At 42.2% G+C, this 71,850-nt stretch overlaps 3 protein-coding genes across 5 annotated transcripts; all 3 read right to left on the minus strand.

The window, feature by feature from the left end:
- Positions 1-4,299: 4,299 nt before the first annotated feature.
- On the minus strand, positions 4,300-33,650 carry pnpla6 (patatin-like phospholipase domain containing 6). 3 transcript variants are annotated; one of them, XM_080463309.1, is made up of 38 exons: positions 33,630-33,650; positions 28,062-28,228; positions 26,939-27,027; positions 24,933-24,986; positions 24,628-24,715; positions 24,462-24,544; positions 24,253-24,344; positions 23,983-24,123; positions 23,689-23,848; positions 23,429-23,509; positions 22,831-22,959; positions 22,650-22,730; positions 22,157-22,292; positions 21,923-21,994; positions 21,054-21,154; positions 20,408-20,587; positions 19,957-20,034; positions 19,590-19,795; positions 19,268-19,399; positions 19,007-19,130; positions 18,643-18,756; positions 18,489-18,564; positions 18,217-18,366; positions 18,008-18,071; positions 17,633-17,801; positions 17,044-17,226; positions 16,842-16,960; positions 16,543-16,699; positions 16,211-16,327; positions 15,990-16,059; positions 11,620-11,736; positions 9,374-9,522; positions 8,692-8,844; positions 7,754-7,870; positions 7,590-7,677; positions 7,171-7,316; positions 6,166-6,275; positions 4,300-6,076 (listed from the first exon to the last, which is right to left on the minus strand). In XM_080463309.1, the coding sequence occupies exons 3-37, from the start codon at positions 26,984-26,986 to the stop codon at positions 6,201-6,203; spliced, it is 4,050 nt and encodes a 1,349-aa protein (XP_080319435.1). In that variant the 5' UTR covers positions 26,987-27,027; positions 28,062-28,228; positions 33,630-33,650; the 3' UTR covers positions 4,300-6,076; positions 6,166-6,200. The 3 variants fall into 3 exon arrangements, with proteins under 3 accessions (XP_080319435.1, XP_080319434.1, XP_080319436.1); XM_080463308.1 differs by having other exon boundaries at positions 4,300-6,275; XM_080463310.1 differs by lacking the exon at positions 11,620-11,736 and adding an exon at positions 13,472-13,588 and having other exon boundaries at positions 4,300-6,275.
- Positions 33,651-34,813: 1,163 nt separating this feature from the next.
- On the minus strand, positions 34,814-38,440 carry atp5pd (ATP synthase peripheral stalk subunit d). Its single transcript, XM_080462953.1, has 6 exons — positions 38,400-38,440; positions 36,857-36,987; positions 35,800-35,896; positions 35,384-35,455; positions 35,093-35,155; positions 34,814-34,995 (listed from the first exon to the last, which is right to left on the minus strand). The coding sequence occupies exons 2-6, from the start codon at positions 36,976-36,978 to the stop codon at positions 34,864-34,866; spliced, it is 486 nt and encodes a 161-aa protein (XP_080319079.1). The 5' UTR covers positions 36,979-36,987; positions 38,400-38,440; the 3' UTR covers positions 34,814-34,863.
- Positions 38,441-39,726: 1,286 nt separating this feature from the next.
- Positions 39,727-42,036, minus strand: LOC308110356 (homeobox protein MSH-C-like). The gene is made up of 2 exons (XM_080464603.1): positions 41,543-42,036; positions 39,727-41,024 (listed from the first exon to the last, which is right to left on the minus strand). The coding sequence occupies exons 1-2, from the start codon at positions 41,961-41,963 to the stop codon at positions 40,612-40,614; spliced, it is 834 nt and encodes a 277-aa protein (XP_080320729.1). The 5' UTR covers positions 41,964-42,036; the 3' UTR covers positions 39,727-40,611.
- Between the last annotated feature and the right edge of the window lie 29,814 nt (positions 42,037-71,850).

The following is a 71,850-nucleotide window of genomic DNA, read 5'->3' on the forward strand; positions in this document are numbered from 1 at the left end:
AATCCTTAAAGCAAATTGGTTAACAAAGCAACTTTTAACACAGTCAATGTTAGGAAACTTAAAGAAACTGAGTTGGTAAGAATAGTAAAACAATAATCGGAGTGCGGTTTCACTTCATTTTTATTATTCTCACACAGAAACGATCCAGTTGTCTTTATGCTTGCTGTCATTCACATGTAGTAAAATTTAGTTCACCTGTACGCCAAGGAGATTTAAACCCTTTAAACCCGGCGTCTTTACTGCAGGTGGAAAAAGTCCCGCGCTCCACCAGCCAGCTGCTTATTTCTCAGGATAACTGCGCTTTTCTGAAACCAAACACTCCACGCTGACGCTTCTGGTGCTGCTTATGCAGTTTATCACTACCGGATGCTAGAGCATGTGTTTTAACTCCAGATCATTCAAAAAGAGATATTTTAAAACACAGATGTATTAGAAGTGAAGCAATGAAAAGCTGTATAGAGCTGAAATGGGATGATGAGTGAATGGAAGTAATAAAACAATGATGATCATCGATAACATTATTTAATTCCACTAATTCCCCTCAGTGTGTTCGCAGATTCAAATCTACATGGTATCATAAATGCAGTAAAATAAAATGAGTCAGGGTCGGGCGTACCACTCTATATCTGCAGCGTCGGAAATTCACGATCAAACGAAGGGTTCAACATTCAGGAAATTATTACGACACAATGACTCTCAGGTTACCTCATCCACCATTGCCCCTTTACAGTAATCATATAACAATCTAATACAAATACTGCATTTGATCTCATTTACTCATGAGTTCTCATTGTGGCGCCGCGGCGTCTCCATCCTCAACATCCAGCTGCCTCCTCTCCTCCGCACACGACCGAGCCGATCCTCGTTTCTCCCACTTTATCAATAAACTGTCGGACACGATTTTATGAGGTTCTCATTCTCACTCCTGTCCGTTGTGCTAAAAGTCTCCTGAGCCGCTGTTCTTCTCATCTGGTCTCGCTCCACAATTCAGATTTTTTAATTCTGGTTTTCACAGTGGATCGCCAACTGACACGGTCTGAGGACGCTGTTTCCAGGTCCACTGGCTCGATGCCGCCTGCCCTCAGGTCGTGCTTACAGACATCTTAGTAGTGCAGTGCAGGCCGCCCTGTAGGTCTGGAGCCAGTGGAATATCTTCTGGAATGCGTCCATCATCCATGCGGCAGTTATCTCTGCGTTATCATGGCAGACATGCTGGGTATCCCCGCCTGGGCCAAGACGTCGTTGGTGACGCGATCTTGCAAGGTGATGTCCAGGGGTTGTCTGAGGCGATGCAGGTGAAAGGCGTTGAACCTGCGTTCCTGGTAGGAGTAAAGGGTCCATGCTTGACTTCCATGGAGAAGAATACTCAGCACACATGCTTGGTACACCTTCACCTTTGTGTTGGTCGTCAGCATGGCGTTACCACAAACTCTCTTTGCGAGACAAGCCATAGCTGTTGTTGCCTTGCCAATGTGCACGTTCAGCTCAGCGTCCAGAGAGAGGGTGCTGGAGATGTTGGAGCCCAAGTATGTGAAATTGTCGACGACCTCCAGGGTGTGGTCACCGATGGCAGTTTGAGGAGGCCTGCTGATGTCTTGACCCATGATGTTGGTCTTCTTCAGGCTGATGGTGACACTGAACTCAGTGCAGGCATCAGCGAAGCAGGTGATAATCTGCTGTAGTGACTCCTCAATGTGGGCAGTCAGGGCGGCGGCGTATGCAAAGAAGAGAATCCCTGATGAGGACTTTGCGTACTTTTGTCTTTGCTCGGAGGAGTGCCAGGTTGAAGAGGCTTCTGTCGCTCCTGGTGTGGAGGAAAGGCCATCCTCGGACTGTCAGAAGGCGTAGCGAAACAGCAGGGAGAAGATGTAAACGGGTGTTGGAGTGAGGACCCCCCCCTTGTCTAACACTGCTTTTAATTGGGAAGGGGTCCGAACAAGATCCGTCGTGCTGAACAGTACTGTTCATGTCGTCATGGAAGGACATGATCAGCTTCAGGAGCTTGGGGGGACACCCAATTCTGTGTAGAAGACTGAAGAGGCGTGTTGGACCGACCAGGTCGAATGCTTTGGTCAGGTCGATGAAGGCGATGAACGGGGGACTTCTCTGCTCACGGCACTTCCCCTCGATCTTGTGGCTCTGACGCTGCACTGAGCCTCTGGATAGTATCTGTAGCCTGTTGAGGACAACTCAGATGAAGGCTTTTCCCACAACACTGAGGACGGATATTCCACGATAATTGTTACAATCGCTACGGTCCCCTGTGTTTTTGTACAGTGTGATGATCTTGGCATCACGCATGTCCTGGGGCACTGCCCCTTCTTCCAGCACTGCAGCTGGAGCTCATGGAGATGGTAGAGGAGAGACTCCTTTTTCCCGCTTCGACGACTTCCGGCGGGATTCCGTCATTACCTGGTGCTTTTCTGCTGGCTAGTGAGTCGATGGCCTTGCAGAGTTCCTCGATGGTGGGTGGGGCATCAACCTCCTCCATGGTAGGCAGTGGAGTGGTGTTATCGATGGCTGTGGGTTACACTAGGTTTTCCCTGGCGTACAGTTCCTGGTAGTGCTCTGCCCAGCTCTCCTCTTGCTGCAGTCTGGGATCACTCTTCCCGAGGTAGATTTCAGAGGAGCGATCTTGATGATGCTTGGGCAAAATGCCTTCTTCGTGCCCTCGTACATGGCGCGGATGTTCCCACAGTCAGAAGAGGTCTCAATATCCTGACACAGTTTCAGCCAGTAGTCATAGGCACACCTGCGGGCGATTTGTTGCGGGACTGGCGGAGTATGGTCGGCGTCTTCTCCATGGGCTGTCTCTTGTGTTCAAGGACCACAGCTCGCTCCGGTCCTCATTTTTCCTCTCTCTTCCCGAACGTGTTCAAGGCAGACCGGTACACAGCTTCACGGATATGGTTCCACCATACCGTGGCATGCAAGACATGTTGCCATACCACCTTCAAACATGGATTCCATCAAGGGCTTGGCAGTGAATCTAAAAGGAAAAAAAGAGTACGTATTAAAAGAAGCAAAAAGAACACCTCAACTTTCCAGTAGGATTGTGCAACATTTCAGAAATTCATCAACATGTGCAACGTGCATGTTTCAAAAGGCTCACGCAACTGTGATAATTTGTTACTATGCAATAACCGTCTTTGGAAATTCAAAATAAGTTTTGAAAATGAAAAGAAAGCGTTTCACATTACTTGGGAGGAAAATATTCCCTCCAACAACCGACAGAGGAGTGTGAGGAGCAAAAACACAATCTGAGTAAAAATCAACTAGTTGCTTGAAGATGTTATATTATTTAAGGAAAACTTCAATCGTAAAACTTTGTGAAAGAGTAAAAGGTGTAATTACTTGTAGACAAGGTCGTTGGTGGAGGTTCTAAAGGAAGAAAACAAGAGAACCCGACATCCGTATGGACGGAGGAGGAATCGGACGCTATCAGTGGTCTCAACTATTAAACTACTGATCTGGACGATAAAACTAGAATACGACCGCCTCTGCTGGACGGAATCACGACTGTGAAAGAATCTTTCCACCTTGGGAAACAAGAAGATGTTGTGCATGTCTTAAAAATGTTTGACTTTTGTTTTGACAAGGGTTTCATGCAAATAATTCTCAGAATCAGCATTCGCACAATCAAATGTCAATAATGTCCTTTGGTCCAAATCATCCAACGTCCGTGTTCTGGGGTGAAAAAAATACTAACCTTGTCGCCTCTGTGTCAGCGGGTACTTCGTCCTTGTAGTTGTCACAATATCTTCACAGTTATTTGTATAAATGCAGAAAGAAAGGGACCTACCATGCAGACCTTACATTTACCATACAGAAATGTATTTACAGTTTGTTCATCATTTGTTTAAGCAGAATTGGAAATAAACACTTTTGAGAAAGACATCGATCAATGAATCCATCTTCTAAATCAATTCCTCCTACAGGCAATTTAAAGTCAACAATTAACCTCCAGTGCGCGTTGTTGGATGTAGGAAGAGAACCTCACATGCAGAGAGAACACGCAAACTGTGTACAGACTGAGCCGGCGTTCATTTAAAGTTTCTGCCAGTTCAAAATTTAATTTGGTGACAAAACCAGGAGTGTATCTCTGCAGTTTAATGAGCTCCAGAAAGTAAAAGTTCACTTATCTCTGCTAACGACCGTAATAATGTTGGTCTGAAGTAAACAAACAAATAAATATCATCTCAGTCCATCTCTATCCAGTGGTACTTCCTGTAGTCTGAGAACAGACGGTTTTCAAAGTGAAATAAAAAGATGTAAGACGAGATGAAACACAGTACAGAGTGCATATCATTTTTATTTTTTAAATATGCATATTCAATTCTAACCTCTTAACTCCTTTGACATTTCAAGGTGGATGGTAATGTTGAACCAAACATCTTCAGAGTCAGGAATACTTCAAATATCTCAGTGCAAAACAGCTAAAGTCAAGTTAATTCAAATAAGATCTCCCACACCCGATTTAAAAAGCCAATAGTTAACACATGTAAATTAATTAAAATAAACAAAAACAAAAAGCAAGTCTGGCAACTGTTCATCATAACTGAAGTCGTGTTAAAGGAACAAACTACTGTTTCATCATTTTATTTCGGTTCCCTTATTTTGCAGCAAAGCGTCCGCTCACAAATGTCCACCTCATACACATATATGAGTATTAACATAGTTTATAATATAATCCCATTACAAGAGGTCCATATGAATTCAGTGTTACACAAAGTGAGGCTCCGACCATGAAAAGTTTAGGAATACTCAAGATTTCTGCGTATTTTCAAAATCTAAAAGACTTCTCTCGAGATTTCTTTTTTCTAAATGTGTTGGTAGAGGACCTTATTTCTTTTTTAAAATGTTTAAGTTATACGCAGGAACCCTGAGTACACTGTGTGTGTGTGTGTGTGTGTGTGTGTGTGTGTGTGTGTGTGTGTGTGTGTGTGTGTGTGTGTGTGTGTGTGTGTGTGTGTGTGTGTGTGTGTGTGTGTGTGTGTGTGTGTGTGTGTGTGTGTGTGTGTGTGTGTGTGTGTGTCAAGCAGAAGCAGGCACACGTTAGTTGGTCGCGTAGTGTCGGTCAAAATATTCACGCTGGGTCGAACACTGGTTAACAAGGCATCGTCTTTATCTGGCATCATCTCAGAAATTAACAGTTGAAGCGCACGCACGCACGCACGCACGCACGCACGCACACACACCAGACTGATCCTCTGTCCAGTTCTACTGACAGTGCAAAAAAACAAAAAACAAATCACTTCTATTGCGCGTGACTCAGACATAAGAGAGAATAAATTAAATGAACACTGCGCCGCCTTCTTCACTTGTCTTCACTTAGAGTTTACTTCTACAGTCTCAATTTAGACCAAGGGCCACAGAGACGCCCCATCATTTGGATCCCAACTGGGCCAAACCATTAAAACTGAAAGAAAACAAAAATAAAAGATTTTAAAATGTTCACATTTAATGCACTTTTTTTTTTTTTTTTAAATAAAACCTATAGTGAACAACCTGAAATACAGTGTGGACAAGTTCAGAAGAATCTTGTAATCTTTAAATTAAAATGAATATTTGAGACCCTGGTCCACATCTTTCTCTCTAAATATATTATGATTTAATGTTCTTGTCCATTTCCTACATGTGATATCAACCTTAACCGTCTCCTCTGTCTCGGTTCTCTTCGTCTTTTTCAGTAAATCACAGCTTTGCACTTCCAAACCAAACACTCGTCCTTACACACACACACACACACACACACACACACACACACACACACACACACACACACACACACACACACACACACACACACACACACACACACACACACACACACACACACACACACACACACACACACACACACACACACACACACACACACGAGAAATGAAGTGAGGACTGCAGCGACACGGAGACGCCGAGGAGACATGCAGACGTTCTGATTCGCTGAAGTTGGGAGTGTCTGAGAAAAACAGCGGGCAGCGTAAACCTTCAGATCCTGATCGCAGGTTTCAGGAAGCCGAAAAAAGGTGCAAAAAACAATCCAGTAGCTGAGAGGATGAAGAGCAGATTCCCCCTTCCAGATGGGAAAACAAAAAAAGCTCTGAGTTTGGGAGTTTGCAGAGACTGAGCGTGACCTCCGCGGCTCCAGCCTGGACAAATCACCTGTTGTGGTCCTGCGACGCCTGGGCGGCCCTCTGTCAGCAGTCGGACACCTCGGAGGTGTTGGAGTCACTGGCCAGTTTCCTGCGCCGCCGAACAGATTTCTCCTCATCCTGCAGGGCAGAAGAGAAGCAGGAGGTTGGGTGTGGGAGTGGACGGAGAGCAGCAGGGTGGTCAGGCTGTCTCTGGGTGAATCCCTAACGCTGCACGTACATTAAGACCATGAGCACAAATCAAACTCGTTCATCTGGTTCCGTTCTGCACGTCACAACTCTCACACACACATTCCACTAACCGAGCCCAGAAACTGCTGACTGCACTGATCTCCACATCTCATCTCTCTATATATTTACTTTTCTACTTTGATTTATTTGAGCCGGCAGCGTGGTCTCCCTCTTTTTGTCACAAGTTGATCAAGTGAAGATAATTCAAAGAGTTTGACTGGATGTATCTTGTGAGCACATTGTAATGAAGGAATCAGGCTTAATCTGAAAGAAAAGTGTTTTAATACAGTCAGTAATGGTTTGGTCTCTTATTTTGACACAAACTTATGTGGACCAAATTTTAAAAAACTATTGAAAAAACATCTGATCTCATAAAATATTCTCATCTTATGAGACCTTATTTTGGATGACCATGACGTTTAACTAGATTTATTGTTGAGAATGAAACATGTTGACAAATTGTGTGATTGTCAACATTTGAATTGAATCATATGGAAACGTAAACTTTTGATTATCTTGGAATTTGTTTGTTTTTTCAGAAGTTCTTTTATGTGAGTAATCACACCTGTGAGACTTGATTATGAATGAATTTATGAGTTTTGGAACAAAACAACAAGATACTGAAATAATTCTTGGTTATGGTCTATTATTAAAGACATGTAGAATATTACTCTTCTGCCGTCAGCATTTATCAAAAATGCAAAGTAACTTCCTCAAGCAATGGGATCTTTTGGAACAAGTACTCGTCAGTGTTTATTTATCTTTGTTTTCAAGAGTTGCTTACAGTCTGGAATACTCCGTTCTGTCCCCACTCTCCAGGGGAGTGGTCCTCAGGGTCCTCTGCCTCGTCCTCCTCCTCCTCGCCTTCCTCCTCTCTCACCGTGTCCATCCCGTCCTCCTCGTACTCCGTCAGACAGTCCGACTCCTCGGCTGAAGGCAGAGATTTACGGGAGACATTACGGAGAGGATTTATGGTGTGACTGCACCCATAAAGCTTCAGGGACAGTTTCCACTGTATTTCAATAAAAGAGAGCAGGTGCAGGATGCCGCCTCTTTATTTATGACGCTGATTAAATCTGTCATGATCTGAGAGGAACCTCGAGTGGATGTGCCTCAAATGAACCTAAAAAAAACCAAACTTCCAGCACTGCCTTAAAGGAGAATATTACCGAGGATTACTTCCTGGGTAGTAATGCGCCATACCTTCTGGGGCTACGTAGCTTTGGACCGGCTCGATTCTGGATACGATCTCTGCGAGGTCGGTGAAGTCGGCTCCCGGACACGTGCAGGACTGACACACAAAGACGGAATGTCAATTTATTCTGAATGACTTCACCTGAGATTTGAAAGTATTGGGGGCGTCTCACGTCGGTTCTTTTGCTGTCGTTGTAATCGGCTGAACGGTGGTCTTTCAGCATGTTCTCGATGATGTCCCCCCGGGCCCAGCCGGTGAATAAGAGCTTGCCGTGCTGGAATCCCACGTCCTGAAATGCAAAGTCATTTTAGTAACATACGCAAAATACAGATTGCACAAGCCTGGGTTGACTGGAAGTAAATTAAAATAATGTTTTTATATGACCTTACTAGGTGGTGGCATTTTAACTTTTACACAGCTCATCAATCAAACATCAGCAGTCGAGACTGGATTCTATAAATAATCAAGTGCAACAATACTAAAGTTTGTTGCTACCGCAGAAAAGAACAAACAAAAAACAGAATCACAGGTTGCAGCTGTCGTTGTTCTTTTTACTAAAGTGACCCAATTAGTAATGCAATCCTAAATAAGCATGAATATGTAATTTTGCAATGTACTATATTTCATACTGGGGACAAACAAGCAACTCAGAATAATGATTAATGATTGTCCTGAATGGAAATGACCATTTAACACAGTGAAAACTCAGAACTGTTGTTGCATGGACCACACACAATCTGACTTAAAAGTTGATCAGACTAAAATCACAGCATGTGAACCGAGTCGACTGGCCTGTGGAAATCATGATCAAGCTGGAGTCGCCCTGTTTTTATGATCTGATCAAAGTACACATAAAAGGCACATTGGCTAGATTCCCACTGTCAGAGCTTTACACATGTTCATTACCCAACCTGAGGCTTCACACGCAGTATTTTAAAAAACAACAAAATGGTAATGGGAAACCAGACCGTGGCAATGCTGCTGAATCCTTTCCTAATTCTTATATTAACACAAAACACCATGCACTTCTTTTCGGACTCGTCCTGCACAGGCTGTCGGGTGAGTTCAGAGCTGAACTATTAAAAACGCCACGGCGTGGCGGTAACTCACATAGATCTCGTCAAACTTGCCGAAGTCCATGGTCTTGAAGCGGTCGATGGGGGGTCTGATGTACTCGCAGTAGGCGCTCTTCTTCACCAATTCCAACTGCCGGACACACGAGACGTAGGCCAACCGTGACTGGATCTCTGCCATGTCGGGCACCTGTGGTTGTGGGAAGATTGAGGATTTAATTTCGGCTAAAATCTACCACCAATTATATGAGAAATACTTTCTAATTATTTCTTTCTGCAGCACAGTGGGCAATGCTCTCTATCAATGAGAAGCATTAGAAACCTCGATGTGGTGTTTGAGCTGAGCTGACAAACTTGTTTTAAATAGAAAAGTGACACCAATACTTAAGTAAGATGCAGTGAACATGAAAAGTATTTTTCTTTATTGGCTGGAATGGTACAAAACTTGCTTTGGGAGCTCGTCTGACAGACCTGAGCACCTGGAAAAACGACGGCCAATCCGGAGCACCTTGTTATTCAGGAAGAAGTTTGCAGCTTCAGGAAGGCAATATTTTGTTTTAAAGCCACCATCGTGACACAATATGAGCCCTGTGCTGTCCAAAGTCAATACTAAAGCTCCTTCACCCAAATGCTGTATGTTCTCCTGAATGCCACAGTTTCCCTAATAAGTGTCATTCTGGAAAGCTTCCAGCGCGTCGTGCTGCGAAGCCGTACTCTACCTTTACTTTCTCTGCCCAGGGATTGATCCTCTTCCACAGCAACCACCAGCCAGACAGGCAGTCGCCATAGTTACAGAGGTCGGTCTCGTCTTGGCTCCCCACGTCGATGGCTATGACCGTTCTGGCACCCATGTTCCTCGCAATGTCCGCTGTTGGACGTGTAACGTTGGTATTCGCACAGGCGCAAGCAATCACACAAGACGTACGAACACAGCGGGACAAGATCCAGCAGGGATGATAAAACAACAAATCCTGTTATTCAGAAATGGTTTGAGGATCAACACAGTTTCTCTGCACTAGAGGAGGCTCAATGTTCCAACAGGCTTACACCACAAAAACACCGTTCTTAAAGTGGAGGGACACACTCCAACGGATTTAAATGCCAATTAAAGACACATAAGTGCAATTTAAGAAAAAGAAAACAGTACTTTCTTTACAACAGGCACGGGGCCTGATGTCATGACCTTTTCTCATCGACTTGTTGGTGTCAAGCACAGCCTGACGGCTGTGGGTATTTTTGTGGTGATCAGTCTATTCGAAAACTGAAACAGAACAACATCCCACAAGCCCGAAGCTCTAATCCAGTCTACGAGAGGCAACCATGAAATCAGAGTCTTCAGGGAGAACTGGGAACAAAAGAGTTCTGCAAAGAGGGATGTTGGTTTTAGGAGGCCTCCTCTAGTTGGATCAATCTTTGAGCTCAGAAAAAAAATAAAAAATAAACATATTTCACAAACCTCAGAGAAGATCGCCTGGGACAAAACAGGAGGGGACATGATTCCCAGACCGAATGAAGTATTGTGAGACGCAGTCTGGAGCTTTGTGAAATATGTCTGTTTTCTCAGTACAGAGTATATATTATTTATCCTTATTTTACACACTGAGACTCAGGGGAGTTTTCATCTGCACACCATATTCAAAGCTAAAAGCAGCTTGTCTTGCTTTACTGTGCGTAAACACTGCAGCAATATGTGCTATGGGCCTGGCACATAGTCAAACGCTTGCAGGTAACACAGATTTGTATTTAGGTGGTGTGCAGACAGAAAAAAACAAAAAACAAACTGGCTTGTTCCCACACTTTAAACATGAACCATACATTCCCCCCCGAGTAGAAACCAAATTTAAATTCCGGTTTTAAGATTAAAGACTACAAAATATGATTGTGGGGCTGAGTGATACAGTTAAAATTGCTCCCTGGACAAGAACTAAGGGGAGCAGGATAGTGCTTTAAATACACTCAAAAAAGGACATTTAGTTTTGTATTGAAGGGGATCTACTCTGCTCATTTCTGTTTTTACTCCACATAAACCGGAGCTTTACAGGATGTAAAGATCAGGGAACTGCTCATTTACCTACAAGCTTGTAATTTCAGAAGGCTTTCGCCTGCAGCTGCTCAGCATATAAAGAAACAAGTAACACGCTGACATTGCTTGCACCAAAATCTACTAATTACTCTTTTTTTTTTTCATAATTTCAATACTAACCCACTCACAGGAAATGAAAGCATAGAAGGTCCCCTTCATAGATCAATTTGCCTAGACAAGTTATTAAAAAAAAAAAAAAACTTAATATGATTGATATTACCAAAGCGTTTGCTGGAAACTCATGAATAGGACTATCACCCAGCCCCTTTAATGGAAAATATTGAGCAGAAAAGAAATGTTTAATCATCAAACAGACCAGTGTGTGTAGCTCTAAACTGTTCCTCAAATGTAAAGTAATCCTGCTTTTTCTCCCCCAAACACCGGCTGGTTTCTTCTATCACGTGACACTGGGCTGTTTGATGAATAAATACTTTTCTCCTGTATGATGTAGAATTTCTTAAGAGTGAGAAATCCCCTCAATCAACATGTACACATAAACACAGTCTCGATATATTCTAAATACTGACTTTTCCCCATCAAATGAACCACAAACATTTACTTTTATTCAACAAATTCACTGTTTTTTATGACAATGACGGTAAGCCTGGATGGTAAGAATCTGGATAATTCAATTCAATCTGGTTCATTGTTCAAATGGGGAAAACTCAATGCTCCCACACAATTTCTCTTTATTTGCATTAAGCCGGCATTTACTTACCGACATTCTAAAGATTACAACCTGGATTAAATCCCCTAAACAGAGCACCCCCATCCATCACTCCACCTTCCCCCTCCTCTGGGAGGCAGGAGATGGCTAGAACTCGAGGGCACTGTCAGGTGGTGGGGTGGGATGCGGTGGGGGGAGTTACCACCGGTACTTGCCTGGCAGGTTGTTGATGTAGCCACCATCCATTAGCAAGTTGCCATCTTTGGGGTCGCAGAGAGGCGGCAGGTACCCCGAAAGGGTCATGCTTGCCCGTACATAACGCCACAGAGAGCCTGGCACACCATGGAGGGAGGGAGGGAGGAGGAAGGAGGGAGGGGGGGAGGGGGATAACAGCTCAATAACGTTGGCTATATGTTTCAGGTTAGTGTCGACACAGACCGCAATCCGAACACCAGAGGGAGGTCGGACAAGAGAAGAAAGCCGATCCCTGCAAAGGCTAGGACTGGAGTTCTGCTCACCTTAAGACTCTGCTGTACACCACTGCAAACCTCATTACCTTGTACAGAGACCCTGTGTGACTTGTGCACAAGGTAAAAAAGTAAAAATGGCAACCACCACAGAGACCCAAGGTTTTAATCTCCACACGATGTCCCACCAGTTCTCTTTCATGCCGCTTTGCTTCTCTTTCTGACAAAATTCTGATGACAAGTAGTTATCATTAACTGAGTTGATTCAGGAGTGCAAATCTTTCTTTTATTGCTCTGGTGTTTTGAAAAAACAAGCAGCTGCAGATGCTGATGTGACATTGTTTGGAGATATTTAGACAGTGAACATGGCAGGAAAGCAGCCAGCCTGCCCCGTCCTGCAGCACAGCTCAGTGCCAGCAGGGGGCAGGAGCAGGCTGGGTGCTGCATGGTTTGGAAGGATAAGGAGCACCACAGAGCAAAGCGAGGGGTGCGACTGAGCATGGAAATATGTGTGAATGCTGAGGAGGCAGAAATGCCTCACTGAAACATGATTTCAGAGGAACTAACACCGACAGCTTTTCATTCCTGCTCTCGAATTTCATCGCAACTTTTAAGAGATTGATCAAGTTTGAACAAGGGGGGAGGGGGGCTACAAAGATCAACAGCAGGATCCAGAACACATACTCTGACATGGTTCAAAATAAAGAGTAACACATGCCTTCAATATATATTCATGAAAATATATACAGATAAGGCTTACCAAAACTTGCATGCACGTAAAAGCAAGCAAAGCCAGGGGAGAGGACAGGGGCTGGGTAGGAGAGACTAGGACATGGTCCTGTGGGTAAAGATGACTGAAATGAAACAAAAGCAGGACACCTTCACGCACGGAACAAGTTGCACAGAACAGCGGCATTTAAGCCCACCGAAAACATAGACTGAAGCACAACAGAGACTGATGTTGCAGCCCTTCATTCTGTCCATTCAAGCACAAATGTTTCTTTCAACACTGTCAGCCTTGCGTCCGCTTAACTATTCAGTAATCGATGCCTTCCAAATCAATCAAGTCTCATTTATATCAACTAAACTTAGCTGACTACAAGTAAGTGATTTTGTCTTTTGGAAAAATAAAAATATAGAAGATGATGGAGGTACGGAGCAACATCCAGAACTTTATAGAGGGGATTTTCCTTTTTGCAAATACAGGAGACCAGAAGAAGCTTGATGATCATGCAACTCTCCGTGACCCATGGATGCTCCAACATGCATGGAGAAAAACCAAGAAGGTGACGTCAACGGGTTACGTATGGCACTGGGTGTCTGCGAGAATAACAAAGCCAGTGGGAGGAAGAATCTGATTTATCTGCCGTCACAATTTAGTAAAATATGTGACTGTGGCTGCTTCAATCTGGAGGTACGTGTTGGGTTTAGTCTTTCCTTCCAATCCATGGGCTCCCAATGTCCACCCGGTTGAGGTGGGGTTAGTTATAAGTGAGTACTTGGGAGGGAGACGGAAGAAGAGGAGGGTAGCCAAGTGGCTGAGTGCCAACTTGGGGATGGGGGGAGGAGGTTTTTGGTGAGCGGGTATTTAAAGTCTGACCTGGGACATTGTTAACATAGCAACCATCCACAAGCAAGTGGCCATCCTTGGGGTCGCACAGGGGAGGTAAATAGGGGGTGTAGGAGGCGCTGGCTCTAACATAGCGCCAGACGCAACCTGTCAGGAAATGGAGATGGAGAAGGAGGAATACATCAAATATGAGCCGGACTCCATGTCACAGATGGAAAGTTCATGAGAGGAACAGTAGAAGAATGCAGAATAAGAAAGGAAGAAAGAGGGAGAGTAAAAGCAACCAAGAGGAAGAAATGCCTGCAACACAATGAGGAGGACTCGACAAAGTAAAACGGAGAATACGGAAGTTACAATCTTATCAAGAATTATGTACAACTGCAGTATTTAACCAAATGTAAAGTCTAATCAGGTAAAAACATTATCGATTCCAAAGTTTCCAAAATTTCAAATTTAGAAACAATAACATCAATACTTTTATAATTTTTTTACTTTCATCATCAGGCATCATTGAATCTTGTCGATGTTGTAATGGACGACCAATACAAGAGCGTGAATGTGAACATGTGTGTAAGTTTACATTGAAACAATAGAAAATGCTCTTTGTTTGGCATGTCGGTAAAGCACGTTAACAAATAGTATTAGAGTTGTTAGATGACTAGTTTAAGAAATGAGGGAGGAAATAAAATTGAGAGAGAGAGAGAGAGAGAGAGAGAGAGAGAGAGAGAGAGAGAGAGAGAGAGAGAGAGAGAGAGAGAGAGAGAGAGAGAGCATCACTTCAGACTGTTGTCCCTTCAACTGAACTGTCGACACTGTAGACTGACAACAAAGCTGCAGGGTGAACCCTAAATAAATTAAATGCACCATGAATACACAGGTTGTAAGATGAATTGTTGAATCTTTCTCACTGGATAAAGACGACAGAAGCACACGCTGCACTGTACATCCATGAATTAAATAATTGGGATTTCCTTTCCAACTCTGAGTTCAAAATTACATTTTCAATAAAGCACCAAGCTAGAAATCAGAAAACTACAGAAAGCAAAGAATAGAAGTGATAGAATGAAGGAAGCAACATATGAAGTCATTAAAAAGGGCAGGAGGGGAAAGACAAAGTGAAGTGTTCTGGATCCTACATGTTGACATGGACAAGGGAGAAGCTTCAGCGTTTTAGAGTCAGAGACGCAGTTAGTTACTCCAAGGAAATGATGTCCTTATATCTGGAAGGGCTTGGTTAACTGGTACAACTAAAGCTTCTTCTGGGAGTTTCAGATGTAAGTGATGGACAAAAGAACAATGAGAAGATGGCAGTTTTAGCGATATTACATGTGAAGCACAACGTTAAGAAAGAAAGAAAGAAAGAAAGAAAGAAAGAAAGAAAGAAAGAAAGAAAGAAAGAAAGAAAGAAAGACAGAACAGGCTTTGCTCCAGCTGTTAGTGCATTCATCCACATGCCAAGACGCGCACATGAGCGTTCAGTGCTTCTCTGCAAAAAGCCAAAAACTTCTCAAAACCTCCTCAAATCCAGCAATCCACTGCAATGGAACATTTCTGATACTCTTCCGTAACCAATTAGCTGGCTTTGTAAAAAAAAAAAAAAAAAAAAGTATGATAAAAGTGGTGCATAACGCTGTCATTCACTGGTTAGCACGTCCCTAATTAGAGAAAGCGAGAGAAAACTGGCCGCTGGATTTGTAGAGTTTCTTGACATGAGAACATTTCACATCACAGAAATCCACCTGAGCACAAGTTAGTGATGGTGCATTTTTTTGTGCAAGTGAAACAGAACACATCTTTAGTTAACATACCCATGCATAGAACTCAAAGTGTTTTTCCTTTGTATAGGTTCTGATGTGATAATGAACAAGCTGTGGCTTCGTCCATTCAAGGTTAAAACTAACATGCCTATGCAGAGGAAATAGGAGTGGATGAAATAGTTACTTTCCCCACAGAAGACCACAGAGTGAAGACAAGTCAGCTTCCCGTATGGTTTGACACATCATTCAGATGACATGGAAACTAAATGCACCTTAAGTGATTGTACTAGAAACTACCATTGGCTTAGTTTGAGAATACGGATTGAATCCGTCTTAACCAGACGAGAACATGCAGTGCAGTCACTTGAAGAACAATGCATTCATCTGTCATGTTTTGGGTACTCCACTTGTTTCTGATGCCCCCGTGCTGCCTTATATATGGACCAATGCAGTATTTGCCGTGCCATTTCACTTCTTGCAACCGCTACTTTAATCAAATTTGAATCATATCAAAAGCAGAGCCAAGTTCACACGTTAGTTCAAATAATTAATTGGATTAAGTCGAGTTAAGTGCTCAGAAACACTGAAGTAACTGCTCAATCCCTTTACTTTCCATGTCTTGTGCACCACTATGGGCTAAAAGGAATGTAGTAAATGTGCAATATATCAAAGTACAAAAGTAACCAAGCTTCCTTGAACTTGTCTAAATCTAAAAAGAAATAATAGCCTGTCAATGTAGTAATATAGTATGGAGGGCTGTTGGCCCAGCAGGCAGCTCAGCAGTCACTCACCATCCTGATGAACACGCATGGCTGAGGCTGTGATGTCAGTGGTGACATTGAAATATGGCAGCCACAGGTCCTGGGGACACAAAGTTTTCATTCTCATAAACTGAGGAGCTGTACAAAGAACTTTCTAATCATTTCTGTTGCCTGATTGGAAACAGTGGCCCTCACGACTTCTGACTGCAGAAATCCACTGTGACGGTTTGTTTCTTCCTCACTGGCCTCACCTCAGCTTGCTTGTCCTGGAACACTTTGTAGATGCTGGTGTTGAAGGCAGAGCCAGAGAACATGGAGGTGATGGGATAGGTAAGATCCAGCACGGTTTTAAAGACTGAATTCATGGCCTGTTTCACAACAAAGGCAGAGAAAAGAGTCGACTATGTCATGCTGGTTGCCTGTTCTCATTTGAAATGGAAAGGTGAGCAGAAATTTACATTTTAAAGGATGTAAGATGATTTAGAAATAATTTGTTTATAGGAGCAAATCATCAATGAAAAACAAAAACAATATGTCCTATAAAAGACAAGAGTTGGAATCACAATTGAACTGTGTATTGTACCTTGGACCACTCTCTGGCTCTCTGTTTGGTTCGAACGGCACTCCTCTCCTCAGCATATAAAGCACCAATGAATGAACCAATCGATGTCCCGCCCACTATGTCAATAGGAATCCCTGCTTCCTCCATAGCCTTTATCACACCCACATGAGAGCAGCCTCTGCACAACGAAACATAAATGATTAACAACAGGCAGGTAACCAAAACACAAATTGTGGTTTTCTGATTACATATCTGTCCTGGAGATATGTAATCGCGAACTATGGTAAACTGAAGGGGTAGTGTACGTTGTGTCTGCTCACCTGGCTCCGCCTCCTCCCAGCACCAGGGCGATGCTATTTCCAGTAAGCACTCGAGCCAGCCGAGAGAAGTCACTGTGTCTGTCTGCTGTTTTCTCAAACACCTTCTCATAAACGTCCCTCTGCAGAGTTATACAGCACAAATGATGGTATTCCACACAATCAAGAAAAAACAAACAAACAAACTGAACAGAAGATTTCCCACCAGTTTGCTGGGACTTCGCCTGGAAAACACCCTGCGGGGACATTTGAGGTGAAGATGTCCTGAGCACCAGCTGCGCATGTTGAGCCATTCCACTGTCCTGGAAGGTCCAGGACCGTCCTCTTTGTGCAGAAGGACCAGCTGCTTCAGAGCCCGGACCGCCGTGTTCTCCAGCATCTGCTCCAACTGCAGGCCAAACCAGAAATTAGTTTAAATGTTACCTGTGACATTATCTCCATTCTTATGTTTTTCTCCAAATTAAACACGTGTAAGGCTGATTGAATGTTATGCAGCCGCCTGCTGCTAGTTGGAGAGTATTCCCCCCCCTCACAGCAGCTTTATAGTAGACATCAGTTTTAAAACAAGAAAAAGACTTCAGGAAATTAATGCCGATGTTGACTATGGAGCTTATTTCGGCTGTTTGCTGAGTATTTTCTATTTCTTTTAGACGATACAATTAGTCCTAATTCAAATCTTTGTTTGTCGACAAGATATTAGTTGTCAGGGACATCCTCATGCTGCATGCGCGCGCATGCGCGCGCACGCACACACGCACCCGCACCCCCACACCCACACACCCACACACACACACCTCTCCCAGGGCAGGTTCCTGGTCCCCAAGGCCCACGATAAGGATGCAGTCAGCCTGGCGGATGCAGCGCTGAGTCCACGGAGTCATGCTGTTGTCAGTCTGGTATAGGACAATCCGATTAATGTCCTCCTGCTGGGCCAGCCAGCCGGAGAGACGATACTCATGAATGCTAGCGGACAGAGAAGTGAAGCACGGAGGAGGATGAGTTGGAAAAAAAACAAAGAAACAAAACAGTATTCAAGAGAAAAGAACAGCGAGAAGGAAATGCAACAACACCAACTTCATGCAGCAGATTGGTCAGAATTACAGTGACCAACAGAGGTTAGGTTGAACACGGGAATAACATGCTCAGATGAACCTAACTATCAGACTGACCTGTCCAAAGCTGAAGCACCCAGACGCTCCCTTATTATGTCACTGGTCAATAACAGGGTGGGCCCTGCAGGGGTCAGACAGAAGAAGCACCAGATGTAAGAATCCAGGAAACTGTCTGCTTCTCTTCAACATACTAAATTAGTTTAGAACGAGAGAAGAATCCATTAATCACAAGGGACATTGACCAAAGAGAAAATCAGTGAGGTTACCAATGGCACTGAGGGCATGGCTGAGCTCCAGGTTGAACGCATTGATTGGCACGTCATCGCACACTGGCAGCACAGCCACAGTGGAGAGGTTGCTGGCAGGGTTGGTGACATCGGCACTTGTTGCCATACTGGGCAGACTGAGGGCTGAGCCTTGAAAAGACAAAATAATAATAATAATAACAATAATAATGTGTAAACAGAGAGAGAAGCTGGACTCGCAAAGGAGGAGGGGAAAAGTATGTATATCAACACCATCATAAACTCTGTCTTACCTGAGAATGGCCCACGACCCTGCTGCAGGTTCCCCAGAATCTTCTGACCCAACAAGTGGATCAACCTTGTCACCACCTGAACACAAAGAAATAAACCTTGGTGCCACACAGCATGCAGAATTCCTGCCAAACGTCCCTTGATAAAGCCTCAAACCTGTGGATATCGTCTTTTGATGTTGTTGAGTGTTCCCTCGGGCAGTTTAACCAGCTCTGTGTCTCTCACAGCGTGGACTGTGGTGGCCCTCGGCTGCCTGGTCAAGGCCTCCACCTAACGAATGAAGAAAACAAGCTATTGTGTTGACAGCTATTTGCTATTTTCATAAATGATTCTTTATGAAAGATGTCTAAATCAAACTAACTTCATATCTTGGTAAAAGGCACTCAAAGTTCATTACAAATAATATTATGCAAAGACACTTCACCACTCCCACTAATAAAGTTCTCTTAACCTCTCAATAATTTTCAACTTAACTGAGCTGAGGTTTATTCCACTCAGGAAAAAAAAGCCTTTTTCTCACCACACCGATGAGGTCTCCTCGTCCATACTCCCCAACCAGCTCCTTCTTGCCGTTTGCCTTGCGGATGACTGAACGCAAACGTCCATTCAGAACAATGTAAGTGCAGTCTGACTTGTCATCCTGTCTGTACATGTGAAAGAAAAAAAAATGCATTTCATGCATAAACTATTGCAAATTAACAAAATGAAAAAGATGGTGATATTCAAACATGTCGGGCAAACAAGACAATTCTGTACATGAATGAGAATGGGCTGAAAGTACCTGTAGAGGGCTCTACCAGCTTCGACAGCCATCCAGTCAATAGCAAAGTCCATCTGTCTGACAAAAGCAGACATTCGGATGGCGACTGTGTGGGCCACACTCAGTACCACACTGGGCTGCTCCCTCATGATCCTGCAGGGGGCAGCAAACGACATGACAATCACATGAATTAAAGAGCTGATTCTTGCAAAATATGAATAGAAAAACTGTCAATTTAAGACAAATCAATGCCGAATTAATTTTCAAAGATATAGCTAGCCATAGATGATTAAACAATATATGTTCCTATACAGTTTGTTGACAGTAAAGACAATGAACTCACTCATAGAAGTCTGACTTTGAGATCTTCAGGTAGGTACAGTCTCGCACAGCTTTGATGGTGAAGATAAGAGGTTCTCCAGTGAGCACAGCGAGCTGGCCCACCATCTCTCCCGGGTGTGTCACAAACAAGCAGACAGCTTCCTGCTTGTTAATCATCCGCTGGTAAACGTGCAAACAACCCGACAGGACGAAGTGCAGGCTGGCGTCCTTCAAATGAATAAACCGTTTTTTATTTATTCATATATTTTTTAGAAAGCAGAATTGAGTCATTGAAGGCTTTTGTATCTTAGGACACATTCATCTTTTTTGTGAAAAGTACATATTAACGTGGACAACTTTTCAGAAAGTAGGTCCAGTGTGTGAAGTACCTGGTCCCCCTGCCTTGCTAAAACAGCTCCAGCCTTTGCATGGTGCAGAGTCACTCTTCCATTTAACAGGGATGGATCCTGGATAAGAGAAAACCCAACAGTCCAAAGAAATCAAGCCAAGCACTGAAAAAAAATTGTAAAGCAAAGAATGCAGTCTCCTGTGTGCAGTTTTAGTAAAAACCACGAGGCAACTTTTATATCATCTGTCACACTGACATGAAATTTTGAATGAGTAAATAACAATACCTAGTGAAATACACACAGGGAGGATGTACCATGTACTGCATCAAAAAGTGAACAACTTCATACAACACAGTGAATTTATTCTGTTACTGCATCTTCACAGCTTGTCGGATGATTGGCTTAGACTGGAATTCTTCTCTACTCGACAGATCATATGAATCAGATGGCTTAGTGCAATACAATAGCAGGTAAACACAATAAAACAAACCTCAATCCTCATGAGTTTGAGGACTTCTTTCTGAGCTTCCTCAAACAGAGCTGCGTTGGATCGACTGGGCACTGGAGTAAAGATATTGTCCACAGCCGAATCTTCCTCTGGATACAGGTAAATCCCAGATGGAACCTCATCTACTGTCACCTTCCGCTCACGTTGGTCCTGAGAAACTGACTGTGAATATACACACAATACACACTCATTATCACGCTGTCAGAGCTTACCATTGAATGACCAATATTTCCAACATGGCTTCACCTTAATTACATTCACTTTTTTTACATTTTGCTGAAATGTTTGGTATAGACATCTTGTAATGTTTCCATAATCAACTCAAAGCGAGAAAGTCCCAGGTTGAAATCTGAGCTTGATGCCTGTAAACATGAACGAGTGTGTGTCTCTACATTTGCCCTGTTATGGACTGTGGTACTCATTAATGTTCCCAGCCTTGGCCATAGTCGGGCTCCACTCCAGCCCCACGTGAGTCAAAGTTTTTAACACACTGAATTGCTTCCTAGTTGTATTTACCGCACCGGAACTCTTTATTCGCAAATGTCTGTAATTCTGCAATTACTGATTTTTATCTTGGTGAATCAAGAAAGTAAACCTTTCCTTATTCTTGTGGAACATTTATACTGACCCGAGTAAAAGTGGGAGGAGTGTTTCCATCTTCAGCGGAGGCGGAAATCCTTCCTCTTTCGTACGCCATGTCAAAATCGGATCTCAGACTTTTCTGTATACCTGCACAAACAATATTTGCGTATCATTAACATGTTTGAAATGTTTTCTTCTGTATTTTAGAAAGAAAACTTCAAGACACCAGAAAGTGTTCAGACTTGATCGTCCATCTTAAATGTACAGCGGCTCTCAGGAGTGAGAGCCTGTTTACGCCTGTTAAAGTTCAGAAATAAAAGCTTCTTTCTACAGACTTGCTCAATGGCTCAATGAAACCAGTTCATAAGCATTACTGTCAGAAATGATGCCGTGACTTCAGTTTTGATTGGATCTTTTCTTCTTTTTTTTTGCATAAACAATAACAGTAAAGCAAATTTCTTCTTGCAATGCTTTAACATACAGGACGTTACAGTATATAAACAGATATGATGCCAAATAGAAAGCAGCTTTAGTACATTTAGTCTGAAAAGTAGCATGCAGTTTCAAATTCTGCTTGACTTTACATAACTAACTGTGCTATTACAACTCAACATCTGTGTCCTTGAGGTCACAAAATTATGTGTAAACATGCCTACCTGCGAATGATTAGGACAGTTTTACTTGTTTATATAATTGCCTCTTAGAGCAACGGGTGAATTCAAAACTTATTGACTTAATGAGTGAAACATCCTGACTAATTGAAAACGTAACTGAAATAAAAATATTTTAACATAACAGGCAAAGCAAAAGGAAAAGATTAGATACATGTAAAAAAAAAACAAAAAAAAGAAACAGAGCAACTATCTATTTTGTGCAAAGAGCACGATAATTAAAAAAAAAAAAAAAGTCCCTCACCAGCAATATCCACAGGCATGGAGATTGTCCGACTTAGAGTTGGCACTGTTCCGTCTTTTCCCTGCTCTGCTCCTGTCAAAGATTGAAATTATTAGCATTTATCAGTCAAAAGAACTGAACAAAATTATGACCAACAGGATTTTTGTCGGGTAAATGAAAACCAACGCAATGTTAAGGTTTCATTTCTCCACTCTCACACTAACTATTCGTTTTATCTGTGTAACTCTACAGTACCTGTTGCATCGCCCTTAACGGCAGCTTCCCGATGTTCCTCAGACACTGTCAGGCTGCCAAAGCGTTTGCCATGGCGGACGGGACTGGTGCGGGTCGGGTGGGGTGACGGAGGCAGCACGCGCGAAGGGTGCATTTCCTATTAAACAAAGCAAGAAATGCATTGAAGCCATAAACGCAACCAATGCTTCACACGTTAATATTGTCTAGTAGAGGAGATTACAAGTAGGATCATCACACAGTGGAAACCTCTGGTCCAGCAGCTTTATTACAGAGGTCATCTATGGTCTTTTTTGTACAGTATGGTATCTTATACTGTAGGTAAGCAAGTAGTTTCACAGTTTTGAAATAGTCAATAGCATAGCAAGTATACATTCTCAACATGTCCACTTTTGAATGCATCTGTCATCAAAATGTGTGCTGTAAAGCTGATAATGCAGAAAAACCCCTCAAAATAGCAGAGATTTGCATGGGACTACTGTATGTGATTACTCACATGACTGAAGAGCTCATTGGTCAGCCCCAGATAGTTATGCAGGGCGAGGACTGTTACTCTTTGGAGACGAACCATGATAATCTGAGCAGGTGAAACAGGAAATAACTCATTTCATCAATCACATTATAACAGATGAGGCAAATGTAATGTACCGGAGAACCAAGATAAATACGTTACCCACCTGTACTACTCGCACTAGGCTCTCAGGGTACTTCTCAAATATAGAGAGGAAGGCCTCTACAGGTAAACGGAGAACAGTGGAAACCTCTGCTGCCCGTGCCGACACTGTTCTGTAAGGCTTCTGGTGGCCCTGCAGACATAAAGACCAGGAGGATAAGTCACATTTTCTGAATTACTATTTACCAAAGATCCAGTGAGGGAAACTGCCTCTCGTTGTAAGTTGGTCATATTACAGTTAAAAAACGACTTATGTAAATATGCAGTGAGAGAAAGCCATTGTTATCCTGCTTATCCATGAAATGCTTAAGAAATGCCTGTATTGCAATTTATACTGAGTTTAGTTAAAGTACAGCCAGAGATCAATGTGTGAGTCATATGCCGACTGGAGGAATTGGTTTAGTGAGTCAGAAGGTGATTATGAATGCTGTTAGGAGTAAAGATTTCATGCAGGAAGTAGGTGGAGTCCAAAACAATGACTTCCAAATGTATTTCAGTCAACACGTGTATATGATATGTAAATTGTAAATGTGAGCAGGCGTGACACAACTTGAAGTGTGAGGGTTTGACAGTCAGTGTGGCAACAAGTGGATGTGACCTACTGTGATGACATCCAGAATGCTGAGGAGGCTGTGCACACTGTCCCCTGGGTAAACCTCCTTCACCACGCTTTCTTTGCCATCCTGCAAAATGCATGAAGCAACATGTCGTCAAAAAAAACAAAAACAAAACAAAAACTGAAATGGCCACACACTGCGCCGAAGTCACATAAGAAGCTTGCACAAATCCGAGCAACTTATAACATATTCACCCGCAAAACGTTTGATCAAAGGAGCAATGAAGGAAACACAAGTTAACGTACTGTTCCAGTAAGGCACAATTCCAGTTTTCCATCCTGAACCACATAGATGCTGCTGTCGGGCTGGCCCGGCCTGAACACATGCTCTCCTTGCTGGAATTGGACAAACACCATGTGTTTGCATAGCTCCAGGAAGAGGGGCTTCTCAAAGTGACCCAGCACACTGCCGTGACAGACAAAGAAAAGACATGTCAGGAGGTCTGTGTACTCATTTGATGCAGTTTGTCAGAGTTTAGTTTTGTGAAAAATGAACTGAACCTATCTCTGACAGCACAATAACACAGAAAACAAACCTACCGGACATTTTTGAGCATGTAGAGCACCTCAGAGGGGAGGTGGGAGTTGGCCACATCGAATTCGGTGAGGTCTGCCTCCAGCACTGATGGCGGGGGCTCCTTGGCCTGAAGAATGGGAACCTCTTTTTTAAAGCGCAGGATCCTACAGAACGACAGGCGTGGAGAAGACAGGAAGATTTTTTATTTTTTTTAACCGGTAAGACTTTATACAAAGATGTCAGTACAGTGTGAAAATGTCACTTGGTTGCGTTCAATAAGCCCTCTGATGTACTTTTTGGCAATGTTAAGCATCTTCTGCTTCTTCTTTAGGCGTGGCCGAGACGAGGAGGAAGTTCCCACAAGGGACGAGGTAGACTGGGAGACCTGTTGGGAAGCAACTCTTGTCATTTACTTGTAGAGCTTTGTCTTATTAGCATTACAAGCTTCCATTTTCATTTAGGCTTTGAGAATAAATCATATTTCTAACCATTAAGTACTCACTTTACGCATGATCTTTCGCCCGTAGAACATGACTTTGTCCCTCTTGCGGAAGCGGTATTTGGGCGCCTCCTGAGCCTCTAGGTCTGAGTATTAAAGACACATTAAAGCAGACATGCATAGAACCAATATTGTAGGATTTTAATGCACATCAGCAGCAGTTACTTACTTCGGAGCTGAATCCTTCGCAAGATGAAGAAGATGAGGATGGCGATGAGGACTATGGCGATGCCTGCACCAATCACCATCCCCACCATCTGTAGAGGAAGGAACCAAAGATGAATAGAAATGAGGTAATGGTGGTGAAATAAAGTAATATAAGCACTTTATTCGAGTGTTTTAATGTACTTACACTATTCATACTTGTGCTTTATTCCACTTTGTGGTAAATATTGACTTATTGTTGTACCTGCTACAGTGACTTAACAGCAGTTGAACGAAGGCAACAGCCTCAGAATGAAACGCCACACTCACCATGCTCGTCTGTAGTTCTTCCTCCACAAACGTCTTGATGTTATTAAACCCGTCCTGAAGAAACCAAAGAAAAGCAGACACACTTTACTAATCTCAATGAGAAACGATCACAGCTTCTACAGACTCAGACTGAAGCATCGCCGCCGCGCCCGAAGGCTTCGATTTCACTGGAGTGTGATGGAATGTGGGAATGAGGAATTTGTCCTGGAGGCCCGGAGTTGTGACTATCGGTGCACGGGCAGCCAAGGGATTGAAAAGGCAGCATCTCCTCCAGTCTACTTCACACTTCACTCTCTGCCTTCGTGTTTCAGTCTATTGAAAGCAGATCGCCACTCAACGTTTTCCAGCTCGGACACGTATTTAATAGCCGTGGGATTCCAGATGTGAAACTGGCAACAAAAACTCCAGAACAAGTATTTTTATTTTATTTTTGTTCTTCCGCTTGAGCGGGAAATCCTTGATCGCAGAATGTTGGTAGCGTCACACTGGTCACTTCTCTTCTCATCACAACGTCAGCTCAGCGAGTGAAAGAACTCATACGCCAAGACAGATGTGTTTGTTTCACTGTGAGTGACTTTAGGTGTGTTTGTGTCTGGCAAACCATGAGATTCTGTTTGGTGAGAGCAGTAATAATGAGGTTTTAGTGCTCTGGCTGACAGCCAATCAGAATACATGCCTGTTATCAGTAGTTATTGATTAGCGTGTGAGGAGCTCAGGGTGATTTGGCAGTAAAAGCTAGACAAGAGAGTGATACTGTCAGATAGTGAATGCATAGCAGCTCAAACAAATATACTTGACCTTTCATACTCCAGGGAAGCAACTTGCAGTTTATAAACTAAAGTACCAGATTACATGTGTGTTTGTTTGTCTTAACATAGTGATGCCCACAATTAACAGGGGGAGAAGAACATTGTTTACACATTGAACAGGCAATTTAACTTGAGATCATTATGATTTGTGACTGAATGTTCAGTACAGGTAATATCATTGCTTGATTGCTAATTTGCAGGCAATGTTCACGTGACAAATGTTGAAAATGTGGACTTAGTAATAGCATAAGAGGATTGGTCACATAATGTGTGATTTGTGTTTGGCTGCCTTTTGTGTCGTTTAAATGTCAATAAAACATGCATCCTAAAAGACATTTGTAAACTATCAGGATGTGAACAGACGGAGGTTAAAGGACTTAGACATTTATGTAGTGCATTTTTAACCTCTTTGGCAGTACCAAACGATTCTACACTCTTGTCACATTCAACCATTCATACACTCCAAAACAGCGATGGCTGCCATGCAGGGCGCTCAACCCTCACAGGAAGCAATTCAAGGTTCAGTGTCTTGCTCAGAGAGATAAGGTGAGATGGAGGATCGATAACTCATCCTGCCCTGTTCTCAAATGAAGTTTATATCTACTACCTGTTTGTTAAACAAGAATTTCTTCCCATAAACATAAGACTGGATTTCCAAATTTGAAATTAGAGACTAAACTTTGCCAGCAAACCTCGATTTTAGCAAATAATTCCAGGTGTGTGTCTCTTTCCACTGTGATTAGGAGGTTTTCTGATGCCACAGCAATGTGGGGAAGAAAATAATTGGCATTTCTAACCGACAAAAACTGAAAACAAGCTCTATATTAGATCCTTTTTCTGTTTCTCATTGTGTGAAGAAGCTTTTATAACCTTCATAAGAATGCCTTGTGTTTAGCAAAATACTCTCCTGGGATTACTGTGGTGGTATTCCCGCCAGCTGGGAGCCCAGGGCGGCTGATGGAAGGAGCAGAGTGTCTTAGTGAAACTCGATTCTCAGCACTGGGTCTTAATGCAATTGTCTACGGTTAGAAAATGTAAAGGTTTCTATTTCTGCTAATGAATTCTGGAAAGAGAACAATCCCACCAGAGTTTAAATGTAAAGAAACGTAACAGTTGTGAATTGTCTTCAAGGCTTTTTTCCCCTTCAGGTAAAATGTTTCTGACAGATGCCAAGAAAAACAGAGGAAATAATCCAACCTCTGGAATGTCTCCTGGGACCTCTTCTTCCGAGGTACTCTGTCCCATTGTAACGCCGTTTCTTCATAGGGATGGTCCATCAACGGCCACTGAAAACACACAACTCTCAGCTCAAAGCTGTTCTCAGAGGAGAGGCACAGAAGTAACAAAAATAATGGCTGAGTTTAATGTAGCTGCCTCAGGTTAATGCAAGTTTATCATGACTGAATATGTCTCTATATGTACAGATTACTGTTCATAACCGTGATGGTCCTGCTGAGAAAATCATCAGTCAAAAGAAGAAAGCACACACGTTCACTCAAGCACAAACATGAAACTATTTTAAATGTGACTTTTGATTTCACAGCTGCTACAGAGATTAAGTTGCCATCCTACTTATTGGAACGGAGCCTCCGTTCACATGTCAGGACTCAGCAGAGTTTGTAGTTTCTGCTACAGGACAGTGTGACAACATGTCGAGTCATGAAATCGAGGAGATTTTGCACGCACTATAAAATAACATGACCGCTGTTTTCCGACTGAAGAAAAAAAACAGTGTTGTTGCTATAGACACACATGCAAACAAACAGTTTCATGCCAGAGCAAAGATAAACCAGAAAATGTGGATATAAGAGAGGAAGAAACTGTTAATACACATTCTTGCTTTGGGACTGACTTTTTTCCTGTCGTATTAATGGTCTGGTTGTAATAACTCTATTTAATTTCTTCTTCAAAATAGCTTTGAATGTACACGACAGACAAAATGGGACCAAATCATTGCATATCCACTGTTGTGGATAATGGACCAGGGTTTTGCCTCACAAACACAGCAGGTTGTCTAGAAATCCCACCCAGATGGTGACCCCTTCACTCTTTTAATCCCTCCTGTCCCGCCTTATCACCCCGAAACAGGATGATCTTCTCACTGTCCCACTAAACTGCTGATATGTCCAATGGCGACTAAAACAAGAAAAAAATAACCTGTAATATCAGAGGGCGTTCAAATCTCTTCTCAAAAAGACACTATTGTGCTGATAAAATACAGTAGAACTAATTCTTACATCCTCATCAACAGCTGATATAAACAGCTTCTTGTTGTAAAATCAAGGCGGATGCACTAAAGTTCATCCATCTAAACACACACATTTTCCAGTCCGACTGATTCAGCTGACACGGGCGTGTGAAGCTGAAGCAGAGACAACAAGCGTCACTGAGCATCTGCAGGCGAGAAAACAGCTCCAGTACAGCTCAGCTCACCGAAGTCCACCGACGACCGGCTCCTACTCTGACTGTCCCGGCAGAAATGTGGAGCTGAAAGGAAAACAAGCTGGAAAACAACACAGACTCTATGTTTGCTGACAGCATACCAAGTAGGGTCCTGCACTAGCACGGGGAAACCTACGGACAAGCAGGCTTCTCATGGCTAAGAAAAGACAAGACAATAGCCATAGTAACACAATCCAGCCTGTTGTTTTGTGATCTGATGTCCTTCGTCTGGAGGATGCTGTGATGCAGTGATGTTGATAGTAGCTGAATTGGTACATTTCCACCTATCTGTGGTTTTCTTTGTGTCTTTTCAGGTCCCTATAGTTGTATATTTGATAAAGAATAGGGTTGCAAAATTCCAGGAATTTTCAAAGTTGGAAACTTTACACGAGAATTAACAAGAATTTATGGGAATTTATGGGAATAAAACAGAAATTTACAAAATTGAAGGTTGGCCCTCAACAAGGAACTTAAATATAGTTGGGGAAAATATATTGTAGCATTATTTTGGCTAAAACAACCAGATTTAATGCAAGTACACTCCTCAATCACATGCACACAGCACTGCTTAATGCAGGGCTATTGAGGCCACGCCCCCTGCATGCACTGTGCACTCCTCCATCACATGATGCAGATGATCGCTTCAACCCTGGAGGCCACACAGTCCAGCCTGCAGATTATATAAAGAAAAAAAATAAATAATAAAAATGTATTATGGGGTAAATATATTTGCTCTATAATGGTATTACTGTTTAACTTGCAATAATTAAATAATTCATACAGTAGCTAGCTAGCTGCTAAGTTAGGTGCTAAATGTAAGTTATTTTTCATTTCATTGATCATTTAAGAGGCGAGCTTATTATAGCGACCTCAAATGGGATGCAGTTTCTTCTCCTTTCATTGAAAATTTTGAATTGGACTTTTTTTGTAGGTGGGTGGTGGGGGGAATTTTACTTTTTGATTGTTGATTGTTGTTCACTTAAATAATTGATTGTTCAAGAATCAAAACTAAAGTTCTACTGAAATAAATCTGTTGGAATGCCATGTTTTTTAATTGTATTATTTTACATGGATGTTTGCTTATGACAAAACACAAATATTTACATTTATGTTTGTATATGATACTGTTTATTTAGATTACAATCCATTTCCAGTTAATTCCCATAAATTCCCTTAATTCCCACAGCAAGTTTCCAATTTGGAATATTTCCAAAAATTCCCCAGCCTAACTTTCAACGGAAAGTTACCGGAAATTTACCGGACATTTGCAACCCGACAGAAGAATTATTGTGTTTACTGCAGCGATTCACAAAAAAGCTCAGTGCAAATGCAGACACCAGGATATCTGAAGTTATGTAATATATTTAGGCGTTAAATGAAATAAGTGCTTTATAACAGACGTGCTATTTAATATTCTGATGCTATTGGATTTGTAACGAAGGTGTTTTGTGACTTGATGGCTTCGTTAAGTGAACCATACATAACATGTACATCTGCACAGCATGGTCTACGTCAGGAGTCTGCAACCTTTATGACCATACCAGCTGTTCTTTACAACTTTTCACCAATTTGTCTGGAGCCACAAAACATGTGTAACCTTTAAAGTAAGGATTACACGGTTCAAAAAGTTGTATAGTTTTAGCTAAATGAACTAAAACTGTATTTTATGTTTATAGTAGTTGTCTTTTTTTTCCGGAATGTTTTGGCCATTTCAGTGTTTTCAGTCATTTTATTTGTTCTCACAATTCTGACTCCTTTAGACATCCGTCTCCTTTGTCTGTTTCTAGCATTTTTAGCTGTTTGGGTTCATTTTCCTTTTTAGTATTTCTAGTGGTTTTAGCCCCATTAGTGAATTTGACCGGTCTCAGCTGCAGCTTTGGTCTGATGTGTTTCCTGCTTTAACCGTCTCATCAGTGGCTTAGAGAGGGCGCCTGAACTGCTGTTTTGATGAAATTCAATCAGTGAAAGGCTGAGGATGCAGTGTTGTGTTCCATGAAGTAACCCTGTGAGTCACTAACAAACCTCAGGACAGGAGGCTGCTGTGAAGGACGCAGTGTCAGGGCCTGAATAATGGAACAGGACTATCTTCAGCGGGTATGCTGACTATTTACTGGTGAATATGTCTTTGGAATGCACCATGAATGAATGCTGATACCAATATATTGGAGGTGTCCTAACTGAGGCTCCGGGTCCAGCTGCAGGCCACCGTTCATTTTTAATTGGACCACAGGAAGTTATGAAAAACATCATGGCGCTTGTGCTGAACACGAGGTAGGATCTGGACCAAACAGAGGAACCTGTTTCTTATAAACGGCCAAATTTAGTTACGATCTTGGATTGTGTCCATTATAACTGTGGCTTTGTTGAAGAGGGTTAATTGAATTGCTGTGATTTGTGCTACCACACATATTCATAGAAAACATTCTCAACATGACTGTCACTGATATGGCACCTATTGATTGTTGTTTCACTGAACGTTTGAGATAAATATTTAGTTTTTTCTTCCTTTAAAATGATTTTTAACAGACAATCCAGACAGCAAACTGCTGTTTGGGCACAAATTGTATATTTTCCTGATGAAAATATTTTTGGTAGAGATTAAAAATGAATTATTAATCAATAAATAGTCAATTATTTTATTATCAAAAGAGCTTTTACATGCAGCCATATGCAGAGTGCAGCCGAGGGTAAAAAAGGTGACACTTGGTTATACACATAGTTCAGTATGGACAGTCTCTGTGTACAACTTTGGCACGTTGGTGTAAATCTTTAGATGTTCCTGTCTTTATACTGTATATTGAACGTACTGATTCCTTTCTGTTTAATAGATGAATCTTCACTTGTACAGCTGACTAATAGTAACAAGAATATCTCCAATGTACCTTTACAAATGGCAAAAAATGTCTAATTTAAAGGCAACTCTCTTTATCTGACTAATTTGTGTGATGTCATTTTTCTAATGTTGATCCAACAACACAACCCAGACACATATTTATCACAGCAAGTCATTTTCCTCATCTACTTTCTTTAGTTTTTATTCATATATATAGTATGAAAGGTTTTTCTTTCTTTCTGATAAACCAATAAAAGGAAAGACTGATTAGTAATAATATATAACCCTGTGATTTAAAAGTACTTTTAGCTGTCACTTCCACACGAGCCTCTGTAACAGAGCTTTCGTCACTTCCAGATGAGACTGAGCCTGAAACCTGTTGCCACACGACACTTTGCTTCACACAGCGTGTCGTCGTTTCGACACGTCTGGCAGCAGCAGCAGTAAGCAGAGACGCAGACCTTCAGTCCCATGAATGAGCCAGTATCCAGCCTGTGGCCTCCTCGCAGTGCCTCCCTCCACACAGGCCCACCGCCATTGTACTATTGGAACAACAGAGCCAGTGTTGACTTCACTGTCCTGGGTCAGACCTGTGCAGACCACCAACACCACAGTATCTCTTTTCACCTGACGCAATGCATCAAACTCATCATAGCAATAACAAGCTCGCCTGAGTCGGATGTATTTGACATAAGAGCTCGTTGGAATGTGCTCGACAGAAGGAGAACTATTACAAACTTCTTACTACTTTTATACTCTGGTAATTAAACAATCAGCTAAATAGAAAACAAGTCACTGCCTGAATTTGCAAATCTCAGAAGTTGTTGTGATTTTTGATGCCTATCAAATCAAAGTGGCATTTCACACTGTACCTATGAAGCAAAACTTCTTGATACACTGGTACCTGAATACCCACTTCAAATGTTCAAAAAGACAAAACAAGTGCCGACCGCGGACACGACTGTTCATTAACTGGTCATGCAAAAGAATTCAAAGCCTTAAAACCAAATTTTCAAGCAAAACCAGAACTACAAAGGTGTTCTTAGTGTTTAGAGGACAAATGCTAACAATCTTTTCAGATTTTAGCGTCCGCATTGGTCCGTGAACTCACCTCAGTTTACATGTATTTGGTTGTTGAAAGTGTAACACAGACTGCTGCCACACCAGGAAAACTGTATTCTATATACTGTAATCTGGGTTATGACTACCTGAAGTCAGGTTTGTTGCTTCTGATGGCTTGTAGGAATGACACATCTGTCTCTCGGCTCTGCAACCCTTCATAAGATGTGGCAACTGTTCCTACTATATTTATCGAGAATGATTTCAGAGTACATTTCTCAGTCAACACAACTTCAGGTCTCTGATTTTGTTTTTATATATATTATGGGGTACTCTTGTCAATGTATATATTGTTCCTGAGCAGGGTTTTTTTCTTTTCTGGTTTTTTTTTATTAAATTGAATTACATTTATTTATTTACTTGGACCATTCAGGGCATATTTATGAACAAGCCTCCCTAAATATGACGGATTTAGCATAAGGCTAATTTCCATCCGTTGTCCCACATAAAACCATAAAAACAATATGGTAAAACAAAGACAAAGATGATAGAATAATTCTTACTAGAACCCTACCATAAAGTAAAAGTATTAAAGTGCTTACTCAGTAGTCTGATATTGGTAAAGTGACTGTTATATATATATATAATGTATTTTTGGGCTTTTCTGTCTGTGCTTTGTTAATGTGTTTGTTCATGAAAGCTGTTTGCCGTTCTACAGTTGCCACAGTGTAACTGTTCTGTACTTCTTTTTATATTGAAAATTCATCAATAGAATACTTAAATAATAAAGTGTGAGCCTTGAGCCCTCGTGCCAGCAGCAGGTCAGGAGTGACCAAGGTGAAGTGAGCAGCTCAGGTTTACCGACAGCCGGTCAGATCCCGGTGCAGGGCAGCGTGGTTGTGTTGTAAGTACACCGGACTGGTGGGAAACGGTTCCAATGAACCCCAAAACGCCAGAGTTCCCCACAGTGGACCGGTTGACCGGACCGGCACACGGTGTTTTGTCGCAGTCGCGTTCACGTTAAACCAACATTGCAGTTAGGCCTCATTGTTTATATTCACACGAGTGAATGACCGCAGTGTTTCACCCGGCGGGGAAACAATCTACCATCATCTGAGACGCTCCTTTAGGAGTTACTGTCCCGATATGATAAGAAGACAAGCATCTTCATGGCGTCCCGGGCGGAGGACCCCGGTCCCGTCTCTAATCTCTGATGGAGCCTGGGCACCGGGGAGCGGAGCTAGCAGCTCATGCTACCGACGGAGCTTCGCGGTGGTGGAAAAACTCAAGCTGGAATTGAACGTCCACGCGTCGTAACGTGTCACGGAGAGAGGGTGAGGTGATTCGGACTCGTTTTCCATTTTGACCTCCACGGCGGCTACGTGACGGAGCTCCAACGGTCCCGTTATTGACACACGAGAGTCCCCGGGTTCGGTTTTTTTTTTTGGAGGGGGGGGTAGAATTACGAGGTCGTGTGCCTAAGAAGCAAAGCTGAAGACGTGCCCTTAAATTTTAGATGCCATGTTTGCGGAATGTATATATATATATATTTACCTGATCTGATGGGCCCCGTCAATCGCGGCTGACTGTCAAGTAAAGTACAACGGAAATCATCTTTCATCAGGCCCCGCCTCCTCGACCTCCACTACAACGACTGGCCAATTAACAGCCGGGACGCGGAAAGGCTGGACCAATCAGAGTGCAGACCTTGATGTCCCGCCTACTGCCATGTAAATAAATACCCAGTGTCCAATGACTATTAACAGAAACACCAAGGCCGACGGTGATAGGACGATATCAATGATTGACGTGAAGTGAACCTGAAGGCGGACGTCAACCGGGGAAACTGCACTGCACGTAAACACACGGCCGGATTATGGGACTACATGTTCCAGGGCACGGATATTTTAAGGCCCCCGCCATCCTCCGGATCACAAGAGATGTTTTCAATCAACTTCCTGATGACGCTCCTGCATATAGTTTTATTGCACCTCTATTATTGTTCTGCTGGAGTTGATCCCAGCCGACTAAAGGCAGAGACTCCCTGGCCATGAAAACACAGACCAACATTCATTGTTCATTTAATCGTTAATGAACTTCAACAGCGTGTTTTCTTGTTTGTAGGAGCATCTGGATAAAAACTAATGCAAACCCAGACATTCTCCCAAAACCCAAACTGGAGTCAAACCTTTAACATTCTGACAGGAGTCAATACACTAATGCTCAGTCCTTTTTTTGGTCAGGAATCAGAACATCTGAATCCTTTCACAGGTGTCAAGTAGACTAGACATATATATATATATATATATATATATATACACATACTACATTTTTACAACGTAAGAAGACCCTTACCTTAGTGTCTAGGAATCCAGTCCACTCATTCAAACGTAATTCCATGAAAAGAACTCGACATTGACTTGTGTTGAGACTTGGTATGTTTTAATTGATGAATTTTGATTTCAGCCATGACAGAATGCCTGCTAGTTAAACCGAAGGTAATCCACTTATTTAATGGTTTTACACAAAAGCCTCAGATTACATAACATTTGAACCAACGGTGGCAACAGTTTCCAATTCTAAGAAAAGTTGCTTTGCTCTATTAACTCAACTTTTACTTTCAGTAAAACTGAAGCAACACTGCTCCCTGGTGGACAAAACCTGAAATTTACCAAACTACTACAGCTCATTTACCACATTGAGCAAGAATTGTACTTCTACACAAATCATCAAGTAGGTTCTTTTTAAAATACATAATCTTTATTGTGAGGTGTGTCCAGTAGTCAGATTACAAATCCGCAATGGGCTTGTGGGGCCAGTAGGGGTATTTGACCATGTCCAACTTGGTCTCGGGGAAAGCTTCGTTCATGTCTTCGATGGTCATCTGATCGAAGGGGATCAGGTTCTTGAGTTTATCCAGCTGAGAATAGAAAAAGCAGAAATTGAAGACAACATGGTAAAGTATTAAAAAAGTCTCAATGTTAGTTTATTGTCAAAACAGGGCGACTATCTCCCACCTCTTTTTCATACTCGGCGACGCGAGCCTTTGATTCTGCAATGTAGGCCAGTGCGCTTTTCTCCTGTAAGAAAAGATAAAAATTAAAACCTAAACCACATCAACCGGTTGTTTCCCCACACATTGCATTCACCTTTGAATTGTCTGTGTAAACATATTAAATTGAAATTTCAACAATCCATGCACATTTATAATTTACCACACAAATAAGTCGTGTGTTTTGGATCATAATCTTTATGGATGTAACTTCCTAAATAGCGGTTAAATTAATGGGTTAGATGGAACCACTTACAGACTCAACCTCCTGTGCGTCGACGGCAATTGTACGTGTGTCCTTAGGCTGTGGGATCTGCAGCGCTTTGAACTGTGAGGAGGAGAGAAATATTTTAACATTGTTTTGAAACCAAGAGTGTGGGTCTGCATCCTGCCGACATGAAGCATTTTCAGACTAAAGTGCGATGAAAAATTAAGATTTAGGATGCTTTATTTAGCCACGCTAAGATCAGAAATTCTTGGCCAAAGAATTATTGGATTTCAAAAAGGATCAACTGTTTTTGGGATTAGCTGAAATACAATCAGATTCTTTTAGGACTAAAAATGCATTACATCGTTTAAAGACCTTGATTCAAGCAAAATTTATGCAACGTGAAAAATGACATTGAGCTTTTTCATGTTTCATCACATAAAAAAAACAAAAAACAACCTCACCTTCGCCTCAAAGTCGTCAACAATGCCGGCTTTGGCCACCGAGGTCTTGTAGTGACTCCAGTCGATGGCTGAAGGAGCTTCTGGCAGGGAGGAGAGCCTGATGACAACATGAAACTCAGCGTTATAAACTGAAGGATAATGAAGGTGCAGTAAACAAACTAAGACTCTATTAACACACCATTATCACAAGAGAGCTGTTAAGCATACGGGCAGATAAATCGGAACCGCAAATAGCTTACATGAAAAACCACATCCAGAAAGTAAAGGAAGATGAGGTAAGTTTGTGTTACTAAATAACATAAATGACAGAATTTATATTTAATGTTCAAAATTTTGAAGTGAAAAAAATAAAAAATAAAAATCTCCAAACGCAATTTCCTGTAGAAATGGTTGTATGCACGTTTTAAACTGCAATTTAATCAAACACATACAAAACTGTACCTAATTATTTATGTTTGTGCATTAAGAGCTTTAACTTAAAATTAACAAACATGTTGTACAGACTTTCCCTCCCAGGCCGTTAATGAGCCTATTAAACAAAGAAGATCCACAGAAGTGCTGATTCTCGTGGCCTCAGCAGCGTTTCAACCCGTGACCTTCTGGTACTGCTCAGCTGTTTTCATGAGTTTTTGAAGTTTAGTTCAAAATCGGTGAAATTCTGTCAACTGGATTGCAATCTAAGAAATTAAGGAAAACGTTAATGATTTTTTTTTTTTAATAAATACAAAATGTCAACATTCTTACATGCAAGGATTCTTTTGGGGACAAACAACTTCTCACATCGAGAACTTGAACAATCGGTCATCTGAAACCGTAGGTGTAAACTATAGTCGATACTAAAAGCTGCCGCTTTATATTTGGATTATCCACAGCATCTCAAAGCAGCCCACGCCCGTTCCTGTCGCTCACCGTGTAAAGATCTTCATGTTAAGCTCATGTAAAAAGTTAAGTTAATCATCCACAAGGAGGCAATACAGCTTCACACAGGCAGTGATTGATCAGACAACTCAATTCAAAATAAAATTAGCACAAACATGCAGCTGTGGTCAGGACATACTTGGCAGCGATGGCGTCACTGCGAGTCTTCAGGGCGTTGAACATGCTTTTCTGGTTGGGGGGAACCCGCTCGGCAAAAGCCACCCAATCAATGGCCTTGAGGGCAACACGACGTCCTGCCATCTTGACTGTCTGAAACAATAACTAACTTATTTAATTTGAATTGTCACACAATGAAAAACATCAAATTCATCTGGAATACACACACACACACACACACACACACACACACACACACACACACACACACACACACACACACACACACACACACACACACACACACACACACACACACACACACACACACACACACACACACACACACACACACACACACACACACACACACACACACACACACACACACACACGGACAAAAGGTCATATGAACATAACTTGCTTGTTGACAGAACTCATCAGTTCTTTTTGTCTAAATAGTTCCAGCCATTAACGGAGCTGCTGCTGATCCTGGATAATGAAGCGGACCTGCTACTGTAGCATCTGAGCTTTCATACAGAGCGGCAACCATTGCTCAGACAATTGGCAACTACTTCAATAAATTGCTTAGAACTTTTCAAAAAAAAAATGTATTCGACTCCTGTGGCACAAGTGTCGATATTATCTCACACCTTTAACAGTTTGGGACAATTGACTTAAAATGTTGTAGACATAGTGGTCGACAATTCCATTAAAATGAAAAATAATTGTTGGGTCAAAGATATGCATTATGACAATAACTGTTGGTTGCGGCTTTGTTTACAATAGTTTCACACAAGAGAGGGTGAAAACCTGAATCTGTTCCTTTGTGGTGAGATTACATGCAAGGATTGTTTCTACATGTCAAAGCAGTGAGATTCTTCGTCATTGAGGGCGACCTTTAGAGTTAGTAACAGAATGTACATGATATCTGCAGGTTCCCTCGGATCACCTGCAAAACACTTAATTCCATCATAACGCGTTTAAGAACGTCAAACTAAAAGTAGACCGGTTAATATGAATCACCGAGAACATATATAAACCATTTAAACTATACACGGGAGACATTTGGCTACAGTTTAAATGGCAGATGAACAATTAGAAGCACAATAGTTTGGAATTTAATTCGCTTATTCTACCTAAACACGGGGACTTACGAGCCGTGAGAAGACGTTCATTTACCGGATGAACACAATGGCTAACAGTCCTAAATGTAGCGGGTGTTCACGGAGACTTCAAATTAGAAGTTGTCATGTGCTTGAAGATTTGTTGGTGAATATTATACGTTCTAATATATACTTTAAGAGGATTTGTTTAGAAGCATTCAGACAGCGTCCTTGACATTTTGTTCCGAGTTCTGCAGAAGCAGCTAACGTTAGCTCCTGCGTTAGCCTGCTAACCAAGGTCAGAGTCTCTCGTCTTTAACGTCGATATATTCTCAAAACAGGTGCTCTGAGATCAGTTCAAAGCGAAGATTTGTTCACATTTATGAGTGTGAGAAGTGCACAAGTGATCATTTAAGCCATTTAAAGAAGCTGAGAGTCCCGCTCCGGCTGTGTACTCACCTCGCTGCTCCGGCTGTCTGACAGAACGGAACGCCGGAAATGAGCCTTCTTCTACCGCAGCAGGAGCAGCCGAGAGGCGCCTCCGCCCCCTGCTGGACAGACGGAGCATACACGGCCAGCGACACAGACTTTATTTATGTGCCGAAAACCTTAAAATGATTTCGCACATTTTGTCTGCTTTAAACGCATATATACAGCGAGGAGCTTAAAAACTTAATCGATTAATAAATAACTGAATTTAACTATCGGTCCTGTTTGAGAGATTTTGGAGGAAAACGCTTTTTCTCTGAGGCAAAAGAATCAATAATGAGAACAAACATCTAAACTTTTGAGTTGTTTATGCAATCACTTTTATGTAGAAATATTTTATTGAATCTATGCATGTCACATCATATAGAATTCAAACTATGGTGTGCCTTGTGCAACAAGTCTGGGGAATAAACAATAAATGCATCTCAAATCCCCATCAAACAATTTAGTTTGTCTTTAAGGTGTGCGTCTGATTCAATGCGAAAGTCTGATTGACTTGTCTTTAGTTAAGCAAAACCCTGGAAAGAGCACGAGATTCTTTTTACCTTTTTTTTTTACTTGATCGGTCTATGGAGATTGTGTTTATTATACAAGTAAATTGCTGTTTGGACTTCTTGACACGCTATATATTCTCCGTCATAAAAAATAAATAAACAAATACAATTTAATTTAAAAACAACTTATTTATAACAAGAGAAAAATATGAAGGTTTCTTTTTTTTAATTAAAGTAATAAAAGAAAATTACATATTATTTCGAAGCCTACTCATGTAAGTTTTTTTAATATACATATATTATCTTGTTATATTCCAAATCAAACCAAGTATTTCTTCCATTGAGTCGCAAGATATTTATGTTACCTATTAATGCAAATAGACAATTTCAAGAGAACGTAACCTGTATCGTCAACATTACAAGCACTATACGCAGTGATCACACAGTTTATTCAGACATTAAATTTCTAGATCAGATCATATAATTAAATATTTTGGGGAAAACGATTTTGGGGAACAGCAGTTTATGCTTCTGCATTATACCTTCACTTAAAATTACAAAACAGTCCAAGTGCTTGGCTGCGTAATTTGCGATAATGGCATTGCACTACAAACCAGCGAAAATGTCCTTTGCTGATTCGGTTCTTTTTTGATATATTCTGTCTTTCGATTCCCTGTTTGGCGTGATCAGTCTGTTATAAATCTTAATAACTCAATTTGATCCCACAAGTTTGAATAACAAACTATTATATGTACTCAAAATGAACACCAGTGAGAAAATGTAATAAAATGACTCCACATCTTGAATAATGTTTATTTACTAAAACAGTTTTTACAAGTAACTGAAGATAGAATGATGTATGTACACAGTACAGATACAAAGATGTTCAATAAATACCACTTTTCCTGCTTTTCAAATGAGGCCGCAGGGCTTTCTGAACACTACTGATTTTATTTACATTTACAGCAAAATTCCTCAGAGAAGGCACAGGCCACATCGTGAGAGTAAAAATGACTAATACGTGTATTTTCCTAAAATAGAATGTGTCCCTTATTTTTCAAAATATAGAAATCATGACAAGGTCTGCTGTGAAGAAATACAAACTTTAATACAGCAACTTCGGGAACCTGCGATATCACCCAAAGGTGGTACAAAGCAGTCACTGCAGAATGAAGAGAAATACTTCAAGTGATACTAAAGAGAGCACACTGCGTGGTCTTAAGGCACTGACACCGATTAAGTACTTTTCTGTTGCTTTCATTTACTCTTACTCCGCTTCGGTGGATTATTGCTTTCAGGTCCAGACACAACTAAAGGTCCAGTTTCGACAGCGGAGGACAACCTGAAGAGATGGAAGGATATATTTAAGGCATGTCGTTTAAAAACCTCGAATGTACGTCTGGACTTTTGCCTGCAAAATTAAAGCCTGTGAGTGCACAACTCACAGGACTGGACATGAAATGTGGAGAGCGAGAGGACGATTTTTGTTTTCCATTTACGCACACGTTTTTGGATGAAAAGGCGTCCCGTGTTTTAGTCGATTTCAGTTCTGGACTTTAAGGAAAATCTAAAATTCCAGTCTGTAAATACAAATCAGGCTTTCTGAGACGGAAGCCGGAAGATGCAGCATGTATCGCATCCATGATCACACACATTTACGCACACATGCATGTGCACGCAGAGAACAACTAGGACAAATAGTACATTCCATAAGTGACGGGTCCACTGAAGAGTCCCGGGACCGGCAGACTGGGTCTCGGGAAGGCGTTTGACGGACCCCAGGTGGGAGAACCCACGTGCGCTCCGAGGGGGAACGGGAGCGCGAAGGCTGGCAGCACGGGCTTGGAGGCCAGTTTAAACTTTTCCAGCTCGGCCTCCTGCAGTCTCTTGGCCTTGGCCCTTCTGTTCTGAAACCAGATTTTGACCTGAGTCTCCGTTAAGTTGAGAGAGTTGGAGAACTCGGCTCTCTCGGCGATGGAGAGGTACTGCTTCTGGCGAAACTTGCGCTCCAGCGCCAGCAGCTGGGAGGTAGTGAAGGGCGTGCGAGGTTTCCTGTTGTTTTTATGTTTCCTTAGAGTACACGGAGTGGGACTTGAGCTCCCTGTTCAAAAATGAAAATAAGAATAAAAAATAAAAAAATGAACGAGTGAGATTACATCAGGATGAAGTTAAACTGACGCTGCATCACATCAGAAGGTGAATCTAAAAATGATGAATATGCTTTTGACGTGGTTATATTGATGGTTATAACTACAGCAGACTGGCAATACAAATATAACCCGTGTTATTTATACACACTGTCACACTTAATAACTATTTTTACAATAATTAATTCAAATGAAAATAATGAAATTAAAATCTGAAAAGAAGAGAAGCCTAATGACGGTTCCACGTGCGCAATGGAAAATGCCTTGCTATTGTTTATTTGTAGTAAATACAGGGGGGGAACACAGACCTCTGAGGTGAAATCTAATTGAGGCAGAGCAAGGCATCATCATGCCATATAACTGTGTGTCTGAAATGATTTAACATCGATATTCTGTAGCGCTGATTATTTGCAGAGATGACAAATAGATGTGGTGTTTCCGTGTCTGATAAACAGCGGAGTTGCAGACTTACGCGGAGGTGTGGAGAAGGAGGACGTCTGGAACCAAGTGCTCTGATCTTTCTCACAGAGCGGCGCACTGTCTTCGCTGGAGTTACTGGAAACGCTCTGAGAGTTCTCCGCTGACGCTTTCCTCTCTGCGTAAAAAGTCCTTGGAGAGAACTGCGCGCCTTGTCCCGCAACGGCCTTCGGCAGCGGCAGAGCCAAATCTGACGGAGAGTAAGAAGTCCGACAGGTAGTCTTCTTGGAAATCAACGACTCCACGCTGAACGGGAGGCTGCTCCGCTGGTGTTTGTATCCTTTCTCGGTTGTCATGTCTTTAGGCTGCGGCTCCTCGCCGTCTGTATCCGTCTCATCCCTTTGGTGAAGCTGTTTGACGTCCCGGGACGGCGACCCCTGCACAGGATTCATCATGATACAAGGGGACGGGGCCATGCACCTCCGTGTGGCCCGCTCGGAGGAATTGCGTGCAGCTGAGGTGTGTACAGTGTCCAATGTGTGTCTTTGCGCTGTCAGCGGTGCACGGTAGCTTTTACGCACTGGACGGAGTTGTCTATAAAAGGACAGGGGCTGGTCCCCCTCCCTGCTCCCACCAATCAGCTCGTCACTTCGGTCTCGTGACGTCTCTGAGTGCGGGTTTGATTGGCCTGCTGCCTCGCTGAGGACATCAAGAGGCCTTTGAAAGGACGGAGACGTTAATCATACAGACCCCATGCGGCGCGGGTCTATTGATGGCTCTCACAAAGTAGCTTAGACCAATTTTAGCGCAATTAACCAGTGGGGAGGGCTCTCTTGACCATTTACATCCATTAGAAGGGCAGTTCCGTCCACACCATTCCTCCAGTTAATACAAATGGACCTGAACTGGAGTCAACAACACAGTTTAAACTGAGGTAAGGCGAAACAAAGATGGAAAAAAAAGTTGAATTGTAAGAATAATATAATTGATAAGAAGGCCATTCTGAACAGGTGAAGGTAATACAATTTATTTAAAAAAGACGCAAATAAATGAAAAATATATAATTTCTCTCTATATATATATAAAATAATTAAATAAATCGTGCGCAGCCAGTAGAAAAATTGATTAGGGATGACTGTTGGTCACACAGCATTACAGCAATTTAAGGGCTGTCATGAGCGCTTCTCCCGCACAATGGACGCGGTTGAGAAGCAACAGGCGTTTTCTTTCTCCAGGTCATACTATTTAATAAGCCAGACAAGTTGTGTTTTGCAAGGCGCCAGACTCGGCAGGATCTAAAAGGAAGATACCTCGGGGAGAAAAGGGCAACGGTTAACTCCACTTAACCAATTGTCCTCCAAATATCTCATAGTCCACTGCATGGAGCTGCAAGGACTGACAGTTATCTGTTTGAAGTCTATGTCAAGACGAATGGCGTTTAATTCATTTCATTTCGACCAATTTAAATGTTCTCATAAAATCCCTGTTGTGACTTTTAACTCAGAGCTGGGAAATAAGTTTAGGTGAGAACTCAATGAGAAGTAGTCTCAACCTAAACTGGGTTCCACAGTCAATATGACATGTGGAAAATGAGCCTTTCTGACTTGTGAATGAAATCCCACCATAGAGCAATGTTTAGATATCTGCGTTCAAGTGTCATTCACAGTGTAAACATTTTGAGTTGTAAATAAAAATCCTGCAAAACATCAAGAGGCAGAATTGCAAAGGTTGAATGATTCCCTTCATACAACTAAACTGGATTTATTTTCATAACATTAATAATTAGTCCTGTTGCTTGAACATATATATGTTTTTATTATCATTATTGAAGACACACTTGGATTTATGTTTTAACGATAATATGTATTTTGAGTCTGTGTAGTCTTCAGTTCAGGTCAGGCAACTTTAACCTGCAAGGGGCAAATCATTTGTAGCTTCCTCTTGTACATTTACATTCATCCATGCATTTAATCAATGAATAAATGATCAATAATCAAATCATCTCTCCGTCCAGGAAACAATTAAGCAGGGGACAGAGAGATGTCAGACCAGCAAGATAAAACCAGAAAAAATGAACGTTAAACATGAGACAAAAAATAAATAAAAAGTCTCTAAAGGATCTAAATCTCCATGACGTGTCTGCTAATCTTCTTTCAACCTGTCAGGTAAATATAATCTCACTAAGATGTCTTGATTCACTTTTCTTTTTTTTTTTATTTTCTCAATACTCAATACTAAAAAATTAACAAAACTAAACCACCTTTTTGCAGCAATGTGTTTTTATGTGAGATGATGTGTAATTGAGGACTGATACAGAATTTAAAGAACAAATAAGTGAAACAAAGCACACCTGACTGCTTTCTGAATTCCAGTGAGAGTGTCTGCTTAACCCGAAACTGTCAGCGGTCGTCAGGTATTTTTGTAATTGCTCACAGCTCTGCAGTAAATCCCTCAATGCTATTCATGTTAATCATTTGAACTCTTGTGTCTTAACTTCTCCAAGCAGACATCCTTTAAACGTGTCGGCTGCTCGCTGGGGCCTCCAGACCCTCGGAGGGCGCCGCAGCCATCAACACCATCAGAAAGTGGATTAGTCAGAAGGTAAATGAGACGACTTCTTTATGAGCACCCTTCATGACTAATTGCTCAATTGCATGAAACAATGAATAATTAACCCATTAGACTTCCCTTGTTCAGCAACCGCAAGACACGTCTTATGTTTCACAGCTGCATCTCACATCTGACTCAGCATCTGACTGTCATGCAGCTGCCATACTTTCAATTAGCTGCTGGGTTGTTTTTTTCATCCAGAACAACAAAGAACAGTCAATTCTTTGATGGACAAAGTTCATTAGTGAGATCACTGATGGTTTGCCTGTTTGAAAGCCCTCAGGTGTAAGGAGCAGTCCAGCCCTCACCAGGTGAGAGACACGGCGGTTTGGTCGATGCCTCAGCTTGAGTAAATCCTGATGTTGAGTCTGCTGCCTCATTTCCGATCTGATGAAACCGGCCCTCTGTCTCCTCGCGCACCGTGGCCTCTCGTCACCCAGCTGGTTTGTGTTTAAATCCCAGCATAATGTGTACCCCTCTCCTCTATCTCATCTCCATACTGTCATGCGAGGGGCGGGAGTCCGGCCGTGGAGGGCACACACTCCTGTAGAGATTCATCTGATACAGGGACATGCAGAGATAAGCCTGCAGAAATACAGTGGCCACCCCACCCCTGCAGTTCGGTCCAGTATATTTATCTCCGGACCCCTTCTCCCTTACCCCAAAAGACATTTCTGTAACAGCATGCAGGCGAGTGAACTGTGTCAGGAGGTGTTAGTGAGTTTGAAAGCAGATCTGCTCCTCAAGGTTGATTCAAGCGCAATGGGAAGCTCTTTCCCCTCAGCTGGCTCCACAAACCAAAACTTTTTTCCTCCTCACATGCATGAGCACAGGGCCGTTTTCTCATTACTCTCATGCCTCAATGAAACCGTTTAGCCAAGTCATCGGGTGCGAGGGCCAAGTGGTGGCACATTGAGCTACGTGAGAAAAAACAGTTCGAGGCTACAGACTTTGCATGGGAATTTCTTATCACATGTTTTTGATCAGAGATCCCTCAACGCAAGGTTTTAATGATGTTTTCGATCGAGGCCGCCTCTCGGTTGGCCTGCTACTAAACTCCGACCCTCTGTGCTTCCAGGTGAGCTGGTGTCCGTCTTCCATCAACAATAAGTGAATTCCCCGCTGTAGCGAAGACCTCTGACAAACAAACAGATCATTTAGTGGAGTGAGCGAGCCGTGGAACCTAATCCCTGTGAGATGTGTCAACCATGGCACAAAGACCTGCAGCTCCACCAGATAGATGGACACTCTGCTGACGTGACAGGCTGCAGAGGAGACGGAGACATGGGAGTGCAGCTTCACAGCAGGTCCTGACTCGCCCTCCTCCGTGGAAGAGAGGTGGACCGTAGTGTTAAAACTAGACAGACAGAAACATCATTTTAAAGAACCAAAGTAAAAAGTCTAGGTACTTTTATAGTGTTCGCCACGGCAAGACTCGACAGCTCACATGAGTTTTTACACAAACTCCTTCTGCAAACCAAGACCCAAAACACTGAAGGTCAGGATTTAACCCGACAACCTACTAGGGGAGGGGGCTATCATTTGCATCTTAAAAAAAATATGTAATTATACATCCATGCCTGTGTTACATCTTCTCGCTCTGTCAACAGTTCCAGATAGTCACCGTCCATGAAGGAGGCCAGCATGGCACTCTCTCTTTAACAGCACTTTAAAAAGAAGTTATTTGTGTGGCTCAGCACTCTGGAAAATATCTTTGACCTTTCATTTGACTTAACAAGTTGATCCAGTCCACATCAGACCAGCTTCAATCCTGCACTTAAACGCTGGTTTGACATTTTCTGCCAAAGCCACTTCCTCTTGTGGCATCAGAGTGCCCTGTGTTTGAATGTCGGGTAATGAGGGAAATATTCTTGCCGTGCCGAAATGAGGGAAGCAAATTGCCTTCATCATGGCTTCTCTCTTTTGGACTGTAAAAAAGCAATCAAGGCATTGAGCATCCTGCGGTGTTACTGCTGCTCTTTCCGACTCAAACCGGCTCGATTTGTTTGTCGCTGGCTGTGAAATTTGCATTTCGAACTCGGCTTTCAGTTAACGTTTGCTCAAGCGCAGATACCAGTGGAATTTTTTTGTGAAGCACCACTGAGGCTGTGTGCCCCTCTGGTGTCTGGATAAAACATGGAGAGGGTTCCTCCTGAACTCTGCTGCCAATAAGGAGTGTTATGGAGAAAAGCCACAAGAGGTGACAACGCAGTTGGCAATTTCGTCTGGCTCGCCGTCGGCCATAGAAATCCACATTCTTGAGGAAAGTCTAGAGACAATGCGAGTGGGCGAGAGAGGCTGAGCATTTGGGACCCAGAAACTTAGTGTGGCTACTCTGTGGTTTCATTCACAAACCCAAGAATGTCACCACAGTCTCATAGACTCTGAGCAGCGAAGCTGCGATGCAGTGTATCTGAGGAGAAGAAGAAAAAAAAACAAGGCAGCGGCATCAATTTTCTCTTTTACTGCTGGCTTTAAAACCCAGCAAGGCCCAAACCAGCAACCATTGTATAAATTACAGCAATTTGGCAAAGATTATACTTTTGGTTTAATGTCATAAAAAAAGTATTAGCTGTTATTTCAACAGGATATATATATATACACACACACACACACACACACACACACACACACACACACACACACACACACACACACACACACACACACACACTGGTTATACTATAACTGAATAACAAACAGTTTTGAGCAACACAATAAATCCACAGTTTAATTGCACAAATATATGTGGGGTTTTTATTACATTTTTTGCACAAGTTAAATGACAAACTTATGACAATAAAAAGTATTCTTTTTCATTTTGAGTGTTTTTTAATGAAGGCAGTCTAACTAAACAAAACAACAACAAAAAACTAAAAGTAGAAATCAATGAAGCAGATTTCCTGGTACAAATTATTTTACAATATATTTATTTTAAATTCATATTCTGGTATATTTAACATTTATTACATTTGAGACTAAATGTAATTAAATTCAAAATACAGTTTTAATTCCTTTCAATCCAACAAATATTTTTTATTTCACGTATTTCCATAAAAATGAAGTCTTAATTGTAACTATTAATTGAAATCTTTATAGGTCAATAAAAGGTTGAACATGAGTCTTAAGTGAAATGTACCTAATTCCACTGCCGATTGAAGCTGGCAGCGCTTGTCTCATAGTAATGATGTTATTGCAGGAAGCAAAGGTCAGAACAAATGTGTGTGTCTGAATATCCTGGGATTACAATTTCAAAGTCCTCTCCATGAGAAGTGGAACAATGGCGAGGGTGGGAAGTTAAAAAAGCGGGTCTCTTTCAAATAAACAAGGGTCGGTGCTGAATAGGGCTGCTACCGAGCAGCCGGATTGGTTCTCAGAAGATCGAGAACAGCGACTTTGCAGCCTCTCCTCCTCCTCCTCCTCCTCCTCCTCCTCCTCCTCCTCCTCCTCCTCCTCCTCCTCCTCCTCCTCCTCCTCCCCAGCTCCCAAACAAACTGTTGTAGTAAACACAAACAACCTGATAGAGCCTCACAACTATAATTTAACTCTTCGCTGCATTTCTTCATCCCACCTTTTATCTCTTCCCGGGAAAGTGGACGGGGGGTTTGACTCCCCTGGTTTCTGCTGTTGCTTAATGAGCCTGAAAACACAATTGCACTGTCCTGACTGTGAAGGGAGCCTGCAGGCTCGTGTAAATTAGCAGCGCGAGGAAGCCTGCAGGGCCGAGTCTTGCTGAGCAGCGAGAATAGAGGGATGTGGCGAGAGGGGAAAATCCTGTTAGGACGGTGCTTGTGGAGGAATCACGGTGTGTTTGTGACCCGACTGGAGCTCTGGAGGTACGCAGGCCACTTGTTGCAGAGCTGAACTCCACTGGCAGATTTATTAAGACTGCGGCGTGGTACCGGCGTGCATTGTATGAGATGGCAGTTATTTGTTACATTTTAAACCCATAATTCCACGTAGCGCCACACAATGGGTCTTTTGAGCCTCTCCTACAATCATCATTCAATTTAATTTTCTATTCTTCTGTGGATTCCACGGAGAGGCAGCGGAGGCGAGAGTCTCCCACACTGCATATGTCCTCTCATGAGCTGTAGATGCTCTTTTGACCGCTCCGCTCGGCATCTGCTGCCCATAGCCGGCTTATATCTGCATTCTAATGCCCATATCCTGCTGGGATGTTAACTTTAGGCCCTCAGTAATTGATGGCTTCCACACTTCAGCCGAGTCCCCCTCCCTCCTTCCATCTCCCCGTCGATTGTTGGTATATCTCTGTGGTTTGGGGGTCTTTCAGTCAGCCATTGTTCTTTTATGGAGGAATTATAATAGACCAAAGGAGAAGGAGAAAAGAAAGAGGGGAGGAGGGAGGGGAGGGGAGGAGATAAAAAGAGAGTCGCTGCTGATATTTAGTGAACTCCGAAGGGGGAGTTTTCATTCTCATTCTGCAAGTTTGGCACATGCCTTCTGTTACTAAGTGGCAGTGCATTGAAAGAGCTTCTTGCATTTCCCATTCTGTGGCTCTGCTAGGTGCCTAGACTTACAACCCTGGCAGCTGTTGGGCCTTCTATGCAGCTATAGACTCCTCTCCACAGGTGAGCTCCCCTACCAAACTCCCAGTCTCCACTTCACTCAATAGGGCCTTTTTCAAGTCTCTCACCAGTGGGCAGAGGGCGACTCTATGTGTGTGCCACTCACAGGAGGGCAATACACGACTCTCCAGATAGCAATTAATGTTATTCATTGTGCGACACACACAGTTTGATTTAGCACCGGCATGATTTATATCTTGCTTCAGCATCGTCTGTCCGTGAAACACATTTAGGTCTGTTTGATGCTTTTGTTTATGCTGATTGTATATAAACCACCAACAAACAAACACAAGCAAACAGACACTCTGTCTTCTGTGGAAATAAAATTCACCTTTCAAATAAACAACTTACTGAAATTAAAGCAATGGCACACATCATAGTTTGGGAGCATGAAAAAATATATACAATTTTACATCTGATTTCTCCCAAATTTACCACAATATGATGCTGAATACCACATTATTTTTGTATGACATGCCAGCCACAGTGGCCGGTGGTTGAGTCTCTATTTTAGTGAGGCAACAATTACTTTAAAAGCTGTCGGCTGGACTGGTGAACCACTCTAAGTGATGTTGTTGTTTTGGTTTGGGATGGTTTCAGCACCTTTCCCCCTCTGAATTCAGTGGCAGAATATCCACTTGTTTATTTTCTTCGACTCCCTTTTTTCCTCTTCTCTGAGATGCGAGCTGTTACATATTACTCCTGAGGTGTGGTGCCTCTTCCCTCAAAGGCCTCCACTGTTTCCCCCAAACTGCTGCCAAGCTGGGCTATCTATTCATTTGGTTACTTAAGTGTAATTGCTCCCCTTTGAAGCCTCAGAGAGGCAAATCATTTGCTTTGGCCTGAGGGCAGTAATGGTCACCGAGCTAGCGACCCCCTCCTGGTCCGAGAGCGTCGGAGAGACCGCGAGAGGCCAGCTCCCATACGGAGAAGAAATAATACGGCCAGGGCCGCTCAATTTCACCTCCCTTTTCATCCCATTCTTTGAAAACTTTTTATTAACAACAGCTTTCTCTCTCATACCAGGGCGCCAGGAGGGGGGGTGGTGGTGGCATGAGAGGATATCGTTCCCCCCCCCCCCCCCCCCCCCCCCGGTAGATGTCTGCTGGATTCTTACACACTCTCACGCACACGCATGCACATACATCAAACCGCGCACATACACACATCATCAATAGTGACAGGTCAAGGAGGCATTGAGAAAACATCCCCCCCCACACACTCAACACACTCAACACACTCAACACACACACACACACACACACACACACACACACACACACACACACACACACACACACACACACACACACACACACACACACACACACACACACACACACACACACACACACACATACACACACACACTCCCCCACAGTTTGCACTGCTAAACAGGGACTCATGTTTCTTTTGCTACAGGCCTCACACACACACACACACACACACACACACACACACACACACACACACACAAACACACAAACACACACACACACGCATTCCTGCACCACAGCAGCTTGTCAGTGGGACTCTGTGTGTGTTTGCCAATAGGAGTGAGTCACTCCTGTATTCACTCACACACACACACACACACACACACACACACACACACACACACACACACACACACACACCGGTGTACCTGCCCGCCTCGTTGTACCATGAGAATGTCTCGGACTTCTCCACCTTTCAGCCTGTGACAGGCCGCGGAAATATACGGCAACGTAGCTCACAAAGACCTCATTTAATGCCGAAAATTACTCAACCACTTACTGAAATTGTCACAATTCTGACCACATTGACATTGTAATCTCATAATAAGGTAATGGGGGCTGAAACTGTGTACAGGAGTGCGATTAGAAGGGTGTAGCTCGGAAAGAAGGCTTGAAAAGTGGTGGGTAACTTTTGTCTGTATGAGTTTTCGTGTGTGTGTGTGTGTGTGTGTGTGTGTGTGTGTGTGTGTGTGTGTGTGTGCGTGCGTGTGTGTGTGTGTGTGTGCGTGCGTGTGTGTGTGTGTGTGTGTGCGATGATGTTAATGACAGTGATAACTGTGCTCTGCTTTCTTCCTCACTGCTTCAACATGATGACCACGAGTCACTCTCCACAGAGAAACTAACAAGTTTTACAAACAAACGCCACACACTTAAACGAGCGCTGTCATTGGGATCCTGCAGCAGCGGTGAAATCCACTTTCAGGAGAAAAAGAAAAAAGATTGCTTCTAAATAACCCAAGTTATCTTCAAGACTCCATGGAGCCAAATGAGTGTGGACAGGCGTCCATATAAAGCCAACCTGGTTATGAATGCTGCGTTCTGCTTGTATCATTTTGACTTTGAGGTTTTTAAGAGAGAAGCATTCCCTGCAGTCAAGCCAGATGGTAACAATTCTTAGACATATTACGAGCTGCTCTCTGCCAAACAGCATACCTTTGGGCTATGTTTTCAGCGGGCTATAAAAGCCAATAATGTAATTTTGATCTATTTTATCAGATATCACCCCAGCTCCAGCTACGTTTATATAAGACACAGTTTAAAACAGGACAAGAAGTCTCTCTGTTTGGCTTTTCACTCTCTAAGTGCACAATTTCCAATATCTGACCTGCTGCGTGACTTTGCTTGTTTGACTTCTGCTTTGGACTGAAAAGCGGCGCAGCACTAGCCTCCATGTTGTCAGGCATATGGCACTGGGTCTATGTAAAAACACGTTGAACTCTAGGCGCTCGCCGGCCCACGGAATGACTCGTGCTGGCCGGCGGAGAGAGAGAATAGGAGATTCTTTGTTGAAGCACTTAAAAAGTCCGACCTTGACGTCTCTTAACGTAACAATGACACGGTAGCGAACGATCCCAGCGCCGCACCGCACGGTGCTCCCCAGCGGACCGCCATCAGCTCCATGACTCACCGCTGACCTTGCAATAACTTTCCAGCACTCCTCCAGAACCATTTAGGAAATCTTAAGGGACGCACATTTCAGTTTCCCTTATGACAAGCTATAGGAACACTAAACACACCTGAAGAACAGCGCCAGTCTGCAGAAACGTGCACAGAACCGCAGAGCCCCGGGACCCAATCCCATCTGTGGCCACTTCTCCCCCATAATGTCTCAAGAATGTAATTGCACCACGAAACAACCACAACAAGGTGGGACAATCGGGGACATTAGCTCAGGTTTTCCATTGTGAAGCTTGTTGTTTCGATCACATCCACAACTGGAGGCCTGCTGTGCAGAATTACTCGCACTAATGGTGCTACACACTTTTGTTGCAGGAAATCGGACAGCCGCGCTGTAACTGCTAAAACGGTGATTAAAAAAACCCAAATTGCATCATGATGTTGGGCAATTCAGCAGCGGTGAGGAAAAAAAAAAGTTCTCCAAATGAAGCAAATGGGATTATTGACCAGTTGTGGGATGTGTAAAGCTGTAGTCTCGTCTATTGGTTGTCTTTGGAAAATTAAGATTTTAAAAATAACTTTTTCCAAAACTGAAGGCAGCTGGTAAAGTCGAATTAAGGTTTGCAATATTAACTCTGTAATTTGCTTGTCTGTGGGGTCATTAAGTGTCTCCCCGGCCTGGTTTAATGGGATACAAACTGCAGGTAATGAGACAAATAGTTCGCTGTAGTTACGCCCGGCTGAGTGCTGGCTGCAGACGCAGTGAAGAACTCAATTTGAGATTTCTTTGTACTCCGTATGAGAGAGCCATTGGCTGGATCATGTGCATTATTATGTGTTCTAGATTAGTTTATATAAGGATAATTCAAGGCGGAGTGTGAATACCTGAGCCATGAGGGCAAAAGGGAATGACTTGCTTGATGAAGAAATGAGAACACATCTAATGCTGCGTCGGTGAGTTGCCACCGGGAACCGGGGGAAAAACCGGCTGTGATCAAATGGCTGCACCAGCTTTTAATCATATCTGACCTTTTGAAATGTGCTTTTAATTTAACGTCAGAGGGAGGAAAGTACAGTCTGCATTATTTTGAGGTTTTATCTCCTTCGCAGTCATGTCCCCTCAGTGCTTGTGGTGCTTCTTAAAAGCCATCGTCGATAACAAACACAATTTTCCCGTGATAAACTGAGAGCGACAGGGGAGCCTCATCGAGCGCTCGGCACAAAACTGCCTTTGTCTCTCATCTCCAGCGGCCGCTTACAAAGCCGAGCTTTCCCCCGATGACTGAAGCTTGACTTAACTAAACATTTTTTTTTCTCTTTATCCCCTTTTTCTCTCAGTGAGTTTGTGGTCGTGTGCAATCCTTTAATGAGCTCCATCTTTGACCTGGGTTGTATGTTTCCAGAGATGTCATGTCTTGTAAGTCAAGGAAAGACTTTAATGTCCACATGATTTAACATTAAAGGGAATGATTTTAAGAAAACGGGGCCTGGTGCCAAGGAGGTAATAATATCCCTTTAAATGAGAAATTGTAAATGCAAAATACATCCTACAGACGATGGGAACAGACCGGGAGCGACACTTTGAGTCCAGATGCAGGAGACTCTGTGTTTGACTTTCACAAGTATTACATGGAAACAAACACGCTAAATGTTAAAACCGTCATTAAGTCTGATTTAGCCAACTTTCTTTTAACTCTTTTTGTTTCTTTCCGACGTTTGAATGGTTACAGCATATCTACACAAGAGATGCTTCGTCTGCTGAATTGACTCATACTGTTTTAATGTTTCCCAAAATTAGAGCTGCTTCTTTGTTTACATTGCCCATAAATCCGAGCTCATGGTTTTCTTCCAGCGAAGCTTAGCTTTTTTTTCTTTGCTGTAAATTTGTTCTGCGTGTTTCCTGTTAAAACACATGACTTATGTCTTTATTCTTAGCTTCTGATCATAAGGATGAAAAGAAAACGAGCAGAAGGGAAAACAAAACAGAGAGGGACTTTGGCTGGTGACCGTAAGTGACATGCTTGCCACGGCATTGTTTGAGGTTTTTGCAGACCTGTAATCAAATTTGGGAAGGTTTGGAATCCTATCGTCATGGTGTGCTCTCCAAGACAGGATGATGTCCAGTAAAAAAAAAAAAAGAGAGAGAGAGAGAAATACTCACTCGCACACACGCACATGATATGAGAAAATATCTTACTTAAAAAGAAATATGCCCCACAAAAGGCAATTTCCATGCACCATGAAAAACGTTCCTATTACAAATACAGTTGTTATGTCCTTAAATCTGTTTGTTTTGTCATATTGCTCCGGGGTTGTTTCTTTTTCAAGAAACCCTGCTTCAATTAAGTGTGATGGAACACATGTGTCCCTTATCGGGGGCCAACATCTTCTACCGTTGGCCTTTGAAACGACACCGGCTCCATGGGATAATTGGGTTTTAAAGGCCTATCCTCCCAGGTTGCCACTTCTTGTGCCTGTCGGCGTGGATCAGCTGACGCCCCGCGTTGTCTATGGACTGGTGATGGTAAGTGGTTGTGTATGTGGTTGTAGCTGCAGGGATGATAGTGATCCCAGGAACCAGCCCTCTGTTATGTGAGGCCCCCGGCTGGCAGACAGACTCACCGACTGACACAATGCGCATCAGCGTGTGACTGAATCTGATCAAATTATATGGTTCGGCTTTGAAGTTTCACATTCCCGCCCCGATTATCGGGGTGGAAAAGTTGAAATCTCACACATTAAAAAGTAGGGATTGTTTTTGTAGTTTGGTGTTTAAATTTGCCAACGTCGACATTTTGACTTGTTATTTCAAAGCGAACCGCGGTGAATTGATGGCTGTAATAGAATACACGGCGAAATAGAAAATACTAAGCTGCTAAACAGTGAGACGGGTGCTTGTGTGAGATTCACTATGACAGTGTATTAAAAAAAAAAAAAGTTAGAGATAGACCTTAAATGGTACATTCTAATGCAATCTGGACTAAATACTACACTGACACATGTAGAGTTTGCATCTTAACAATACTGTCTTTCCTTTTCTCCTTGATATTTTTGCTGATGCAGCCAATATACTGTCTTGCTTTGTTAAAAAGTATTTATTCTTTAAGGTAAGGGCTTCTTTTCATTGGTGATGGTGATGGTTGTTAACACTTATATCAAAAATCAGCATTTTCATAGCAAATAATATTGTATTCTTCAATGAAAAACATGAATGATGTGCAGATATCTAAGCATGTGTCAACATTTTGGAAATGAAAAATGAGATCATAGGTCTATAGAATTAGTTCCACCTGTGTGGATTCTGCAGATAGAACTCCTCAAGATGTTGGAAAGAAAATTCCTCCAAATTCCTGCTCTCTGCTTCAGCATTTGAACGCATCAGAATGAGTCAGAGAATTAAGAACCAATCAGAGGCCGCTTTTCAAAATGTACATACAACATGGTATCAATTGACCAATCACGTTGCTCGTCACTGGGCGTAATACAAACAGGAAGTCAGTTGCGAGTTGTGAACTCGAGGCGATAATTCGCTATATTTTCACGACAAAAGATGAATCTGGGTAAAATTAGACGGTGACAAGTAGTGATGTCATTATACACATATTTTAGAGGCTTTGAGCAACAAAGTCAACAATGTCCGCCATTTTTTCTGCCGTCTTCCTAAAATTGACCGTCCAAATGACGGCTGGACGGCTCGCTGCCTCAAACTATGATGGCGGGGGATCAAACATGTGACCCAAGGGACAATGCAGAACATAAAAAATACCAAATAAAGCTTAACTTTAAACTGAAAAAAGTAGACAGTTGAGTAAATTGTTATATTTTAAGTTGCAACAAAATCTGGTATTTGGCCATTTCACTGTACTTTGTACCAGGAGGCCGCTGGTGGCATCGATTGTAGGACGGCTCGTCCACAGATGTGATTTTAGGATTTTATTGAGAAAATGAATTCTGTACAATGTACTTTTACATATTGTATTTTGAATTGATATTTATATATCAATATGAATATATCAATATATATACATACATGTATATATATATGTATATATGTACATACATGTATATATATACACACGAGAGAGAGAGAGAGAGAGAGAGAGAGAGAGAGAGAGAGAGAGAGAGAGAGAGAGAGAGAGAGAGAGAGAGAGAGTGTGTGTGTGTGTGTGTGTGTGTGTGTGTGTGTGTGTGTGTGTGTGTGTGTGTGTGTGTGTGTGTGTGTGTGTGTGTGTGTGTGTGTGTGTGTGTGTGTGTATATATATATATAATTTATCTAGTATATGTCCATATATATTTAGTATAGTATATGACTTTGTTTCTCTTTGTTTACCATTCTCTTAATGGTAAATACATTTTGAGGAATTACTTTTGATGAAAAGTTCAGTTGGAAGCCGCATATAAATATCCTGAAGTCAAAAATAGCAAAGAAATATTGGCATAATGTGTAAAATCTGATCCTTATTAGATCAAAATTGACTTATTTTATAACTCCCTCATTGTTCCATGTCTGAGTTAAGGTGTGGAAATACTTGGAAATGATTTTAAAACAAACACTGATTTTCTTATTTCAGAAGAATTAGACTGATAAATCAGTTGTCAGTTCACCTTGGCATCATGCTGATATCTCATCTTTTTCAGGTTTTGTGTAAAGATATTGACTTGAATTTTCATGTATTTCATGCTGTGTTTTCACTGGTCTGGGCGGAATGTGGCCTCTGAACTGAAAACAGTTTTACACTGAATAAAACAAAAAGGAGTAATTAAAGACTCGGCTGGTACTTCCACGTGTCCGCTCGTGACACCAAACATCCACCGACATCCCGCCACTGTTTACTGTTCTGCTCCGTCTGCATCACGTCACAAAGACAACAGTTCGCAGTCTGAACAAAAGACTTCAGGATAAAAGTTTGTGACAGAAGAGCAAAGGGAAAATGATTCCAATGTTTACCCTCCTCTGGAGGAGATAGGTTTTCTCTCAGAGGCCGTTGTGACAAAGAGCGGAGGAGAAAACTTGATTCCCTGCAATCATCCGCTGTCATCTTTTGCGCCAGTCTGGCCCTCGCTCCAATCATCCCCGTGCAGAGCGCTCCTTTGAACACACCAACTTCTTCTAACCCTTTTTGATTTTGTTTAGTTTTTCGGGGTTTTTTTTCTACTTGTTGTGTTTATCTGTACTCGTTCCAGTGACTTAAAAGCACAAAATAAAGGAATCAATCACTGCATTGTGTCGTCTGCAGAGAGCACACATGCTTTAACTTTAAAAAAAAAAAAAAAATTTAAAGAGCAATTTCTGCTAACTATGGAGATCTCCTAAAGCGCTCCCATAATAAGTCCTGGACTCAGAATAAGGTTTTACACTGGCAGAGCGAGGAGCTGCCGGGGGCTCAGAATAACTGCGTGAGCCGTCAACAGGAAGAGCGTGCTTCACCACTGCAGGGCCCAAAGCTTTAATTGCCATTCTGTAGGAATTTCTGCTCCGGCAAACTAATTGACCCACAACTCCCCGGTGCTTCATCAACACGGGGAAATGCCACTGGGCCGATAACCAGCCAGCCTTGTAAAGCAATCTATAACCAATGGCCAATTTGAAACACGTGTTATTGGCTATTTTACGACAGGTCCCCGCTCAGACTTCACTGAGATGTTTGGGCGTGCAGGAGAGACCTTTTCCAGGTTCAGCAGGAAAAGCTTTATGATTGACAGACTGAATGGTGGCGGAGTGAAGCCAACGCAAGACAAAATGTCAGATTCAGGTGTGAGTCGACATGCGCTCGGATAAAACTGACTTCAAACAAATCAAGATGTCGGCGCAGGCTGGCTTCACCGACATTATCCAGTCACGTAATCAAACTGTGATGTTTGATTTACAATAAATGTTGTTTCTCATGCGAACAGCATAACAAGCATAACAACGGCTCATAAAAGTAACAGAAACATCTTTTTTTGATGGAATGCCTTGTTTTTTTTGTGATTTTACTGAAATAACCATTTATTCATTCATTTAAAATACCTATTATTTCACCGTAGTTCTCTATGAAAAAGGTTTTTAGCACGTTAAAAGTGCAAAACAGATTTTATCTAGGAAAAGAATCTTCTCTTAATCCTTAATTAAAAATACAGATTTTCACGGTCCCTTATGTTAAGGGAGGAATTAAGTGGCTTTTGGTAAATTTCATGCAAACAACAGTGAAAGAGAAATTCTGGGGACTATTTTTACTCACATTTAATATCGGCTGCAATTCAGTGTGAGAAGCAAAGATTGAAAACAAATCAGTTTCAGTTGAGTGAAAAGACATCAAACAGTGCAGCTCACAGACTATTTTCTTCTGTCTTTATCTCAGCACTCACTTAAATCTCAAAACTTAAAGGCTGTAATATTCACTTCTGATCAAATGTTAAAACTGAAATCTGAATTAAATTATCTTACATTTAACATTTTACTCAACTTCCTTTCCTGTGAAATGACTTAAATGTTTGTTTTTTAGATGTCCAATGCATCTATAAAGTGATATTTAGACTTCTTTGTTGCAAATAGTAGTTTACATTGTCTGATAATGGACGTCTGCAGTGTGCAGACAGTCCTGTAGAGTAATCAAGTGACAAATCCATGCAATGTTTTTTTCAGAATTTATGAGACGTGTGAGAATTTGTTCAGTCCAACACATATTTGTACATATAATTGTACTCTAGAGTTGAAAATTCCTGAAAACTGCCTTTTTCATGGTGCAGTGGAGAGTTAGAGGTTAGAGAAGCAGGGTTGAAGGTTCAAGTCCCACTGCTGGCCGGTTTCCACCACCGGTCCTCAGCCTTCTGACACATTTACTAAATCTTTCCTTTTTACATAAACTAGCAGTCAGTATGTGAAATGTGAAGCATGAAAGCTTAAGTTTTTGTAATAACCCGCAATTAATGTCACTTAAACTCTTAGTTATGCCACATTTACCTGCTGCTCCATTTATGGTTAGATAAGCTTAACTCTGAAGAGTTAAATGTAAATAAATAATTTCAAACTGTTGACCTTTATACAATTAAATATATAATCTGTAAACAGCATAAGAACTTTAATTGGGCAAAAATTTATATGGGTCTTAATTGTTGATTCTCTTGTTATGAGTGTAAATATTCCGTTTTGACTGTGTGATACAGAAAAGTAAAGTTTGTTGGGAGTTACTGATGTGCGGTCACTCTAATAAAAAACTAGAAGCAGTGTGGTAGAAGTGTGGTAAAGAAACTGTGGACACTCTCTTCCTTCAAGGATCATTTAGTGTGAGTGGAGTCAAGTCTTTACCTGGCCCACTTCATGTGAACTCATGCGTGTGCGTTACCTCTGCGCCGCCCGCCACACTTTGACACAAGGCATGCCGTTTAAACATGACGTGATGAAAAGACACCGGCGAAAAGGTCCGCGCCGTTCTCACAGAGTTGGAATTCACCGTGAGCTTTTCCAATTGACTTCAGAAATTATGCCATAAAATGTCTTGAGTGAGTTTGACAGGTCGCGATCAAAACCAGCTGCCAATTAACTTAATGACTGAGGCCATCGCGTTCAATTAGAGGGAGTCTAGCAGCTGTCAGTCCAGCCCTTATTAAACAGAAACGCTGCCAGAGCACGATCACTTCAGGAGGCATGTCTCTGTCTTTGTGATCCTTATCTGACGGGCCCTGCATCATATTTGAGCCGGGCGGCTCTGACAGGTCCCACGGATAAACTGCTGTATGAGAGGGGTCACCTCAACCTCTGGAATCCATCGTCAGCCTTCTGTCTTGTGCAGCTGACAAATGGCTTCAAGCAGCATTCGGGGGGCTTTAGAGAGGTATTCCCTGATGTGTGTCTGTGGAAAGAACAAGGAAAGAGTGAGCAGAAACAAAGAAAGAGGAGGGGGGGGGGGGGGGGTGAAGAGAGAGACCGAGGAAAGATAAATGAGCCAAAACAAAACAAAACAAAATAAAAATGAGAAGCACTTTCACTCGCTTTGGGCCAAAGACCTACTGTAATCCCCCGGGGAGGGGCCGTGACAGGAGTTTGCTCCATGGTCAGTGTCTTTAACCCCAGATGATAACACTTAGCCTGGCCATAAAGAATAGGCCCCTTTAACTGATCCATTAGTGTCCGATCCCTGAGAGTGGACCCGCTGGTGTCTACTGAAACTTACCAGGAAGCCTTGAAGGAAAACAGCATGGCAGACATGCACTGAGATCAAAGACAGGACCCCCCCCCCCCTCCTCTTCCTCCTCCTCTTCCTCCTCCTCCTCCTCCTCCTCCTCCTCCAGCTCTCTTCCTCTATCATCTCTCTCTCTCTCTCTCTATAGATCTTCCAAAACCTTTTCTCAGACTTTAAAACTCCCAGGAAATCAACATTGTATTTATACAATATACTATACAATTATAATATATATGTGATTAGTTATGTTTGGGGGTTTTGTTTAGCGTTTATTTGGTCCAAACAATCATAAAGAAGTAAAGTACGGTGACGTGTTCATTAAAATGGAAACATACATTCGTTCATTTGAAGTCCAGACCAACACTGCTGCTGCAACAATCCCAGTGAAGGCAAAGTGAATCAACGATGACGTTACAAGACTCCTTCATGGTATTTACTGAGCTCCACTTTCTCAGTAGGTCTGTCACATTCCTTTCTAAAACCTGACTTTGTAAACACGCCACCTGAGTTTTGAAGCTTTTGCATTAATTACAAAAGGTTTAGCTGCAGAGAAGCATGACCTTCTTTAGGCGCCAATATTTGGATCTATACTGCGTTTCACATTTTGTGTGTAAATCTCATCAAGTTTATATAAAACATTGTAATACTAGCAGTTCGGTTACAGGAGGCAGGAGACAACCCAAAGTCATACAGCAGAATTAAAGTTTTTTTTAAGTCCAACTATATTTTGACTAAACAAGTGCAGAATAAAATTGAATTTGTTCTGCTAATTATCAAATGTCTCCAGTTCTAATCCACTCGATTGTAACGTAACGACACCTTTCAAGACACCAGCGTCGCCCCAACAATAACAAAAGCAGCAGCAGAGAGTTTAACTGACTTCTTTGGTTGGCTTAAACAACTTTCTTTCCACTTTCCCACCAGATGTGGGCTGTGCTGCAGAGTTCTCCTGTTTGCTGAGGAAAGCAAAGCAGAAACTGAGCAGCTCTTCCACCACGGATAAACAACATGTTCAAGTTTATTCGGCTCATAGATCCAAACGCTCAGTAAACCAGACTCTGTCTTCCTCTCCTCAGTGTCCTCGTCTCTGGCATCCTCTTCATCCTCTTCATCCCACCTCCTGTCTCCTCCTCTGATTTGATTTTTTTCCTCTCAACATTCCTGCTGTGCTCTCTCTCTCTCTCTCTCTCTCTCTCTCTCTCTCTCTCTCTCTCTCTCTCTCTCTCTCTCTCTCTCTCTCTCTCTCTCTGTGTCTCTCTCTCTCTCTGTGTGTGTCTCTCTCTCTCTCTGTCTCTCTCTCTCTGTCTCTCTCTCTCTGTCTCTCTCTCACTCTCTCTCTCTCTGTGTGTGTGTGTGTCTCTCTCTCTCTGTGTCTCTCTCTCTCTCTCTCTCTCTCTCTCTCTGTCTCTCTCTCTCTGTGTGTGTGTCTCTCTCTCTCTGTCTCTCTCTCTCCTCACAGGCCTTTCCTTCCTCTCTTTATGACCAACAATCCCCCCCTTCATCCCCCGGTGTTTTCAATTTAGCGTCACTATGAGGCAGTTCAGATTGTAACGCTATCAATTAGTCAGCGACTCCAGCACATTTATTTAATGGGGTTGAGAGCGAGCTTTGGTGATTTACAGGCTGCGAGGGAGATGTAAAGGAGAGATGTGCAGCCACGGGGCTGATATGGTTGTTTTGGGCCTGTGGGAACTTGGCCTGTGTACCTTCAGGATTTGGTCCTGTGGTTTGAAGTCTGTGGTAATGCGGGGAAGCCCGCCATAAGATGAAAAGGTTTGCAGAGGAAGGGAAGAAATGCAAAAGGAAAGAGAAAATGTTTAAGATTTTCTGGAAATGCTTCTTTTCTTGTGTATAGGATTTCAACCACAGACCCCTTTTTCTTTTCCCCCTGCGAGAGGGGACTCTCGTGATATTCTTTGGAAATGCTTCAGATGCAGAACAGAAGGGAGAAATGTTGCATATTAATTCCAAATTTTGAACTTTGAACTTAAATCACTAGTACGGCTTCAAATAACTTTCACTGTGCAAGTAGACATCTGATAGAAGCAAAAACAGTTCCGTAGAAATTTGCCTCGAAAGATAATCACTCTAATCCATATTTCACCAATTACACATTGCATGCACACACCAATCTAAATCGGATTAAAATTTAAATGTCATTAAAGCACCTTGTTTCTGTCGGTCTATCTTCCCTGCTCTCGGCGGCTCAGGGCTGCACTCAAATGTGTATTATTGGAGCTGAGAAAACCTACACATGAAAAGAGAGATCATAGAAACTCCTGCAGTCCCTGTTTGTTTCCTTCAGACAAAACCTTTCTGGACATTTTAAAAAAACGCCACACTCTTACGTAAACACTGTGTCCACAAAAGCTGAGTGATGATTCATGTATTGTGGCTGTCACTGTTACTGTGTTTAGAAAATCCCTCCTAGTTATACAATGTGATCAGTTATTAACAGCAAAGGCTGATAAACATCCTCACACTGTGTTTATCTATATCTATCTATGTGTACCTTCACACTGAAGAAGGTGCCAAATATGACCACATGCCCAGCAAAGCGTTAAACATGATACGTCTGTATGTTTAATACAGTTGTTGTAGACTTACTTTAATACTCTTTAGCACAATGTGTAGCACTGCTTCAATTCATGCAGTTATGATAAAACACGACCTTGTCATTTTCATTCACAGTTAAACATTTAGATTTGAACATTCGGAGCGTGTTGATAGTTTATTGGAGGAGATGAAACACGAGAAACAACGTCTTTATAGACGATTCCACTGGGACACAAACTGCAGCCGCAGAACTGACTGTCACATTACATCAACACCGTCCTGGTGAAGGGAATGCTGCACAATACACAAAGCACTGGTGATTTAAAGCAGTCCATTCAGTGCAGGCCTCGCACACAGCACCAATCCTGTCTGTGAAATAGTGATGGGTTGATATCTTTATCAACATGATGCCTCCTGGTACAAAATACAGTGCAATATCAGAAAGCGTCCTGTGTGTTGCTGCTTTCACGCAGGCTGATAGAATCCCATCATGCTTTGCTTTGTGATGTTGCCCAGCTGTGCACCGGATCCAGTTCACACAGAAGCCTGTCAGCATCAGAAATGGATTTGTAAGCCAAACTAATTTGTTTTTTTTTTTGTGTTTCTTTTGAAAGAATTGAAAGAACATTTCCCTTGTTTAGAGTCTGATCAGGGAGAAACAGCGGCGGCGTTGTCTCCAGCGCTGACCGGTCTTGCTTTGCCACGGATATTTCTTATCCAAACAGTCAGAGCGAATTTGAAAACACACATGATGAAGACTAGAAATTATTTGCCCACAGTAGCAACCGTTGTTTTTTCAACTTTCAGCCTCAAGAGAAACATTGTGGGAGATGTTATTTAAGACCATCAACAGAGTCAAATGAACCTCAAGGTCAATACAATTTTGAATTTTTTTAAATTACAATTCCTTAGAATTTTGCACCATAGTGCAAATGGCACAATGATCAAAAAGTTGCAAATTGTTCGGATAATATTACTGCTCGGACTCACTTATGATCCAGTTATTCTGCATGTGGCCCCAAATGAACTTCATCATCCTTCGTCTTCCTCATGCAGATGTAACTTGATCAATCACTCAGCGAATCGACTGTCAGCCTGAATCACACAGTGAAAGACGACTCAGCTCATGTGCCCAGTGTTAAGACGGGTCGAAATAAGGGAAACTATTAAAAGTAATGCAAGTTATTTTAAATTATAAATACTTATATTATAAATAGTAATTTAGAATAATCTGCAAAAATACTCATCACAACCTACTAGCTTTGAAAATGACAAGTAAGAGGCAGTAAGCTTGAATGATTGTTGAGGTATTTCTTTTTTTTAACACTTTATTTATAAGAGATTTCCATACATGATCCAAAACCTTAGCATGCGTGGTCATCCCATGATGCAACTATCTTCATCGAGGTATTTCTAAGATTAAACTTGTTTTCCTGGACGTGGCAGGAAGCTCAGGTGGATGGAAAGACCTCGGGCTGCTGGAGTGATATTGGAGAACCAGAGATGGGTTTGTTGGCTTGTCGGTACACACGGCCAATGGCCTGTTGCCTGTAACTCCCCCCCCCCCCCCGCCCCGCGTCTCTCAGTATCTTCCTCTTAATTACCCATCATTCCTCTCGCGGCCAGGCCCCTCACAAATTACAGCACATTGTCTCCCGCCGATCATCCTGTCATCAGGCGGCTCCATGTTACAGAACGCGGCTCATTGTGGATGGAAGCAGAGCGGGGGGGGGGGGGCTCGCTGTCTCTCACTCACACACACACACACACACACACACACACACACACACACACACACACACACACACACAGAGGCCGGGCCCATTAGCTCTGGAGCCAGCTGACTCTGTGACCCAGACGCTTTTCTGCCGTGTCAGCAGGACCAAATGACAGTGCTATGGTAGTAATACCCCCCGTGTACACACACACACACACACACACACACACACACACACACACACACACACACACACACACACACACACACACACACACACACACACACACACACACACACACACACACACACACACACACACACACACACACACATACACACACACACACACACACACGCAGAGTTTCGATCCTCTGTGTTGATCAGCTGAATGGTTGCTCCGCCCCTGGAGATGAGCGGAGAAGAAGTGACTCCCTGTTTGTGCCGTCAGGCAGGTGGAGACAACAAAAGGTTCAGTGTCTCCTCCAGGACGCTCCTCTATTAAATGGAAAGTGTCATTTCTTTTTAATCCATGCTTATATATGCTAAGAAGGAGGGGGGTGTTACTTATTTTCAATCATGCAGCTTTTAGCAAAGATTGGTTTTGTTTTGGAGGTAAGGGCGATTTCAGCGGCAGATTAGTGTGTGTGTGTGTGTGTGTGTGTGTGTGTGTGTGTGTGTGTGTGTGTGTGTGTGTGTGTGTGTGTGTGTGTGTGTGTGTGTGTGTGTGTGTGTGTGTGTGTGTGTGTGTGTGTGTGTGTGTGTGTGTTCATTAATTGTAATGAAGGCAGTGACTATCAGCACTTTTTACAAAACTGCTTCTGTCAAAAGGAAAAGATGAAAAAGTAATAAGGTGTGAAGACGAATTCAACCCTCCAGTTCAGGGTCATCAGTCCCTCAGAGGTCAAACACACAGAGACACACACTCACATTCACATCTATTTGTCCACACATGTATTTCTGCAGGCTGTGGTAGGAACCAGAGGAGCCAGGCTCACGTAGGAAGAACATGCAAACTCTAGACAGAAAATCCCTCAACAAGGCTGGAAATGTTCTCCTTATATACCGACTATATATATATATATATATATACACACTGTACAGACCAAAAGTTTGGACACACCTTCTCATTCAAAGAGTTTTCTTCATTTTCATGACTATGAAAATTGTAGATTCACACTGAAGGCATCAAAACTATGAACTAACACATGTGGAATTATGTACTTAACAAAAAAGTGTAAAACAACTGAAAACACGCCTTATATTCTAGGTCCAACTAAACGCAAACCGGATGGAATAGCATGCCGCTGCAAGATGCTGTGGTAGCCATCCGTTCACCTTTTCTGCGTCGCACAAAGACACAGTGGTTGGAACCAAAGCTCTCAAATTTGGACTCATCAGACCAAAGCACTATTCTACCATGAAGGCCTGATTCACACAGTCTCCTCTTAACAGTTGTTCTAGAGATGTGTCTGCTGCTAGAACTCTGTGTGGCATTGACCTGCTCTCTAATCTGAGCTGCTGTTAACCTGAGATTTCTGAGGCTGGTGACTCGGATGAACTTATCCTCCGCAGCAGAAGTGACTCTTGGTCTTCCTTTCCTGGGGCGGTCCTCATGTGAGCCAGTTTCTTTGTAGCGCTTGATGGTTTTTGCGACTGCACTTGGGGACACTTTCAAAGTTTTCCCAATTTTTCGGACTGACTGACCTTCATTTCTTAAAGTAATGATGGCCACTCGTTTTTCTTTACTTTTTTCTTGCCATAATACCAATTCTAACAGTCTATTCAGTAGGACTATCAGCTGTGTATCCACCTGTCAACTTCTTTGTTTGTTGCTCCGTGTCTCTGCCTGGTTTTACCTTTTTACGTCATTGTTTTTTTTTTTTTATTATTTTCTAATTATTTTAAGTACCTTTAGATGGCTTTGTTATATTTGGTGGTATATAAATAAGCCTTTATCGTGGCTATCAGTAAATTCAGAAGACTCATTAATAATCTGCTGAAGGAGAAATGTTTCTGCTTTCTCAGGATTTGAAATGTTTAACGATACTCTTTTTATTTTAAACATCATGTTTTGTATTGGTTGTTGTGGTTCTGTAATATACAGACTTTGACCAGAACATTTGACAGTCTGGAGTGTTGTTCTAAATAAACACACAAAAATATGCACAAGCTGAACTCATTCAATACATTTTCTCGATGGCAGCATAGATGTTGTGATTAAAAGATAAAATAAAGATGAAGGTAATCAAGAAAGTAAAAGAGGGTATAAAGGAGCTTTCAGATTGAAGACCTTTTCAATCCTGTAACACTGAAACTGCACTGTCACTGTCTTTATACCAGCTTGGGCTATTCAGGTACGTTTTAACAGTATATCATGTTATTATGAAATGGGTGAAACAAAAGTGTCCTTCATATTTCACAATTATCACAAAAACTAAAACTGCTCATACTATACCTGAAGCCCAGCAAACTCATTGTCAGTTTTAGAGAAATACAAAAGTTTCCCATGTGGCCTAGAGTGAACAGTTCAAGGCTCCAGTACAACTTTGGAAAAACTCATTTTTATGACCAAATGACGCTGCAGGCAGGACACCGCTCCAGATACCATACACCGAATCATCCAACAAAACAACATAATCCCTTCTTTTCTTCTCTTTACACTTGTTTTCAACCTCTGACTTGTAGGATTTGTGTAAATCCGTAAAATTACCATTGCAGAAAACGTCCTGCTCAAACTCTCCTCAGCAGGTTCGCAGTAGCATCGTCCTTCAGTCTAATTCGTCTTCGTTCACACTCTTGGCTGCAGCGTTTGTCCTGCAGGAGAAACATTTAGCTGCTCACAACATGTGCTTGCCAAGTCGTTGCATCAGCCGAACATTAAAACCCTATTGAAAAACAAACACATAGTAAACTTTAATTGTAGGCATTTGCCGTGGGTATGAGGGTGAACAGTTTTACTGGTTCTCTTCTCTTATTAAAATGCAGGCAAAACACTAATTATTAATCACTAGCATATGTCGGGCAAAGTGAGGAATTCTTTTACTGTGGCATTAGGTGCAAATGAGATTAAAAGTGCAGTCCAACATGTTCACTTTAAAGCTTCAAAAGCAGCTTGTTTTCCTTGAAACAAGCAAGGATGTGATGTGTTGACTTTCAATTATACTCAGACACATATTCTGTAAAAGCATAATTTTCATAAAGGAAACAGATAAAAAACTGCCTTTCCGATCATTTCTTTAAGCAGTTATTAAAGTTTTTTCCCGTTAGTGCTGCTAATACGACATTTAAAGTACCATATGCGTGAAAGATCGAGCACCCTGCAGCTCCCAAACAAATACCTCTTAATTATAAGTAATTGGCCCTCTTTCCCCACCAACCGCTGACTGCGACACATGAAAGCGTTGGTAATTGTAAGAGTTGCTGCGTTTATGTGGAAGGTTGGAGGGGGGGGGTGTAGAAAATAAAAATAGAAGGCTCTCATTGAATACAACGACTTCCTTCCTCTCTGGAGCTGCCTGTACCGTCCACACTTGGAAGTGAGAGGAAGAGGAAAAAAAAATCTCCATTTGGCACTGATTAAGGAAGACGCAAATTGGAGGGGGGGGGGGGGGGGGGCGGGTTGGAGACCACAGGGGTTACACACATGTATCTGAAGCCACGACGATCCGGCCCCCCTCTAATTTAGATGTCTAAGAATTTGCTGTATATGCTGCCTCATGCCAGTGAGTCTCAGCCTCACGGTAAATAAATGGTGAGGGGCAGTGCAGCAGTCACCCCCATTTGTAAGTCATTAGAATATTTTCTGTGTGACATTTCAATTAGAGCGTCCTGTTCACCCATCTTCGTGTGTGTGTGTGTGTGTGTGTGTGTGTGTGTGTGTGTGTGTGTGTGTGTGTGTGTGTGTGTGTGTGTGTGTGTGTGTGTGTGTGTGTGTGTGTGTGTGTAAAGGACAGGGACCACATTCAACCATCTGCATCACGTTAGCTAAACAGACATCTCAAAGCTCCATTTAAAATGAATTTAAAACATACTCAAAAAGTTTATTAGAAGTCAAGTCTTGTTGGTGAAATACATCCCAAACAAACTTCCCATGTTGCACCTGAGGGTTGGATTTATTCTTAACCAGTGCTGTGGACTATATAACTACTGTCGCTTCCAAATCTGGTCAGATTAGAGTCAACAATCCAACAGAGCAGACTGAGGTAGTGGCAGAGCTCAAGAACACAGAACCAGGTATTATATTTGCTTTCTATTGAGTTACACTATACAGTATGCAGTAGACAAGATGTTTGTGAAGAGATAAGAATCAGACAAAACTCATTAAGCCAATAAGTGGATCAAATATAGGAACTTAGTATGTCTGAAGTAATACTGTAATGCAGACGCATAAAATGTAAAACCGTACTAAATGACACAGACATGCTACTGTGACCTGAGAGCGGTGAGGATTTCCAAAGCAGTTCCTTTAGTAAATGTTTGTGAGAACCGTTCCCAATTTTGTATTTCTACCGTTAAACACTGGCGACTCAGTCCCAAACTATTCGAGGAGTCATGGTGCAGCCCGGAGTGTTTACAGATGCTGTGAGAAAAACTAAAGAAAAGCTGCTTTCGGAGACATTCTCATCAAGTATTTAAATTCAGGAGTAAAACAGGTATTATTGTTATTCATCTGAATGTTTAAGAGGTATAACCAGGGCTGAATCTATAGATTCTTTAACTTTTTGGACGTACCTTAAGACACTTTTAGCAGCAAACCGTTCCATCATGCAAACATGAAGCAGCTTTAACTTCCAGACTCATGCAGGTATGTTTTCATCCTTTAATGAATACTAACAACATCCTCTCTCTCGGTTTGTGTTTTATCTCCTTCACTGATATTTATTTGTTCACTCAGTTGCTTCTCAGAGCTCTTGGTTCTCGACAGCAGCTGCCCACTGAATCACAACTGTGAAGTTAGAGTTCATAAAACCAAAACAACGAGCTGAAAGATGCTTCAACGTTCTTCATAAGGTAAGATCAGCATAAGGTAACAACACCCATCACTGAATTTTTAATTGATATTTAAGTAAAACTGTGGAATTACATTAGACTGCATCATATGTAAACGTTTACTGAAATCCAGGTTCATTTATGATGCAAACATAGATTTGTCTTTCTCTCAGTGAGAATAATGAAGAGCACAGGGAGGCTCCAATGTCGTGGCAACTGAAAAATCACAAAACAATCAACACGTTTGCGTAAAAAGTAAACGCACGAAGAACAAGATGCTGAAAGGAGAGGCAACATATGAGTCTAATGCAATGTGCAACTGCGGTGCAGATTTATTGCACTTCAGTCTGCAGGCCTTTAATGATTGTAAGTGTAGCTGTGTAATGTAATTATGTGAGACATGAAAGTCTTAGTCAGTCATTTCACTAATTAGAGGAACAAAAGCAAAGTCTATTTCTGCTCCGAGATAATAGAAATTGAATTTGTAAATCTCTGAATCTCTCTCTGTCACTGATACAAACACAGAGTTGATTTCCTCCAGTATGTCTTCCCCCTCCTCGTGAGGATTATCTCTGTATCTCGTGGCTCGCTGGAGGAATTATGGCTCTAATAACTTTCATTTGAGGCCCCCGTAGCATCGCTAAAATGTTTACTACAAGAACTCAGAGAGGTCCTTTGGTGAAGCCGTGCGTTTGTCACGGAGCCTTTGACTCAATTCAGTGTGTATAAATATATCCATTTCATTATAGGAGGCCAGTCAAATATTTGTTTCAGCGGTTTTCCCCCCATATAATGTAAATTGCTGCAAGCTGTTGCACTTGGAAAATGTTTTCTCATAATGCTTTTCTGCCTTCACATAAATCACAGCTAAATGTTGCATTCAAATGACTACAGACAGGCAATTTATTCTTGGCTTCGCTCGTCCCCCCGGAGAGAGGCTTGTGGCGAGGGGGTCCTTCTGGTTTTTAATAGCAACTGTCATTATTTGTTGACAGTTGTTCATCATCTTTTCCAAATTTATTGTGTTTTTCTCTGAGCATTTCTTTGTTTTCTCTACACTTGTGACCACTGTCAAATGAAGTGAGGAGTGAAAACATGTCGAGAATTAGGCCTCTGTGAGGCAACCAGCACATGATGTGATGTCTTTTTTTTTTTATTACGCCGAGGTTAGAGGGATCTCCTATATTAAGCTCAAGAAGCTCATAAATATCCACTCGATATAAGAGTTTATTGAGTCATATTTGGCTTCAAGCTTAAAGCATAGAGCCAGCGACCTGCAACACCACCTCAGACCGACAGTGACGTTTTTATTTCCTTTGTCAAAGACAACAATGATCGATCATCTCCAGGCAGAGGGATGATCCGGCGGTTAAAAACGGCAGTCGTCTAGTAACATAAGAGCAGGATTGTGAGTGTGACTGAGCTCAGCGTGAGCTGGATGTCAGGGGTTTTTGCTGAAACTTGTAGGTGGCTGCGAGTCGCCCCCACCGAGGGATTCTGGGGGAAAGTCAGTCCTGCTGCCTGTTCACTGCTCGATGTGACGGTGTGGAGCTGAAGAGCAGCCCAGGGTGAGCGGAGGAAGGTTTGTGCAGCGCTACGCCACACCCGTCCCCCCGTCCCCCCCCCCAAAAAAAAATAAACATGATCAATGATCAAACATGAAGCAGTTAGCTGAGTTCAGATAAAAGTGGACAGGAAGTCAGTATCAAACTCCCTGAGATCAGTGGATGAGTAACAAGGGTCTTGGTAATACTTAAGCTTAATTAAGCTGTTCACGATAAACAGATGACTGCCATCACCAGCCCTGGATCAGAATGAAGGTTAAAACATTTGAATCTATATAAACGGAGGAGAAAAATACGATGTGAAAAAACATTTAAAGCCAACAGTGAAAAAAAAAAAAAAAGAGTTGAATTGAATGCTTTAAGTAATAAGGTGTGAACAGATCCAGATTACAGATGTGGTGCCGTTGGATAACCTCACTTCTGCTGCTTTTCCATCCAGGAAACGTTCAGTAGAGAACAGACTCGAAGCTGGAGGGCTCAGCATAGGAAACAAGACGGGCAAGCACTCCGTCACCATCACATAACTATGCAACATGTCATCATTCCCGTCAACAGAGGCTCCCAAGAACCGGGATTTCATCCATCTTATAATAGGATCAGCTGCTTCATTATATGATGTGGATTTCATAAACTTGGGTTTGAGTGCAGCTTTCCCTCCTTGGTTCTCGGTTTCTGGTGGTTGGTTTCCGGAGCTTGTAGCAGCAGTCACATTGTGTGATGCAGTGAGACACGTAGTAGAGTTTCTGACACTGTCAGATGATGATCTCAGGCTGTCTGTGGTCACATAACCATGATAATAACCCTGCAAGAATCCCCTCCCACTGCCCCGGCTGAGACCGCGGATCTTAAAGCCAGAAATCTTCCATCTGGAACAAGCAAACTTACAGTGTGTTTCTGTGTTAGGAGACAGGACGGTACTTCCATTCATGAAGTCCTGTATGCTTTACACACGTCTGTGATTCTACACACTCCATTGTGAAGAGCGGCGCTATCAGGTTTTCTGCAGAGCATCACGATGACACACTCATTAGACTCAGATGTGTTGGAGCAGGAAGACGCGTGTAAACATGCAGGACCTTTGCTCTGAAAGGACCACATGGAAAACCTTTACTAAGTATGTGTAAACAAGAAGTTCACAAATAGCATCGCTGCAAGACGCCTTTTCACTGGCAGCACCACCGAGAAGCAGAAAATGTTCAACCCATTGTGCGGTAATATATTAAGCAATATAAAAACTTCAGTGAGAAATGAACATGGAAATAACTTGTATTTTTGTTT

This window comes from Lipophrys pholis, assembly GCF_963383615.2.
Source record: "Lipophrys pholis genome assembly, chromosome: 5".
In the NCBI taxonomy this organism is placed as follows: Eukaryota; Metazoa; Chordata; class Actinopteri; order Blenniiformes; family Blenniidae; genus Lipophrys; species Lipophrys pholis.

What these genes read in the sequence shown, in the direction of transcription:
- LOC308110356 (XM_080464603.1), bottom strand. Translation starts at nt 41,963, where the DNA reads ATGGCCCCGTCCCCTTGTATCATGATGAATCCTGTGCAGGGGTCGCCG. An exon ending in CTCCTTCTCCACACCTCCGC is followed by an intron (nt 41,025 to 41,542) that starts GTAAGTCTGCAA and finishes ATTTTTGAACAG; the next exon opens with GGAGCTCAAGTCCCACTCCG.
- pnpla6 (XM_080463309.1), bottom strand. Translation starts at nt 26,986, where the DNA reads ATGGGACAGAGTACCTCGGAAGAAGAGGTCCCAGGAGACATTCCAGAG. An exon ending in TCCAGGACAAGCAAGCTGAG is followed by an intron (nt 16,060 to 16,210) that starts GTGAGGCCAGTG and finishes TTGTGTCCCCAG; the next exon opens with GACCTGTGGCTGCCATATTT. An exon ending in CCTGGGCAGAGAAAGTAAAG is followed by an intron (nt 8,845 to 9,373) that starts GTAGAGTACGGC and finishes CCACAACCACAG; the next exon opens with GTGCCCGACATGGCAGAGAT.
- atp5pd (XM_080462953.1), bottom strand. Translation starts at nt 36,978, where the DNA reads ATGGCAGGACGTCGTGTTGCCCTCAAGGCCATTGATTGGGTGGCTTTT. An exon ending in TTGACGACTTTGAGGCGAAG is followed by an intron (nt 35,456 to 35,799) that starts GTGAGGTTGTTT and finishes TCCTCCTCACAG; the next exon opens with TTCAAAGCGCTGCAGATCCC. An exon ending in TCGCCGAGTATGAAAAAGAG is followed by an intron (nt 34,996 to 35,092) that starts GTGGGAGATAGT and finishes TTCTATTCTCAG; the next exon opens with CTGGATAAACTCAAGAACCT.